Source organism: Oncorhynchus nerka, linkage group LG22 (assembly GCF_034236695.1).
Source record: "Oncorhynchus nerka isolate Pitt River linkage group LG22, Oner_Uvic_2.0, whole genome shotgun sequence".
Taxonomy (NCBI): Eukaryota; Metazoa; Chordata; class Actinopteri; order Salmoniformes; family Salmonidae; genus Oncorhynchus; species Oncorhynchus nerka.
The window spans coordinates 27,002,805-27,074,893 of NC_088417.1; the positions used below are offsets into that span (position 1 = coordinate 27,002,805).

General features: G+C 43.2%; 2 protein-coding genes across 5 annotated transcripts; both read left to right on the top strand.

The window, feature by feature from the left end:
- The first annotated feature begins 7,894 nt into the window (after positions 1-7,894).
- On the top strand, positions 7,895-36,093 carry tlcd4a (TLC domain containing 4a). 3 transcript variants are annotated; one of them, XM_065007108.1, is made up of 8 exons: positions 7,895-8,150; positions 17,566-17,624; positions 22,585-22,754; positions 24,051-24,140; positions 24,243-24,301; positions 24,532-24,626; positions 28,182-28,255; positions 29,111-36,093. In XM_065007108.1, exons 3-8 carry the CDS (start codon positions 22,600-22,602, stop codon positions 29,424-29,426), a joined length of 789 nt encoding a protein of 262 aa, XP_064863180.1. In that variant the 5' UTR covers positions 7,895-8,150; positions 17,566-17,624; positions 22,585-22,599; the 3' UTR covers positions 29,427-36,093. The 3 variants fall into 3 exon arrangements, with proteins under 3 accessions (XP_064863180.1, XP_029482459.1, XP_029482458.1); XM_029626599.2 differs by lacking the exon at positions 17,566-17,624; XM_029626598.2 differs by lacking the exons at positions 7,895-8,150; positions 17,566-17,624 and adding an exon at positions 22,036-22,233.
- A 6,837-nt stretch (positions 36,094-42,930) lies between these two features.
- LOC115105057 (holocytochrome c-type synthase) lies at positions 42,931-48,371 on the top strand. 2 transcript variants are annotated; one of them, XM_029626600.2, is made up of 7 exons: positions 42,931-43,020; positions 43,427-43,600; positions 44,102-44,280; positions 45,656-45,804; positions 47,375-47,494; positions 47,769-47,855; positions 48,029-48,371. In XM_029626600.2, exons 2-7 carry the CDS (start codon positions 43,462-43,464, stop codon positions 48,225-48,227), a joined length of 873 nt encoding a protein of 290 aa, XP_029482460.1. In that variant the 5' UTR covers positions 42,931-43,020; positions 43,427-43,461; the 3' UTR covers positions 48,228-48,371. The 2 variants fall into 2 exon arrangements, with proteins under 2 accessions (XP_029482460.1, XP_029482461.1); XM_029626601.2 differs by having other exon boundaries at positions 44,105-44,280.
- The last annotated feature ends 23,718 nt before the right edge of the window (positions 48,372-72,089 follow it).

Genomic DNA, 72,089 nt, shown 5'->3' on the forward strand with positions numbered 1-72,089 from the left:
GCTTCTTCAATATTCCAGCATGCTGGCCCTGACGTGTTTGGTTAACAATCAATCCAAAAGCCTGAATAGAGTCCATGTCAGTACCATTAAATATAACATGAAAGCAGAGGAAAAGGGAGTGATGGTAGGATCGTATTCCTGGTCGGGATCTTTCAAGAAACAACCAAACAATCCATTCCATTCTCTAACCTAATAAGGTTAAGATGAACCATATGGTGTTCCACCGCTGGAGCGGAGTGAGCATTCAGGGGGAAAACAAATGTAGAAAGGCTAAGGCTGGCTTTAGCTTAGCCTTGGCAGAAGCTACTGTACCTAACAGCTCACACAGGAATGCCAAGTAATGGGAAGGCCACTGAGTGGATCCTTGGTCATGGTCATTTGGTTTGGTTTGGTTACATTTTTGACCTTCAATCAAAGCCATTGCATTATATAAAATCTATAGTCTTCCATCACTATTCTTGGTTCTCCCAATTGTTTTCCAGTCATGGAAAAGTTGAGTGTGTCGAGAGGATCTAATTGACATATGACCTAGTCTGTTGAGAGGTAGGACCTAGGCTAAACTGTCACTGCTGTACATGATTCAGGTTAACATTAGCCAGCTAACCGAGTGTTCCTACAGACTGAGCCATGGTTTGTCTGTATGTCATTTCACCTTTAGACCAGGTAAGGTCATTGTCATATGGGGAATTGAATAAGACACCTGATTGTAAGAAAGGTGTAAAACCCTATAAGAACTGCTTCCAAATAATAATACATTTCCTTGTCTGAAACCGGCCTTGGGAAAACACTACTTACATCAAAATACAGCCCAAATATATTCTGGAATGCATTATGTAACCAGGTTTTATTCTAGCAAAACAAAAGTATTAATATGCCCCTTTGAGCACACTTCAAACCTCTCACTGTGAAGAAGCTGTCATCTCATTGGATTGTGCTGACACATCTGGGGAAGGAAACAGAGGGGGTGATGGGGTGCGTGTAGGAGTGTGATCTCACAAATGCCCTTTTGTGGCTAACACACGCTTAACAACCTTCCCCTCTCCTTACAGAGCCCCCTACTCCCCCTCTCTTCCCACCTGCCCAGCACTCTGGCCTGACCCCACACTTCACTGTGATTCCTCCCCAGAATGTGTCCTGCCTCCACTGTGAAACCCCCCTGCTTCCTGCCACCACTCCCACACAGACATGCTCATGTTTGGTCAAAACAAATAAACGTCAGCATTTTAGTTATGCTCAAGATTGGATCCTGTTAGTGCTGACACAAAAACTATACGTTGGAAGGAAAGAGGGAGAGTGTTGAACAGAGTTGTAAAACGTTGTATGTACTGTACATCCCTACAGTATGAGGGTAATAAACTCACGCTCTGCACCACACCCCTTTTTTCCCTTCCTCCCTCTCTCCCACCATTCATCCCTGTTGTCCAGAGCAGAGTTGCAGATAGGCTACAGTCAGCTGGCTGTGAGGAACCAGTCAGGTCCTGCCACATCCTGTGAACAAGGCCCTTCTCCCTCTGTCCAGCACCCAGCCCCCACCATTACACAACACACAGAGGGAGAGAGGAGACAGTAGAAGAGAGGAAGAGAGGAGCGGTAGAGAGGGAGGAGAGAGAAAGTTGGAGGGCCAGGTTTTTCTGTTCAGTCCTGTAGAAACCTCCCACCCAACTATACCTATTTTCCCCTTCCCCTTCCTCTTCCCCTCTGTGTCTCTCTGTCTCCGTCACTCCCTCCTCCCCTTTCTGTCTCTTTCTCTCCCTCCCTCGGTCTCTCTCTCTCCCTTTCAAGAGGTAGAAATAATAAGCTATGCAGCCATTTTTACAGTACTAGACACTTCATATATCTCATAAGCTGTCTGATGTAAGGTTAAACTTAAAACTGAAGAAGTATGCAGCCTATCAATTTCTTGAATAGAATTGTGCAGTCGTGGCCAAAAGTTTTGAGAATGACACAAATATTAATTTCCACAAAGTTTACTGCTTCAGTGTCTTTAGATATTTTTGTCAGATGTTACTATGGAATACTGAAGTATAATTACAAGCATTTCACAAGTGTCTAAGGCTTTTATTAACAATTACATGAAGTTGATGCATAGAGTCAATATTTGCAGTGATGACCCTTCTTTTACAAGACCTCTGCAATCCGCCCTGCCATGCTGTCAATTCACTTCTGGGCAACATCCTGACTGACGGCAGCCCATTCTTGCATAATCAATGGTTGGAGTTTGTCAGAATTTGTGGGTTTTTGTTTGTCCACCCACCTCTTGAGGATTGACCACAAGTTCTCAACGGGATTAAGGTCTGGAGAGTTTCCTGGCCATGAACCCAAAATATCTTTGTTTTTTTCCCCGAGCCACTTAGTTATCACATTTGCCTTATGGCAAGGTGCTCCATCATGCTGGAAAAGGCATTGTTCGTCACCAAACTGTTCCTGGATGGTTGGGAGAATTTGCTCTTGGAGGATGTGTTGGTACCATTCTTTATTCATGGTTGTGTTCTTAGACAAAATTGTGAGTGAGCCCACTCCCTTGGCTGAGAAGCAACCCCACACATGAATGGCCTCAGGATGATTTACTGTTGGCATGACACAGGACTGATGGTAGCGCTCACCTTGTCTTCTCTGGACAAGCTTTTTTCCGGATGCCCCAAACAATCAGAAAGGGGATTCATCAGAGAAAATGACTTTACCCCCGTCCTCAGCAGTACAATCCCTGTACCTTTTGAAGAATATCAGTCTGTTCCTGATGTTTTTCCTGGAGAGAAGTGGCTTCTTTGCTGCCTTTCTTGACACCAGGCCATCCTTCAAAAGTCTTCACCTCACTGTTCGTACAGATGCACTCACACCTGCCTGCTGCCATTCCTGAGCAAGCTCTGTACTGATGGTGCCCTGATCCTGCAGCTGAATCAACTTTAGGAGACGGTCCTGGCGCTTTCTGGACTTTCTTGGGCACCCTGAAGCCTTCTTCACAACAATTGAACCGCTCTCCGTGAAGTTCTTGATGATCCGATAAATGGTTGATTTAGGTGCAATCTTACTGGCAGCAATATCCTTGCCTGTGAAGCCCTTTTTGTGCAAAGCAATGATGAAGGAACGTGTTTCCTTGCAGGTAACCATGGCTGACAGAGGAAGAACAATGATTCCAAGCACCACCCTCCTTTTGAAGCTTCCGGTCTGTTATTCGAACTCAATCAGCATGACAGAGTAATCTGCAGCCTTGTCCTCGTCAACACTCACACCTGTGTTAACGAGAGAATCACTGACATGATGTCAGCTGGTCCTTTTGTGGCAGGGCTGAAATGCAGTGTAAATGTATTTTGGGGATTCAGTTCATTTGCATGGCAAAGAGGGACTTTGCAATTAATTGCAATTCATCTGATCACTCTTCATATCATTCTGGAGTATATGCAAATTGCCATCATACAAACTGAGGCAGCAGACTTTGTGAAAATTGATATTTGTGTCATTCTCAAAACTTTTGGCCACAATTGTACTTCATTATTCCTAATTCACAATATCAAAATGACAATAAATATCAGCGGTGATATCTGGGCATATCTACAAGTAGGCCTACAATAAGACAAAGTTATGAAGAACAAAGTCTACTCTGAGAAAATGAGATGGGAATGAGTCTGAGTTGAGTGAACTGGTTTCCTCTAAGAAATTGACCTAGACCACTGAAAGGCCCATGAATCATGAATATGTAATTAATCTTACAGTACAGGAAGAGATTTTACACACCAACTGGGAGGGACCTTACAAATTACAAGTTGTGAAAATGGTACTACAACCTGGTCCCAGATCTGGCGAGATTATATTCTATTATGAATAAAACTTCCATGTCTGATCTGAGAGTGAATACCTAGAGTACTATGTCAGACCTGATTAGGCAATATGATATATTATATTATGATTCAACCTACCATGTCTGGCCTGAACACCAGAGAGAAGGAGTACAGCAGGGCATTCAGAGAGGTGACCACAGAGGAACTCCAGGACTGACAGACCTCAAGGCTACGAGGGATACTCTGGATGGTAAACTGATGGGGAAGGGAAGTGATGAAATGAGTAGGCTCAATTGATAGGACAAAGTAAGCTAAAATGATACAAGTTACAGCAGGGACAAGTAACACATGCAATGCTGAATACACAGAGATACAGATACAGTCTCTCTATGGTAAGTCGTGCTGGGAAATTTTTACACCGAATAAAGAAGGGGTTGTCTCCATCTGCTGGTGAGAATGGGAATTGCACTGAGATCTTGGGTTTACACCTCATTTTCTCATGTCAATGAGATCAAATTAATTTTTCTTTTTTATTGATATATATATATTTTTTTAAATCATTGGTTTTTCAACTTTAAAAAAAAAAGTATTTTCTATTATGAACACAACAAATACAAAAACAGAAATATAGAAACAAGAGTACATAAACCTAACAGTCAGAGGGGTATTACATATCGAGTACATTTCAATTTGTCAAAACGTATTGCTTTTTTGTTTTTACATTTACTGATCATTTCAAAATAATATTTAAATGATATCTGAAATAATGTGAAGAGGGGTTTGTTCTCTGCCCACTTCAATTTTATGGATAAATAATCTTCCATGAAAAATATGAATGAAAGTTAAACCAGGGTCATATCATTTGGATAAAAATAAAACAACATCAGAGTCTCTTAAATTAATATTAATAGTCATTTCTTTTCAAATAAAATCTTCTAACTCACTCCAAAATCTTCTGACATAAGAACAGCCCCAAAATAAATGGTCAATAGTTTCTGGGTCACAACCACAAATGACACATTCGTTATTTATAGCTATTTTAAATCTATGTATAATTGAATGTAGATTCATAGAAGATTTTAAGAATGACTAGATTCTGTGAATGAGTTTGTATGATACTTCTTTCACCTTATTAGATATGCAATATTTGCCAGACGACAACAAGACTTTGTTCCAGTTCACTTGTCCTAGTGCTGTATTCCAGTACATTTTAGCAGAGGGAATAGTAACATCTCAACGTAGTGGTCTCATATACATTTTATTACATTTACAGTTTAAAATGTCAATTCCTTCTAGTTGTATTGAGGCTACAAAATCCTCAACAGTTGCAGTTGGAGAATTGATATATTATCCTAAAAGAATAGCACCTTTAGGGGCAGCTCAAACAACAATTTGATGTCAATGAGTCTAACAACATAGATGTGTGAATAGAACTGAATTTACAAAGATCACAGCAATTAACAACTTTGTTAGGTAAAGCTGTTGTAAAAAAAAATAAATAAAGGCTTCATACTTCATTCAAAGAATTGAGAAAACGCATCTAAAGGATCATATTAAACACACTTTCCAAACACGGGTCTTTGTAGACCCACTTTCTCTCTGCTTGAACCTCGTGTGAAAATGAAAGTCCTGCACATGCGCCATATGTGGACCAAAAAAAATATGAATAACTTGTTGGGGGGACCTATCGTGTGATTGTGTGTGAATCTCCAATGTAGCTGTAATTCGATACCCATAGGATAAAGCGCATTGGGAAGGTCGGCTCTTTTTACTGACTCGAATCTTTTCGACTCGTTCAGTCAAAATAAAGAATCTTTCGACTCATGTCGTTCATTCGAGTCAATAATGCCCAGAGCATGCAGGACCCCTACCGGCGAAAGATAGAAAACAAACTCGAAAGAGCCATGGTTCTACGAGCCTCTCGTTAACCATAGGAGTTAATGGACCTGTCATTTGTGACTGAGACTTGTAAAACAAACGTATACTTTAAACAATTTTCATGTTTTAGACATACAAATAAGATCATTTCTTGATACATTTGAAACGAGGTCTAGTTGTGTCCGGAACCGGACAAGATTGTGAACGACTCTTGGCGGAATGCATTGCTAGACTGCGGTGAGGGTGATAAGTAGGTAGACTCAATTCTTCCGCTGCTCTCTCCTTCGCCACATACTTCTCACATTGCAGAGTAGAAACGTCAGTGGGCGTGGCGTGGCGTTTGATCGGAACAAGGAGTCTGGGTAGCCAGGCAGGTTGATAACAAAGATTATAGAGATACTGACAAGATACCTGTCTTCGCCCTAACAATGGGAGTCGTTGTACACAAAGCGGTACGGTGGGCCGTCTAGCTCCCGCCTATACTTTCTTTAAATTGGTACATATATCTCATTATTGAAACCCTTTTTTGAATATTCGATTAAGGTTGTTGACGTTAATCGCCTATAATCAATGGAGAGAGATGCTTTGCTTACTAGCCTCGTTTCACGAATAGCCAGAGCCTGGGTTTAAACAAACATCTTCTCTTTTCAGGAAGAGAAAAGCTCAATTAATTAGGGGCAGAATAGCAAAGTCAATTTTTTTTATATCTTCGAATATTATAGGCTGCAGCTCACCTTCAGAATGTCATAGAGAGGAATCAATATATCCCCATATGCATCGGAGTCACGTCTTTCCCAGGCATAGCTTGTTGTTACCATAAGGCATCACCGAGTTAAGCATTGTTATAGAACGCTTGATATCATTAGGATACGTTTCATTTATTTAAAGCAAACAATAGATATCCGTTTTTGCCATTTTCTTTAATAAGGGTATGTGTTTCCCTCACTCAATTCGAGCCCTGGTTTTAACCAAACACACCAAACCCTTCACAGACACGGAGGTATTTAATCAGTGCATGCGACAATATTGGAGTATTTGGCTATACCAAAATCAATGAATAGCATAATTGTGTCTGTCAAACAGGTAGGCTTAGCACTTCTTTTTTGGAATAGGAAGAAATAGTCTCAAATTATATGTCATTCTATGATTATGCCCATAGAAAATGTTGGTGCGTGCGTGTACATCTGCATAGGAGTTACAATGTTACAATCACTATGCAGCCAACTGCCTATAGTAGGAAACCGAGTTTCTTATTAAACAATTTGCCACCTGTTATCACACATAGCACAATCCCATAATTGTTACAATCAATAAAAATAACATATTTAACATATATTTGTATATTCCCGTAGAACTGTAAAAAAAATATATTTTGAGCATTAGAAAGAAGTGCTTTCATAAATGCATGGGGGGCCTCATTTCGCTGGAGCAGTGTAAAATAAGCTCTATGTCAATGATCCAGCCTTAACGAATTTCGTTTATTTACATATCGAATTTGATTGCCCAACATCAGTTTCAGTATTTATTTATTTTGTCTCCAAAAAGTGGCCTCTTTCCTCTTCTGTTTTTTCTCCCAAAGTTACCGGGATGTCACGTGTTCCTACTTATAGCAATACACTTGTAACAACTTAAGTATTACGAAACTTATGTTCGATCAATTAAACCTCACGTAGCATATAAGCCATTATTTTTTGTTGAGCAAATTCGACACTGATTGGACATCCATTCAAAAACTCCTTGCTTGGTAGGCGAAACAACGAACAAACGCCACCTGCTGGAGGGAGACCCATTTTCCGCCAAGTTGGGCCTCTTTTCCTCTACCTCTCCTGGTGATAAGAACAGTCGTTCGCGAAATGCAGCCCATGGAACGATTCGATCTAGAGTTTGAGTTTGTTAAGCAGAGGCTGTGTACGTTTTGGTTTTTACAAAGCTTTGTCCATCACAATATTCAATAATAAATTAATTGCAGTCATTCTTGCACCATGCGATCAATTGTCAATTCTAAACATGTATTTTTTACTCTCTAACTCATAGTTTATTTTTTTGAGCGCATATGACAGACAAGTGGTGGTCTTAGCACGTCTCTGCAATCGAACGACTAAAATGATCCAGTCACGTAGAAAAACGAATCATGACTCTCGAGTCAGTAAAAAGAATCGTTAAAAAAGAACGAATCATTCGCGAACTGCGCGTCACTACCCTATAGTAACCTCGCCCGTCACTTCCATAAACGACCATCAGTTATGCAGTTAGGCTACTCTGCTGCATCCCACACCGCTGTCAATATGCGTGTTTTGTGGGGTGGATTTATTATCTATTTCATTGCAATTTAGAACAATGGTCCGGCATCCTTTTGCTAGGTAGAAGCAAGCTAGTAGGCTATGACTCAGAGAGCTATCCGTTTGAACAAAATGATTGAACATGGCATTCGACAGAATTTGCTATGCCTTAGCACCATCACAAACCAGTTGAGTGCTGAACATATTTGAATGAGAGGTAAGTCTCGAGGATTTGTGTCAATTTAGGCTATGTGCGTTTATAATTTAAGCATAGACTATATATATATATATATTATATTAGTTATTCTTTGACATTTAAAGGGAATGCTGCGGTTCGGCCAATGCGGCGTGAACTGGCCCATTAATGTTGTTGTTGGTTACATTGTTTTACATTAACATTATATTGCATCGATTGACTGCATGCTCTTTGATTGTAATGCATCTGCCGTGTAATTTCAATATTACACGTTACGTCACAGCAGATGCTGCGATTAATAGCCTACATTTTTTGGGGTGATGATTTGCAAGTAAAGACCATGACATCCAACGTATCGCCACATTTAGCAACATGGTAGAAAAAAATCTGATTTAATATGCCCGACGCAAAATAGGTTTATCTAGAAAATAATGCAAAATAAGTAATAGTTTAATACATTTGCACCAATTGGCCAAAATATTGTGGATGTGTTTTTATGTTTTGTGAACAAGACCCCCCCCCACAAAAAAAAACTGCTACCATGTGTTGTCTCATTGCTGAAAATGTTAACGTTTCCCTCATGACTGCCATGCACCCTCAAACCCCCTTTACTTCTTTGTGTGGCCACTCCCATGACTTATTTGAAAATACTTGTAAAATTCATTTACATGTGCTTGAGGCAGTTTATTTTAGTTTCCTCTACCTTTTTGAGGCAACCGCATGACCCTGGATGTATCTTGACCTAGGCCTATTCCAACCTATTCCAACAACTGTCATCAGCAGCAGCGTTGACACACTGAGTGGTAGTTATATAGATTTCAAAGTGAGGCAAAAACTGTTGCTGAATTGCGCTATGGACACCATTATGCGTCAGCTGTCTCTATATGTTGACATTTGACCTCAGTGTCCTTGCCTGGCTCCTGCAAGGAACTGACATCTGCCCTAGGAAGCACTGTGTGTGTCTCTGTGTCAAACCAAATCATATAACTGCCCCTGCATGTGTTTCATGTGCTGCATCCAGTGGTGTAAAGTAAATAAGTCAAATACTTTGAAGTTGGCTACTAAAGTAGTTTTCTTGGGTATCTTTACTTTACTATTTACTCCACAACATTCCTAAATAAAATATGTACTTTTTACTCCCATACATTTTCCCTGACACCCAAAAGTAGTCGATTGTATACAAGTTAAATAATTGATATAATCATCTATTTAAACCCACTCCCCCCATTGGTGTAATGTTAGCTAGAAACCGCAAGTGTCTATCCAGTTAATGAAAAGGCACCCGCAAAAGAAAGTTCAAGGAACTTGCATTTGCGTTGTGCATGATCACGAGCAAGGTCATTGTAGCCTATCATTTCTCTTCCCCTGTGAGAACCATGAGCACGGGCTGACTTGGATTTGCTGTGCCGCAGCCTGCCAGCAGCATACCTACTAAAGGCTGCACCATGTCCATACATGTAGAAAAAACAAAGACGTACACTGCTCAAAAAAATAAAGGGAACACTAAAATAACACATCCTAGATCTGAATGAATGAAATATTCTTATTAAATACTTTTTTCTTTACATAGTCGAATGTGCTGACAACAAAATCACACAAAAATGATCAATGGAAATCAAATTTATCAACCCATGGAGGTCTGGATTTGGAGTCACACTCAAAATTAAAGTGGAAAACCACACTACAGGCTGATCCAACTTTAATGTAATGTCCTTAAAACAAGTCCAAATGAGGCTCAGTAGTGTGTGTGGCCTCCACGTGCCTGTATGACCTCCCTACAATGCCTGGGCATGCTCCTGATGAGGTGGCAGATGGTCTCCTGAGGGATCTCCTCCCAGACCTGGACTAAAGCATCCGCCAATTCCTAGACAGTCTGTGGTGCAACGTGGCGTTGGTGGATGGAGCAAGACATGATGTCCCAGATGTGCTCAATTGGATTCAGGTCTGGGGAACGGGCGGGCCAGTCCATAGCATCAATGCCTTCCTCTTGCAGGAACTGCTGACACACTCCAGCCACATGAGGTCTAGCATGGTCTTGCATTAGGAGGAACCCAGTGCCAACCACACCAGCATTCTGGTCTCACAAGGAGTCTGAGGATCTCATCTCGGTACCTAATGGCAGTCAGGCTACCTCTGGCGAGCACATGGATGGCTGTGCGGCCCCCCAAAGAAATGTCACCCCACACCATGACTGACCCACCGCCAAACCGGTCATGCTGGAGGATGTTGCAGGCAGCAGAACGTTCTCCACGGTGTCTCCAGACTCTGTCACGTCTGTCACATGTGCTCAGTGTGAACCTGCTTTCATCTGTGAAGAGCACTGGGCGCCAGTGGCGAATTTGGCAATCTTGGTGTTCTCTGGCAAATGCCAAACGTCCTGCACGGTGTTGGGCTGTAAAGCACAACCCCCACCTGTGGACGTCGGGCCCTCATCCCACCCTCATGGAGTCTGTTTCTGACCTTTTGAGCAGACACATGCACATTTGTGGCCTGCTGGAGGTCATTTTGCAGGGCTCTGGCAGTGCTCCTCCTGCTCCTCCTTGCACAAAGGCGGAGGTAGCGGTCCTGCTGCTGGGTTGTTGCCCTGCTACGGCCTGCTCCACATCTCCTAATGTACTGGCCTGTCTCCTGGTAGCGCCTCCATGCTCTGGACACTACGCTGACAGACACGGCAAACCTTCTTGCCACAGCTCGCATTGATGGTCCATCCTGGATGAGCTGCACTACCTGAGCCACTTGTGTGGGTTGTAGACTCCATCTCATGCTACCACTAGAGTGAAAGCACCGCCAGCATTCAAAAGTGACCAAAACATCAGCCAGGAAGCATAGGAACTGAGAAGTGGTCTATGGTCACCACCTGCAGAACCACTCCTTTATTGGGGGTGTCTTGCTAATTGCCTATAATTTCCACCTGTTGTCTATTCCATTTGCACAACAGCATGTGAAATTTATTGTCAATCAGTGTTGCTTCCTAAGTGGACAGTTTGATTTCACAGAAGTGTGATTGACTTAGAGTTACATTGTGTTGTTTAAGTGTTCCCTTTATTTTTTTGAGCAGTGTATATACAGTGGGGCAAAAAAGTATTTAGTCAGCCACCAATTGTGCAAGTTCTCCCACTTAAAAAGATGAGAGAGGCCTGTAATTTTCATTATAGGTACACTTTAACTATGACAGACAAAATGAGAGAAAAAAAATCCTGAAAATCACATTGTAGGATTTTTAATGAATTTATTTGCAAATTATGGTGGAAAATAAGTATTTGGTCAAGAACAAAAGTTTATATCAATACTTTGTTATACACCCTTTGTTGGCAATGACAGAGGTCAAACGTTTTCTGTAAGTCTTCACAAGGTTTTCACACACTGTTGCTGATATTTTGGCCCATTCCTCCATGCAGATCTCTTCTAGAGCAGTGATATTTTGGGGCTGTTGCTGGGCAACACGGACTTTCAACTCCCTGCAAAGATTTTCTATGGGGTTGAGATCTGGAGACTGGCTAGGCCACTCCAGGATCTTGAAATGCTTCTTACGAAGCCACTCCTTCATTGCCCGGGCGGTGTGTTTGGGATCATTGTCATGCTGAAAGACCCAGCCACGTTTCATCTTCAATGCCCTTGCTGATGGAAGGAGGGTTTCACTCAAAATCTCACGATACATGGCCCCATTCATTCTTTCCTTTACACGGATCAGTCATCCTGGTCCCTTTGCAGAAAAACAGCCTCAAAGCATGATGTTTCCACCCCCATGCTTCACAGTAGCGATGGTGTTCTTTGGATGTAACTCAGCATTCTTTGTCCTCCAAACACGACGAGTTGAGTTTTTACCAAAAAGTTATATTTTGGTTTCATCTGACCATATGACATTCTCCCAATCTTCTTCTGGATCATCCAAATGCTCCCTAGCAAACTTCAGACAGGCCTGGACATGTACTGGCTTAAGCAGGAGGACACGTCTGGCACTGCAGGATTTGAGTACCTGGCGGCGTAGTGTGTTACTGATGGTAGGCTTTGTTACTTTGGTCCCAGCTCTCTGCAGGTCATTCACTAGGTCCCCCTGTGTGGTTCTGGGATTTTTGCTCACCGTTCTTGTGATCATTTTGACCCCACGGGGTGAGATCTTGCGTGGAGCCCCAGATCGAGGGAGATTATCAGTGGTCTTTTATGTCTTCCATTTCCTAATAACTGCTCCCGCAGTTGATTTCTTCAAACCAAGCTGCTTACCTATTGCAGATTCAGTCTTCCCAGCCTGGTGCAGGTCTACAATTTTGTTTCTGGTGTCCTTTGACAGCTCTTTGATCTTGGCCATAGTGGAGTTTGGAGTGTGACTGTTTGAGGTTGTGGACAGGTGTCTTTTATACTGATAACAAGTTCAAACAGGTGCCATTAATACAGGTAACGAGTGGAGGACAGAGGAGCCTCTTAAAGAAGAAGTTACAGGTCTGTGAGAGCTAGAAATCTTGCTTTTTTTGTAGGTAACCAAATACTTATTTTCCACCATAATTTGCAAATAAATTTATTAAAAATCCTACAATGTGATTTTCTCATTTTGTCTGTCATAGTTGAAGTGTACCTATGGTGAAAATTACAGGCCCCTCTCATCTTTTTTGTGGGAGAACTTGCACAATTGGTGGCTGACTAAATACTTTTTTGCCCCACTGTAAACCCTAGATTGCCAATGCTATGTATTGGCCAGTGGGAGGCTTTAAAGCCACCGGTCGGCCATATTGGCACTCCCCAGAAGGACCAGTTCTCCATAGGAATGACTGTAATTCTACAGTATTTCAATGAAGTGTTTAAACAACAAAATTACATGTACCGGTATGAGCCTTAGGATCTCATCACGGTATCTCTGCATTCAAATTGCATTTGATAAAATGCATTTGTGTTCGTTGTCCGTAGCTTATGCCAGCACAAACTATAACCCTAACGCCACCATGGGGCACTCTGTTCTCAACATTGACATCAGCAAACTGCTCACCCACACAAGGCTATACACGCTGTCTTCCATCTGCCCTGTACAGTTGAAATTTGGATTAATCCTTGAAGAGCACACTTCTCTAGCGTGCCAGCGGAGGTGAGCATTTGTCCACTGAAGTCGATTACTAAGCCGAACTACAGTCAGGTCAAGATCCTGGTGAGGACAACGAGAACGCAGATAATCTTCCCTGAGACATTTCTGACAGTTTGTGCAGAAATCCTTCAGTTGTGCAAACCCACAGTCTCATCAGCTGTCTAGATGGCTGTTCTCCGATGATCCCACAGGGGAAGAAGCTGGACGTGGAGGTTCTAGGCTGGCGTGGTTACACGTGGTCTGCGGTTGTGAGGCCGTTTGGACATACTGCCAAATTCTCTAAAATGACATGGTTTATGGTAGAGAAACTAACATTAAATTATCTGGCAACAGCTCTGGTAGACATTCCTGCAGTCAGCATGCCAATTGCGCGCTCCCTCAACTTGAGACGTGTGGCATTGTGTCTGACACAACTGCATTTTATTGTCCCCAGCACAAGGTGCACCTGTGCAATGAACCTGCTTTTAATCAGTTTCTTGATATGCCACGTGTTTTAGGTGGATGGATTATCTTGGCAAAGGAGAAATGCTCACTAACAGAGATATAAATAAATGTGTGCACAAAATTTGACAGAAATAAGCTTTTTATGCGTATGGAAATTTTTGGGATCTTTTATTTGTAAATATTTTTGGGTCGAGTGGTTAGACCTCGTCACTATGGTAATAACATATAATATAGCACTGTAGTCCTCTAAAATGGAACCCAGGCCAGAGAGAGAAGTATAGATGGAGTGTTTTTCAGGAAGATAAGGTATATGTCTAGCCTAGCTGTTTGAGATGTACATCTTTGGAGTTTGACATGGAGGGTGGTTGTCTTATCCAAAAGCCAATCAAATCAGCCATGACACTGCTTTGTTGGCTGGGACCTTTGTTGTGTTTGAGGGAGCTGGAATTGGAGAAAATCTGGGTGCACTGACTGACTAGGTATATTTGTGAAACTTTGTGTAGGCCCATCCCAAAGTATCACATTTAACAATTCCGTCATCCTTGTTTTGTATAAAGAGTAGTCCTCCGGTGGTGCGTGTATGCATAGGTTATACAAGTAGGTCTAAGTGTAGCAATAGGATACCCATGTTTTACAGATTCAAAAGTGGAGCATGCCTCTGTTTTTGTTGACATTTTCTCGGCACTAGGCCCACATTGAACCATTTCCATTCCAAGAAGTGTCCAAGTGTTCATAGCCTATATGATATGAACACACACACACACCACTACTAGGGCTCCTTAGTGGGCAAGCGGTCTAAGGCACTGCATCTCAGCGCTTGAGGCGTCATTACAGACACCCTGGTTTGATTCCAGGCTGTATCACAACTGGCCGTGATTGGGCGGCGCACAATTGGCCCAGCGTCGTCCGGGTTTGGTCGGTGTAGGCCGTCATTGTCAATAAGAATTCGTTCTTAACTGACTTGCTTAGTTAAATAAAGGTTCAATTAAAAATAATAATTTACTAATGCTCTTGATTGTAAACCACACTGTTTGAACTGGCTCACTGGGAAGGTATTCAGAAGGTATCAGGAGATGTCCTGTGTGAGTGTGTGTGTGTGTTTGCTTTGCTTTCTGCAGTGCCGATGAGTATCTCTGAGTGGCAGGATCGGGCTGGTTTACTGGCATACCACTGCTGAGGCAGAGACGGGCTGTCTCCTGGGTCATAGCCCCAACCGACGTTCTGCTCTACTGCTGCTGGGATCTGAGCCCTTACGGTCATGGATTCACAGTGTACTAGCCCATTATCCTATCGACTGGTATAGGCAATAATAATAATGAAGTACATACAGTTGACATCGGAAGTCTACATACACTTAGGTTGGAGTCATTAAAACTAGTTTTTCAACCACTCCACACATTTCTTGTTAACAAACTATAGTTTTGGCAAGTCGGTTTGGACATTTTTCCAACAATTGTTTACAGAAATATTATTTCACTTATAATTCACTGTATCGCAAATCCAGTGGGTCAGATGTATACATACACTAAGTTGACTGTGCCTTTTAAACAGCTTGGAAAATTCCAGAAAATTATGTCATGGAGTTAGAAGCTTCTGATAGGCTAATTGACATCATTTGAGTCAATTGGAGGTGTACCTGTATATGTATTTCAAGGCCTACCTTCAAATCAGTGCCTCTTTGCTTGACATCATGGGAAATCAAAATAAATCAGCCAAGACCTCAGAAAAACAATTGTAGACCTCCACAAGTCTGGTTCATACTTGGGAGCCATTTCCAAACGCCTGAAGGTACTACGTTCATCTGTACAAACAATAGTACGCAAGTATAAACAACATGGGACCACGCAGTTGTAATACCGCTCAGGAAGGAGACGCATTCTGTCTCCTAGAGATGAACGTACTTTGGTGCGAAAAGTGTAAATCAATCCCAGAACAACAGCAAATGACCTTGTGAAGATGCTGAAGGAAACTGGTACTAAAGTATCTATATCCACAGTAAAACGAGTCCTTTATTGACAGAACCTGAAAGGACGCTCAGCAAGGAAGAAGCCACTGCTCCAAAACCGCCATAAAAAAGCCAGACTACGATTTGCGTACTGCACATGGGGGCAAAGATTGTACTTTTTGGAGAAATGTCCTCTGGTCTGATGAAACAAAAATAGAACTGTTTGGCCATAATGACCATCGTTATGTTTGGAGGAAAAAGGGGGAGGCTTGCAAGCCGAAGAACACCGCCCCAACCGTGAAGCACGGGGGTGGCAGCATCATGTTGTGGGGGTGCTTTGCTGCAGGAGGGACTGGTGCTCTTCACAATATAAATGATATCATGAGGCAGGACAATTATGTGGATATATATTGAAGCAACATCTCAAGACATCAGTCAGGAAGTTAAAGCTTGGTCGCTTGGTCGCAAATGGGTCTTCCAAATGGACAATGACCCCAAGCATACTTCCAAAGTTGTGGCAAAATGGCTTAAGGACAACAAATTCAAGGTATTGGAGTGGCCATCACAAAGCCCTGACCTCAATCCCATAGACAATTTGTGGGCAGAACTGAAAAAGAGTGTGCGAGCGAGGAGGCCAACACACCTGACTCAGTTACACCTGCTCTGTAAGGAGGAATGGGCCAAGATTCACCCAACTTATTGTGGGAAGCTTGTTGAAGGCTACCTGAAGCGTTTGACCCAAGTTAAACAATTTAAAGGCAATGCTACACTCAATTAGTATTTGGTATGTAAACTTCTGACCCACTGGGTATGTGATGAAAGAAATAAAAGCTGAAATAAATAATTCTCTTTACTATTATTCTGACATTTCACATTCTTAAAATAAAGTGGTGATCCTAACTGACCTAAGCCAGGGAATTGTTACTAGGATTAAATGTCAGGAATTGTGAAACTGAGTTTAAATGTATTTGGCTAAGGTGTATGTAAACTTCCGACTTCAACTGTAACTGTCATGTGTATACAGTAGAATCATCTGGAGATCAAAACTAACATGCTGTGTTGCTGAGTAGAAAATGTAGGCCTAATTCTAGTAGCTGCATTTTACTGCATGAAAGGTATTGTCTGCATGCATTGAAATTCATAATGTGGCAATATGGTACAGAATGAAATAAGAGCCAGAACATCAGGACATTCAAGGGTGTCCAATCGCAGCAGCACCCAAGGCAGCGTGACAATCTCCACAGCGCACTGTGTATGTAATGGCTTCTGCTGGTCTGAGCTGGTGCTTGGTTGGCTGGTGATGTTTGAGCCGAAGGCTTATCTGTATGGATCAGTGCTTTCTCTACTCTGCACGGGTCAGAAAGGAAGATTCTACAGCAGGATGAGTCCATCTCTCTACTGTATGGGGACTAACTGTACAACTCCAGACCTCACTGTTGTGTGCTAAAGTTTCCTTCTAGAATCCTGACAATAGAGGTCAATAGAAACACGCAGAATTTATGTTTGGTTGATGCATAGGCCTATATGGTCAGATTTATGAACATTTTGCCCCAGTTACACGCACCATATCTACACTGAGTGTTCAAAACATTAAGAACACCTGCTCTTTCCATGACCGACTGACCAGGTGAATCCAGGTGAAAGCTATGATTGATCCCTTATTGATGTCACTGTAATATCCACCTCAATCAGTGTAGATGAAGGGAGACAGGTTAATGAAGGATTTTTAAGCCTTGAGACTAGAGGTCGACCGATTATGATTTTTCAACGCCGATACCGATTATTGGAGGAGCAAAAAAAGCTAAATACTGAATGAAAACTTATTTTAACTTAATATAATACATCAATAAAAATCTATTTAGCCTCGAATAAATAACGAAACATGTTCAATTTGGTTTAAATAATGCAAAAACAAAGTGTTGTAAAAGTGCAATATGTGCCATGTAAAAAAGCTAACGTTTGTTTTCCTTGCTCAGATCATGAGAACATATGAAAGTTGGTGGTTCCTTTTAACATGAGACTTGAATATTCCAAGGTAAGAGGTTTTAGGTTGTAGTTAATATAGTATTTATAGGACTATTTCTCTCTATACCATTTGTATTTCATATGCCTTTGACTATTGGATGTTCTTACAGGCACTTTAGTATTGCCAGGGTAACAGTATAGCTTCCATCCCTCTCCTTGCCCCTACCTGGGCTCGAACCAGGAACACATCGACAACAGCCACACTCGAAGCAGCGTTAAGCATCGCTCCACAAAAGCTGCGGCCCTTGCAGAGCAAGGGGAATAACTACTCCCAAGTCTCAGAGCGAGTGACATTTGAAACGCTATTAGCGCGCACCCCACTAACTAGCTAGCCATTTCACATCTGTTACACCAGCCATTAGGCTGATAGGCTTGAAGTCATAAACAGCGCTGTGCTTGCGAAGAGCTGCTGGCAAAACGCACAAAAGTGCTGTTTGAATGAATGCTTACGAGCCTGCTGCTGCCTACCATCGCTCAGTCAGACTGCTCTATCAAATCATAGACTTAATTATAACATAACACACAGAAGTACGAGCCTTTGGTCATTAATATGGTCGAATCCGGAAGCTATCATTTCGAAAACAAAACATTTATTATTTCAGTGAAATACGGCACCGTTCGGTATTTTATGTAACGGGTGGCATCCCTAAGTCTAAATAGTCTAAATATTCTTGTTACATTGCACACCCTTCAATGTTATGTCATAATTACGTAAAATTCTGGCAAATTAGTTCGCAATGAGCCAGGCTGCCCAAACTGTTGCATATACCCTGACTCTGCGTGCAATGAACGCAAGAGAAGTGACACAATTTCACCTGGTTAATATTGCCTGCTAACCTGGATTTCATTTAGCTAAATATGCAGGTTTAAAAATATATACTTCTGTGTATTGATTTTAAGAAAGGCATTGGTTAGGTACAGTCGTCCAACGATTGTGCTTTTTCGCAAATGTACTTTTGTTAAATCATCCCCCAGCGTTGCATCGATTATATGCAACGCAGGACACGCTAGATAAACGAGTAATATCATCAACCATGTGTAGTTATAACTAGTGATTGATTGATTGTTTTTTATAAGATAAGTTTAATCCTAGCTAGCAACTTACCTTGGCTTCTACTGCATTCGCGTAACAGGCAGGCTCCTCGTGGAGTGCAATGAGCAGGTGGTTAGAGCGTTGGACTAGTTAACCGTAAAGGTTGCAAGATTGGATCCCCCGAGCTGACAAGGTGAAAATCTGTCGTTCTGCCCCTGAACAAGGCAGTTAACCCACCGTTAGGCTGTCATTAAAAATAAGAATGTGTTCTTAACTAACTTGCCTAGTTAAATAAAGGTATTAAAAAATTTTTTTAAATAGGCAGAATCAGCGCCCAAAAATACCAATTTCCGATTGTTACGAAAACTTGAAATCGGCCCTAATTAATCGGCCATTCCGATTAATCGGTCGACCGCTACGTGAGACAATTGAGACATGGATTGTGTATGTGTGCCATATTAGAGGGTGAATGAACAAGACAAAATATTTAAGTGCCTTTGAACGAGGTATGGTAGTAGGTGCCATGCGCACTGGTTTGAGTGTGTCAAATCAAATTTGATTTGTCACATACACATGGTTAGCAGATGTTAATGCGAGTGTAGCGAAATGCTTGTGCTTCTAGTTCCGACAATGCAGTAATAACCAACAAGTAATCTAGCTAACAATTCCAAAACTACTACCTTATACACACAAGTGTAAGGGGATAAAGAATATGTACATAAAGATATATGAATGAGTGATGGTACAGAGCGGCATAGGCAAGATACAGTAGATGGTATTGAGTACAGTATATACATATGAGATGAGTATGTAAACAAAGTGGCATAGTTAAAATGGCTAGTGATACATGTATTACATAAAGATGCAGTAGATGATAGAGAGTACAGTATATACGTATACATATGAGATTAATAATGTTGGGTATGTAAACATTATATTAGGTAGCATTGTTTAAAGTGACTAGTGATATATGTTACATCATTTCCCTACAATTCCCATTATTAAAGTGGCTGGAGTTAAGTCAGTGTGTTGGCAGCAGCCACTCAATGTTAGTGGTGGCTGTTTAACAGTCTGATGGCCTTGAGATAGAAGCTGTTTTTCAGTCTCTCGGTCCCAGCTTTGATGCACCTGTACTGACCTCGCCTTCTGGATGATAGCGGGGTGAACAGGCAGTGGCTCGGGTGGTTGTTGTCCTTGATGATCTTTATGGCCTTCCTGTGACATCGGGTGGTGTAGGTGTCCTGGAGGGCAGGTAGTTTGCCCCCGGTGATGCGTTGTGCAGACCTCACTACCCTCTGGAGAGCCTTAAAGTTGTGGGCGGAGCAGTTGCCGTACCAGGCGGTGATACAGCCCGACAGGATGCTCTCGATTGTGCATCTGTAGAAGTTTGTGAGTGCTTTTGGTGACAAGCCAAATTTCTTTAGCCTCCTGAGGTTGAAGAGGCGCTGCTGCGCCTTCTTCACGATGCTGTCTGTGTGGGTGGACCAATTCAGTTTGTCTGTGATGTGTACGCCGAGGAACTTAAAACTTACTACCCTCTCCACTACTGTTCCTTCGATGTGGATAGGGGGATGTTCCCTCTGCTGTTTCCTGAAGTCCACAATCATCTCCTTAGTTTTGTTGACGTTGAGTGTGAGGTTATTTTCCTGACACCACACTCCGAGGGCCCTCACCTCCTCCCTGTAGGCCGTCTCGTCGTTGTTGGTAATCAAGCCTACCACTGTTGTGTCGTCCGCAAACTTGATGATTGAGTTGGAGGCGTGCGTGGCCACGCAGTCGTGGGTGAACAGGGAGTACAAGAGAGGGCTCAGAACGCACCCTTGTGGGGCCCCAGTGTTGAGGATCAGCGGGGTGGAGATGTTGTTGCCTACCCTCACCACCTGGGGGCGGCCCGTCAGGAAGTCCAGTACCCAGTTGCACAGGGCGGGGTCGAGACCCAGGGTCGTTTAGCTCAGTTACCTTAGCTTTCTTGGGAACAGGAACAATGGTGGCCCTCTTGAAGCATGTGGGAACAACAGACTAGGATAGGGATTGATTGAATATGTCCGTAAACACACCAGCCAGCTGGTCTGCGCATGCTCTGAGGGCGCGGCTGGGGATGCCGTCTGGGCCTGCAGCTTTGCGAGGGTTGACACGTTTAAATGTTTTCCTCACGTCGGCTGCAGTGAAGGAGAGTCCGCATGTTTTGGTTGCGGGCCGTGTCAGTGGCACTGTATTGTCCTCAAAGCGGGCAAAAAAGTTATTTAGTTTGCCTGGGAGCAAGACATCCTGGTCCATGACGGGGCTGGTTTTCTTTTTGTAATCCGTGATTGACTGTAGACCCTGCCACATACCTCTTGTGTCTGAGCCGTTGAATTGAGATTCTACTTTGTCTCTATACTGACGCTTAGCTTGTTTGATTGCCTTGCGGAGGGAATAGCTACACTGTTTATATTCGGTCATGTTTCCGGTCACCTTGCCCTGATTAAAAGCAGTGGTTCGCACTTTCAGTTTCACGCGAATGCTGCCATCAATCCACGGTTTCTGGTTTGGGAATGTTTTAATCGTTGCTATGGGAACGACATCTTCAACGCACATTCTAATGAACTCGCTCACCGAATCAGCGTATTCGTCAATGTTGTTTGATGCAATACGAAACATATCCCAGTCCACGTGATGGAAGCAGGAAATGCAACACTGTTTTTTTCACACAACTTTTTCCCGTGTGTATCGAGTGGTCCACCGCCCAAAGGACATCTAGCCAACTTGACACAACTGTGGGAAGCATTGGAGTCAACATGGGTCAACATCCCTGTGGAGCTCTTTCAGCAGTTTGTATAGTCCATGCCCAGGCAAATTGAGGCTGTTCTGGGTGTAAAAGGGGGTGCAACTCAATATTAGGATGGTGTTCCTGATGTTTGGTATACACAGTGTATGCATGCCTTTGAACGAGGTATGGGGTGGCAGGTAGCCTAGTGGTTAGAACGTTGGACCAGTAAACGAAAGTTTGCTAGATCGAATCCCCGAACTGACAAGGTAAAGATCTATTGTCCTGCTCCTGAACAAGGCAGTTAACCCACTGTTCCTAGGCTGTCATTGTAAATAAGGATTTGTCATTAGCTGACTTGCCTAGTTAAATAAATGCCTTCACTTTTAATATTTAACCTACTCTGTGTTATAGTCTACTGTCAGTCCATATTTACTTACTACCCATATTGATCTACTACAGTGTCTCTGGAACAATTCCCGGGGGACATTCTAGGTAAATTATTTAGTTTATGCTTTGCCTGTACCCTGTCCCTGGCCATAACGTATGTCAGTATAGCCACAAACCTTATATTCTCCACAGCACTTCCTCTGTTGGTGTCAGTATGTCTCTTTGGGCCAGTATGTCGGTTCATTAGCCTAAAGCACCCGTCTTCTCCACTCCCTTAGTTTAGCCAAGCCAAACGTGAGTTCTGTTAAACATTGACTGACTTTGGATTTCACTGACTGACACACATTGAACACCATCACACTGAGACAGTCACACCACAGTCATGCCATGCTGCAATTCCAATGGATAAACACAGGCTGAAGAAAACAACTTTTCTAGGATAAGTAGTAGGTGAGTGAAGATCAACTCTGTTGATTTGGATTTATAAGTGATAAACTTGAGGTTGGGCCGAAAAATGTTTGTGTTCCTTACCGCCTGTAACCTAAAACTTAGTATACTGCCTGTCTACCTAGTTGTATCCACAGTTGTTCTTTGTTTTGCCTATATGTTTTCTCAATGCAACCTAGATGTGTTTTGTTGAATCTATCCAACTGACCGTTCACCTTTCACCCTCTTTCTCCCTTCCTCTCTCTCCTTCCTCTCTCTCCTCTCCCTCTCTCTCCTCCCACTCTCTCCCTCCCTCTCTCCCTCCCTCTCTCTCCTTCCTCTCTCTCCTCCCACTCTCTCCCTCCCTCTCTCCAGTGGGCTTAGGCGGCCATGGACCTGTTCAGCCAGCTCATCCTTGTCATCTCGGTCACCAGTTTCCTCTCCTTCCAGTGGCTCTTCCACCGGGTCAGTCCCTGGGTCTCCAGCCGTGTCAGCCCTGGCTTCTTACGCCTTGCAGACAAGCAGAAGGTGGAGTGGAACTCAAGGTATAGAACACTGGCTACTGGCTGCAACACACACTGATAATATACTTTGTGTCAGCACATTAATGCATACATTTTAGTGGATGTAGAATCGAGTCATCGTCCATATTTCCATAATGGGCACACTTGGTTAATGTTTTCGAACGTATCCCACAAAATTGTGGGTCAGAATATTTACAGTAAAGTGTCGACAGTCTGCTAAGTTGTTAATTTGTCGTCCAGTTGTTTTACACAGTTCATGACTTCCAGTTGTTTTACACAGTTCATGACTTAATGTGCCGCCATATCTCACCAGATTTACTAATCAAAATATCGGACAAAAATACACTCTTATCACACCGCATGGTACACTGTGTACCATGCACAGTTATGATATAAAATCCTTATGGTGTCAGTTATTATTATTATTATTATTATTATTATTACAACTGTCCATAGTAGAGTGTACTGTATACTGCAAAGCCACAGCTGTCTTGAAGATGACATATTACCCTCAGATGACCCTGTCTGTGAAGGTTCTGTAGTGGCCTCGTCTTTCTCTGGCAGACTGGCAGGGAGATGTTGATGTGGGTCGTTACAGGAGGAACACAGACCTGGCTTACAGTAGATACAGCCTAACTGAGTCCGCCTGGGTGCCTGATTTACTTGACAACCTGTCTAACTTTCTCGACTGACTGACTAGCTTTCTGCCTGTCTGACTGCCCGCTTGCCTGTCTGACTGCCTGACAGCCTGCCTGTCTGACTGCCCGCTTGCCTGTCTGACTGCCTGACAGCCTGCCTGTCTGACTGCCCGCTTGCCTGTCTGACAGCCTGACTGCCTGACAGCCTGCCTGTCTGACTGCCTGACAGCCTGCCGGTCTGACTGCCTGACAGCCTGTCTGACTGCCTGACAGCCTGCCTGTCTGACTGCCCGCTTGCCTGTCTGACTGCCTGACAGCCTGCCTGTCTGACTGCCCGCTTGCCTGTCTGACTGCCTGACAGCCTGCCTGTCTGACTGCCTGACAGCCTGCCTGACAGCCTGCCTGTCTGACTGCCTGACAGCCTGCCTGTCTGACTGCCTGACAGCCTGCCTGTCTGACTGCCTGATAGCCTGCCTGTCTGACTGCCTGACAGCCTGCCTGTCTGAGTGACCCCTGAACGATGTTTAATCTCCTGTTCTAATTGGGCTGAATCTGTCTGCCGGTGGCCGTGCAACCAATCAATTAATTCCACCTGCACTGTGCACAGGAACGCTTAATCTGCATCACTTATTAAAGTGTTTTATCACAGATTTGACCAGGGGGGGGTGTGTTCTTTTAGGACAGTGTCCACGCTTCATGCCCTTGTGGTGGGACTCTTCTGTCTCTACATCCTGCTCTTTGATGACGCCATCAACGAAGACCCCGTCTGGTGAGGACTCTGTCGCTATGTTGAAGTGCATGATGGAACCAGTGTGTTGTGTACATACTATTTACCCATTTTGTGTCTTGTCCTGTCTTTTTCTGCCAACAGGGGAGATCCCACACTTGTGAAGATAAATGTTGGCGTGACAACAGGCTACCTCATATCTGGTGAGAACAAAGACACTTTAGTCTCATACCCACTTGCAAAGGTCCTCATTCACTACAGGACGTCTTGGCAATCCCTAGCCACTCTTCGGCGACATTGGCAAAATCAGTTTTGTTTTGCCCTTTTTGTCTGTACCAGAATTTTTGTTGTTGTTGCATTTCTTAACACTTTTGTTCACCTTGATGTAATATCTTCTGTTAAATATTGTATTGTTCTTTTCGTCTGTTCCCAGATCTGCTGCTAATATTTTACTATTGGAAGGCGATAGGCGACAAGTTTTTTGTAGTGCACCACCTGGCAGCGTTATATGCTTACTACTATGTACTGGTGAGTTCCCTATTGTCCAATAGCAGAACATGCAGGCAAGATGGGAAAGAGACGACTAAAGGTGAACAGCTGTGCCATGTCATGCTGGGTGATTGTGATGACAGGGCCGGGAGATTGGGTGTAAGGAGAGCGCTAACGCGTGACCATAGTTCTGTTCCTATTAGCTCTGCTAGGACTCTGCTTGTGAGAACATGTGGCGCTAGCCTGCCGGCACTATTTTCACCTTCTTCTAATGCATCTCATTAGCTAATCCTCAGCTGTTGAATATATGTGTATGGGAATCATTAGAATAGTATAGGGCCATACTGTTGGCTTGATAGTATATCATTCACCCAGGACCTGGACTCTTGTGATCTCGTAAAATGTGATAACCTATGTGTTGGAAGTTATTGGGAATTGCTTTCGTTGGTAATGTTTTGTCTCACGTTAGGGATTGTGATTGAGTGTGAAAAAGGTTGAGGTTATGATACAAGAAGTGTGCATACATTTTGGTTAGGATGATCATTGGGGATAGTTTGGATTGAAAGAATGACTGATATGTTTGTTGATTGTCGGGTATTACCATGCTTAATCGGCACTGTCTAGTCAAGGAACATGCTTGTTTGTCTGGACAGTGACAATGAACCTGGTTATAACCACTGGTTATAATGGTGAAGCAGGTTGTATGCCCAGCCATCCAGGACACTGCTGTTCACCCTTGGTCTGTAGCCATCCAGATCACCAGGTTCTGTAGCTCATAACAATGTTGGTATTTTTTGCATGGAATGCTTAATGATGGTAATGGCCGACACCCTCCTTCCCTTCTTCCTCACCTTGCCCTTAAGTCCTGCATTTATTTCACTGATCCCTCAGCCTTTTATGGAGCTGGACTGAGCTGAGCTGTGCATGCCTCCATTTGTCCGGGCATTCCCAATGTTGGTGGAGGGGTCTCCAACTACTGTATGTGCATGCCAAAACAACGTTACTGCCTCTTACTGTTTTGTGGCAGAGATGAGCTCTGCCTCCTTTCTCTCAAACTCTTGTCCTCTGCCCCACTATTTCCTAAGCTGCTTCTGTTATGGCAGAGGACCCTTGAGAATAACTGAAATGTTGATGATAATAATAACACTTTGCCATGAATGATGCTTAAATGTGTCTCGTCTATGAATGTGTCCTCACTGTAATGCTTTAGCTCTGTGAGGGCTTGCCTACTTAACTTCAAGCCTCACGTGTCTCTGTTTTAAGAGTGGCCTTGTTTCAAACCAACCCATAACCTTAAATCTTTCTACAATAAGCTTAGCTGAGTTTATCCCTTAGCGTTGTATGCAAATTGTATTCATATCCAACTTGAAGGACAAAAATGTTCAGTGTATGCATTGCAAGCTACTCTGAGGTACAATGCATTTCAATGTACATTTGAGAGAAAATGTGAAAGTGTACATTTAAAAAAAAAAAAAAGGCCATACTGGTGTAGGCCATACTGTCACTGGACACTCACGACTGCTTAGCACAGTCATGCTTGTTATTACTTGGCAAAATACAAAAACCAAGTAACTTTGGGACATACTATACACATTTGCTACAATCTGTTAAACTTAAAAGCCCTTTATAACTTGTTATAATAGTTGATGGATTTTACTTTTTTATTCTGGCTTTCTATCAAAGCTGTTAAGTCAGTATGTTGTTAATTTGGTGACTATTATTAATTGATCCAGCTGTTTTATGTAGATGTAGATTATATTAGATCATTGTAAAAACAATAAGGCTATTATACCCAGAACAAGCAAACTAATTCATAGGCTAATATTTGATTGCTGTTTGATTTCTAAAGCGCATGTTATCAATGTTGTTGCTTCTTTATGCTTCTAACTATAGTTGCACCTTTCTCTCTAATCTGTCTGTCTCATAGAGATAGATAAGAGGACTCTAGTGCCCAGAAGCCAGTTTAAGAATGGGCAGCGCCATTAAGGACATTCAACATTTTGAAATAGTCAACTGGGTGGCACTTCCTATAGGTTAGGGGATCAGCCAATGAATTATACTTGTGAGCAAACATTCCGTAATTGCAGGTGGCAGTAAATTGCCAACCTTGGTTTTATACCCGTTCAAACAACCCACTCCAGGTGGCAGTATGCACCCTTTCCATTTGTTTACCAACTCATAGAAGTGGTAGAAGAGGAATGTTGACTACTTCAAAATGGAGATGGCCTCAATGGCGCTGCCCATACTCACACATACGCCGTAATGGGCCAGATACAGCGTTGCGACCTGTAACTTTCTCTATGGTCTGTCTCTCTATCCTTTGCTAATACGGTCTCTTAAAATAATATAGTCTCACAATTACCAGCAAAACATTCATGCAAAAACTACCCAATTCAAATTAGGTTGTGTAAAATGTAAACGCTTAAGATCAGGCCTGACTCCTCGAGACTGAATCCTTCCTGTCTTGTCTGCTGTTATTGCCTTTGTGCTACACTGAGCAGATATGACCTATCTGTCCAGTAACGGTATGGATTTACCAGTACCTAGAGGTCCTAGCATGGAGATGCTGGGAAAGTTCAAATCCTCTCTGGTATAACTTGAACCATGCCCATATCTTGAGAGTAAGTATATGCCACGTATTAACTTTTGTTTCAGTCTTATAAGGTAAGTTTCCACTTTTGGTGTGTGCTATGTGGATAATCTTGCCCTGTGTTAAGCCTGAAATACCAATAGGATATGGAAATGAGACTTGTTTTTATGAGCAGATTTGTACACCACCCGGAAGAGAGCGAGCTGATACCAGCCCTTAGATCATACCAGCACTCATGTCCGAGGGTGATAATATAGGGTCGATACCTTCCTATAACAGCTTGTGATTATAAGCATCGCTCTTATATGCATGGCTAATCATTGCTCATTTGGCTAGTAGCTGAATGTCTACACGTCAAACCCTGGCTGTGCGTGCACACTATGTTGAGCTTTACTTAACACTATGCTATTAGAAATGTTGCCAACCCATTCGTGTGTGTGTGTGAAGGGACTGTAATTTAGCTGTTTCACCGACACCGTCATTTTACTGAGTCACTAACTTCGTGTTTTTTTTTGTTGTCCTGGAACCTCATTGCTGTCATCGAGTCTATCCTCGTAAATATACCCTCAGTGATATGAATGAGCACTCCGTATATTGGGTTCTACTGAAGATGAAATAAGAACACAGACTACGTAAATGTGGACCCTTGGAAAGCCTGAAGACGTTAGCTGAGTCTCCTGAAAAATAGCCACGGAGCAGACCTATAATCAGAAAGGGATTTAAATGATTACATTTTAGATCCAAACCCCTCCACCCCTGGCTCCTTAATTAATTGAGTATGGTAAAAGTGAGATCTTAACTCGTTTCCCCCCGAAAAATGTTTTACCATTATCATGTGTTCTTTTGTTAATGATGTTGGATTCATCTTTCTGTACACACGTGGTGTGAAGGCCTCCTTTTAACTATACTGATGTGATGTTTGATCAAATGAAAGCATTTTGAGTCCCTTTCTTTCCTGTTTCATTGTTTCTCTCCATTTTCCTCTTTTTACCCTGTTCTTCCAGGGACACGGAATGTTGCCTTATTTTGCTAACTTCCGTCTGCTTGCAGAGTTCTCCACGCCGTGTGTCAACCAGCGGTAGGTAGCAGCTGTATATAAACTCATTGAATATGTCTATGGTAGGTACCAACCACACCAAGGCCTGAGTTTAGACAGGACAGTGACACTCATGACCAATTGGCTCAGAAGCCCTGCAAAGCAGCTGCTGAAAAAATAAACCCTATTCATTTGTTAAGTAACTGTCCAGTGAAAATCTCACTTAATATTCTTCTAACTCACACCCAAATAATGTTGTTTACTCATCCTAAAACATAAACTCCACCTCAAACTTGATTCTCAAACAAATTGTTTAAATGCTTTCTTTTTCCTCATAGAGGATGATGTGAACTGGTCGATCAGCGGTCGTCTCGCGTGAATATTTTTACTGACCCCTATACGCCCACACCATTCTGTTGTTGGGGTACGCCCACACCATTCTGTTGTTGGGGTACGCCCACACCATTCTGTTGTTGGGGTACGCCCACACCATTCTGTTGTTGGGGTACGCCCACACCCTTCTGTTGTTGGGGTACGCCCACACCCTTCTGTTGTTGGGGTACGCCCACACCATTCTGTTGTTGGGGTACGCCCACACCATTCTGTTGTTGGGGTACGCCCACACCATTCTGTTGTTGGGGTACGCCCACACCATTCTGTTGTTGGGGTACGCCCACACCATTCTAACACAGAACCTGCTTTTTAACATACTTTAACATTTTTGTAAGGAATTTTTTTTTCACTCATTGTAATTATAGTTCATATTTTATTTTTAGTTTTTATGTCCATCTGTGAGAGATTACCCTTTATATTGTTTGAATCCCATTAAGCCCAAAGTTTTGTTAACTTCAGTTTTTCTCCTCCTCTACTTCATTGTACTGACTGTCTTTCTTCCAGCTGGTTCTTTGAAGTGTTAGGTTACTCCAAGTCCTCCAGGCCCAACATCGCTAATGGGATGGCCATGGCCGTTGTCTTCTTCCTGGTTCGCATTGCCGTCATGCCCCTCTACTACAGCCGCATGTGGTCCGTGTATGGCACCGAAGCCTTCTACCGTGTCCCGCCGGAAGGCCGCGCCGCCTGGATCATCTCCAGCATCTGTCTGGATGTCATGAACGTCATGTGGATGCACAAGATCGCCCGCGGCTGCTACAAGGTCATGCGCTCGGCCCGACGACACAAAGTGGGGACACAGGAGAACGGAAAGGCTGAATAAAAAGCAAGAGGATGGTTGATGTTATGGGTAAGGAGAGCCCCTTGAACCACTGTCTCCTTTTAGTGCACAATTGGATTAGTAACTTTACCAGACTGGGACTACTGTTTCAGTGTCAACTAACTTACGAAAAGCTTGCACTGACTGAACTTTATGGTAGTAGACGCAGGACATTGATGTGGACAAAGGGGCAATATCTTGGGCAGTGATGTGTATAACTGCCTCTTAGCAATACTTCCTGTGCATGGCAAATGTATTTTTCTGTTGCATTTTATCACAAAACAGCGTGTCTGGGATGAAGTCTGTTTTCCCCAAACGCTTCACTAAGTCAAACGTTTACTGCTTGTTCTAGACCATAGACTCAAATGTGTGAATGGTCCTGTGCTCCCCAAAACAACTTGAAGCACCTCCCTTTAAGTCGGAAGTTTACATACACCTTAACCAAATACATTTCAATTCAAGTGTATATAAGTTTTTCACAATTCTTGACATTTAATCCTAGTAAAAATTCCCTGTCTTAGATCAGTTAGAACCACCACTTTATTTTAAGAATGTGAAATGTCAGAATAATAGTAGAGTGATTTATTTCAGCTTTTATTTCTTTCATCAGATTCCCAGTGGGTCAGAAATTTACATACACTCAGAGGTCGACCGATTATGATTTTTCAACGGCGATACCGATACCAATTATTGGAGGACAAAAAAAGCCGATACCGATTAATCGGACGATTTTTAAAATGTATTTGTAAAATTGACAATTACAACAATACTGAATGAACACTTATTTTAACTTAATATAATACATCAATAAAATCAATTTAGCCTCAAATAAAAAATGAAACATGTTCAATTTGGTTTAAATAATGCAAAAACAAAGTGTTGGAGAAGCAAGTAAAAGTGCAATCTGTGCCATGTAAGAAAGCTACCGTTTAAGTTCCTTGCTCAGAACATGAGAACATATGAAAGCTGGTGGTTCCTTTTAACATGAGTCTTCAATATTCCCAGGTAAGACGTTTTAGGTTGTAGTTATTATAGGAATTATAGGACTATTTCTCTCTATACAATTTGTATTTCATATACCTTTGACTATTGGATGTTCTTATAGGCACTTTAGTATTGCCAGTGTAACAGTATAGCTTCTGTACCTCTCCTCGCTCCTACCTGGGCTCGAACCAGGAACACAACGACAACAGCCACCCTCGAAGCAGCGTTACCCATGCAGAGCAAGGGGAACAACTACTCCAAGTCTCAGAGCGAGTGACGTTTGAAACGCTATTAGTGTGCTCCCCGCTAACTAGCTAGCCATTTCACATCACATCGTTGCACCAGCCTAATCTCGGGAGTTGATAGGTTTGAAGTCATAAACAGCGCAATGCTTGACGCACAACAAAGAGCTGCTGGCAAAACGCACGAAAGTGCTGTTTGAATGAATGCTTATGAGCCTGTTGGTGCCTACCATCGCTCAATCAGACTGCTCTATCAAATCATAGACTTAATTATAACATAATAACACACAGAAATGCGAGCCTTAGGTCATTAATATGGTCGAATCCGGAAACTATCATCTCGAAAACAAGACATTTATTCTTATACACTGACTCTGCGAACAATGAACGCAAGAGAAGTGACACAATTTCACCTGGTTAATATTGCCTGCTAACCTGGATTTCTTTTAGCTAAATATTCAGGTTTAAAATTGTATACTTCTGTGTATTGATTTTAAGAAAGGCAATGGTGTTTATGGTTAGGTACACGTTGGAGCAACGACAGTCCTATTTCGCGAATGCGCACTGCATCGATTATTTCAGGACACGCTAGATAAACTAGTAATATCATCAACCATGATTAAGTTTAATGCTAGCTAGCAACTTACCTTGGCTTCTTACTGCATTCGCGTAACAGGCGGGCTCCTCGTGAGGCAGGTGGTTAGAGCGTTGGACGAGTTAACTGTAAGGTTCTTACTGCATTCGCGTAACAGGCGGGCTCCTCGTGAGGCAGGTAGTTAGAGCGTTGGACGAGTTAACTGTAAGGTTCTTACTGCATTCGCGTAACAGGCGGGCTCCTCGTGAGGCAGGTGGTTAGAGCGTTGGACGAGTTAACTGTAAGGTTGACAGATTGAATCCCTGAGCTTACAAGGTAAAAATCTGTCGTTCTGCCCCTGAACAAGGCAGTTAACCCACCATTCCTAGGCCGTCATTGAAAATAAGAATGTGTTCTTAACTGACTTGCCTAGTTAAATAAAGAATAAATAAAGGTGTAAAAAATGTTTTTTTTAAATCAGGGTCCAAAATTACCGATTTCTGATTGTTATGAAAACCTGAAAACGGCCCGAATTAATTGCCCATTCCGATTAATCGGTCGACCTCTACCCTCAATTAGTATTTGGTAGCATTGCCTTTAAATTGTTTAACTTGGGTCAAACGTTTCGGATAGCTTCTCACAATACGTTGGGTGAAATTTGGCCCGTTCCTCCTGACAGAGCTGGTGTAACCGAGTCAGGTTTGTAGGCCTCATTGCTCGCACACGCCTTTTCAGTTCTGCCCACAAATATTCTATAGGATTGAGGTCAGGGCCTTGTGATGGCCACTCCAATACCTTGACTTTGTTGTCCTTAAGCCATTTTGCCACAACTTTGGAAGTATGCTTGGGGTCATTGTCCATTTGGAAGACCCATTTGCGACCAAGCTTTAACCAAGCTTTTAACGTTGCTTCAATATATCCACATAATTGTCCTTCTCCATGATGCCATCTATTTTGTGAAGTGCACCCAGTCCCTCCTGCAGCAAAGCACCCCCACAACATGATGCTGCCACCCCCGTGCTAAACGGATGTGATGGTGTTCTTCGGCTTGCAAGCCTCTCCCTTTTTCCTCCAAACATAATTATGGCCAAACCGTTCTGTTTTTGTTTCATCAGACTAGAGGACATTTCTCCAAAAAGTACAATCTTTGTCCCCGTTTGTAGTTGCAAACCGTAGTCTGGCTTTTTTATGGCGGTTTTGGAGCAGTGGCTTCTTCCTTGCTGGGCAGCCTTTCAGGTTATGTCCATATAGGACTCATTTTACTGTGGATATATATACTTTGTACCCGTTTCCTCCAGCATCTTCACAAGGTCCTCTGCTGTTGTTCTGGGATTGATCTGCATTTTTCGCACTAAAGTACGATCATCTCAAGGACACAGAACGCGTCTCCTTCCTGAGCGGTATGAAGGCTGTGTTGTCCCATGTTGTTTATACTTGCGTACTATTGTTTGTACAGATGAACGTGGTACCTTCAGGCATTTACAAATTGCTCCCAAGAATGAACCAGACTTGTGGAGGTCTACAATTGTTTTTCTGAGGTATTTGGCTGATTTATTTTGATTTCCCCATGATGTCAAGCAAAGCGGCACTGAGTTTGAAGGTGGGCCTTGAATTTTCCAAGCTGTTTAAAGGCACAGTCAATTCGTGTATGTAAAATTCTGACCCACTGGAATTGTGATTACAGTGAATTGTGAAATAATCTGTCTGTATACAATTGTTGGAAAAATTACTTGTGTCATGTACAAAGTAGATGTCCTAACCGACTTGCCAAAACTATAGTTTGTTAACAAGAAATTTGTGAAGTGGTTGAAAAAACTAGTTTTAATGACTAGGAGGGAGGTTCCTTGATGTGCAGAAGGGCATGAGACAAAGGAATGTGTAAGATTGGGGAAAGTAGTGGTATAGGTTAATTGTAGGGGTGCCCATTGGGCACAAGTAGGGGTGCCCATGGGGTACAAGAAATGTGTGAAGTGGTTGAAAAACAAGGTTTAATGACTCCAAACTAAGTGTATGTAAACTTTCGACTTCAACTGTATATATTTTCTGGTTGCCTGAATCACAGAGGTTGAATATAAACATTTTGAACACAGAAGAACCAATGCAGGAAGTATTTCAGTAATGGTCTGTGTCATTAAAAAGCCCATGCTGCTGTCTGTCTGCTGAGGGAGGACAGAGTGTAGCAACTTCCCCTTTAAACCCAAACACAGTGTCTGTAAGAACTGGATGGACATCTAGTGCAATTAAACCTTGATTCCTTTCAGCTCAACTCTATCTCATTCACTCTCAAGGAGTCACTCTGAAACTGAGCCAATGCTGAAGAAGACCTACTGTATATATCCTTGCTCAAATGGAGTAAGGCCTCTCTCCACTTCATGGGGAAAAAGGGAAAGTTAAAGAGGAAATGGATGAATCCATTCCTTATATTTGCCCAGCTGGGTTACAGATTTGGGGTAATTTTGAGTTTAAATATATTTTTACAATATTTTTGTTTTAATCAAAAAGAGGACGGCGTCGGTGCATTTTGCTGGTATCGTCATAGGAAATGGCGTGCTGCTTGCCTGAGAAAGAGGATGTTGAAAGAACTTGAGAACGTGTCAGTTGAAGCGATAGGGAAATGCCTCGTGAGCATTGTTAGCTGGATTCTGACATTCTTCTCAGATTTTATTTGCTCAGATATAATACATTAGCTTTTTGTCCTCAACATTTCAATAATTTGAGAGTTTAAATGCCATAATCTCATAATGTGTATGGTCACAAGTTGTTTTTCTCTTTCTAATTTACACTCATACTGTCTGTCAACATACATGCACTGTCAACCGGGGCATGCTGCAATTAACTTTCAGTACTGGGTCTCAGATCAATATGAAACTAGAGTTTCCTCCATTTTTGGATGAGGGGCCATTGAGACAATGTTATTGGATGAGTATGTCCCTTGTTCTAGGATCTTGGGGTAAGGAACTTCTTCTGAACTGTATCAAATGTTATTTATTTTTTACCAGTTATATACTGGGGCAGCACGTCAATGTTTGTACCTACATATATTATTTAAGGAGATGAATGACAGAGGTATTCACGATGTACATTTATGAGGAAAAGCTTTCATGATACAGTGACATGCATTTATAATCAATGTCATATACCTGCTTTCTCACTGAGCAGTTGAGTATAGTGCACACACACACACACGACGTACGTGTACAGTCTTTGGAAAAGAGGGTGTGTCGTACTACATTAGTATTTTACTGACTGAATGACTATTTAACACAAAGTAGAATGATGACAAATGTTTGTGAGGATAAGGAACTACTAGCATTGTCCTCATCCAAATGAAAAGTTGACTTTTCAAAAACTTGTGCACTTGAATTTTGACTGTACTTTCATTTATATGGTGGACACAAATAAGCATATTTTTAATGGTCTGTGAAACAAAATAGGGAACTCAAGTCATCATATTTGGCCTTGTCATGCTCTCCAGTCTTCTTTTGTGATGGTTGCCTTTTTAAAATCAGATTTGAATTGCACAGTTTTGTTACCGCTTTTCCAATGGAATGTCCAAAATATGTTCTTTCTACAGTGTTTGTTTTGATAAGCCCGCCTCAATGTAATTTCAACACATGTTCATTCTGAAAAGGATCGCATAATTATACACAATTGTGTGGGGTGGATTATGGCAATGAATGTACAGTAATCAACTATTTCTCAGTGAAACGTGTGCCAGTATAGAGCAGTGTTAACTGAAGCGCTATACATTTCCGTTGAACTAAACTGTACAAACCCTGACCATGTTCTACTGTCGTCTCCTCTCCTTATCAACTCTCCTCGATGTTCACTGATCTGAAAGGATGAGGGGGGGAAATATGGTTACGGAGGGAGGGATTATGGAAAGGAAGCTATGGTAGAGTTTTGGTATATAGTCACAATGAGACCGTCAGCCCTCAGTACTGTGTGTTGTGGCCATACAGTCCGTCTATGGCTGTGGCGGTATGCTCATGCATGATCATGTTCCTCTCTTCACACACCCTCTATAAATGCATGTGGTATTGCATGGAGATCACTGTAAACAAATAGCAATTTTATTGCAAGCTATATTTTGTTTCTTGTTTTGAAATCCATGTACATGATGTCTAAACCCCATTAGTATTCTTCTGTACTTGTTGTTCATGATGTTATCCAGCGATGATGATTGTGAACATGTGAAACAACTGTGGCTTAACACCCAGCACAGAAATATCCAATTAGGGAAATTATACTTGATAATAATCAGCACAGTTGCAATATGGGCAGTGCAAATAAACATGAATACCTTACGTCTCGCATTTCATTGTAATGGTGTATTTCTTCAAGTAATGGTCATGTTTATTAGTAAAAACCAATAGAAGGTACACACCACTGGGGATTGTACAAGATAGGCTTTCAAAATACTACTTTTCTCGTTTTGCAAGTTTTTACTGAATGAAAGATGGGGAAATACATCGTACAGAGATGATTCGGTGAACTGGGCCCTGGATTGTTCAAAACAATGTTTGGGTGATGGCTGTTTACTTTTGTTGTTGGTCTTTGACAATACATGTAAAATCTGTGAAGATATGGGTTGCTTTTTATGATTTGAATGTTTTTGTTTTTATTACAATGTTCCAAATGTAATGAAGATATGGGGTCCAATGTTCACCCAAAGAGAGAAATATACTAGAAAACACTCAGCAGCACCCCTGACCGGTTTGTGGAAAGGGAACGTTTACAAGTTGGCAAAAACATGAAAGTTTTAAAATTGAATTCACACTTGTTGTTCTTAATTTTACACACCTGATGCCATTTGCCTGAGTAAAGCAATATGCAGCATTTTAAGTGTCAATAAATATTCAGAATTAAATTGTTTGCTTACTGTCTGTTTGTGTGTTCTACTTTATGAAGGGGATTTGGGACATAAAATATTACAAATGAACATATGAGGCTATTGCCAAAACTTTTCTAAACCCAGAGGCCCAACATTGCATGACTTCTAGGAACGCACGCTTGTGAAGCAGACCAGAACGGGTTTGGGGTTTGTGAACTCAATGAGAAGTGGAAAATCCATCCTTAATTAGGCACAACCTAGATTCAAGCCAATGTCTTAAGTAACAACACAAACTCAAAACTTCTGGGACATTGTAAAGTCCATGGAGAATAAGAGCACCTCCTCCCAGCTGCCCACTGCACTGGGGATAGGAAACTCCGTCACCACCGATAAATCCACTATAATTGAAAATTTCAATAAGCATTTTTCTACGGCTGGCCATGCTTTCCACCTGGCCACCCCTACCCTGGTCAACAGCACTGCACCCCCCCCACAGCAACTCGCCCAAGCCTTCCCCATTTCTCATTCTCCCAAATCCAGTCAGCTGATTTTCTGAAAGAGCTGCAAAATCTGGACCCCCACAAATCAGCCGGGCTAGACAATCTGGATCCTTTCTTTCTAAAATGATCTGCCGAAATTGTTGCAACCCCTATTCCTAGCCTGTTCAACCTCTCTTTCGTGTCGTCTGAGATTCCCAAAGATTGGAAAGCAGCTGCGGTCATCCCCCTCTTCAAAGGGGGGGACACTCTTGACCCAAACTGCTACAGACCTATCTATCCTACCCTGCCTTTCTAAGGTCTTCGAAAGCCAAGTTAACAAACATTTACATTACATTTACATTTAAGTCATTTAGCAGACGCTCTTATCCAGAGCGACTTACAAATTGGTGCGTTCACCTTAAGACATCCAGTGGAACAGCCACTTTACAATAGTGCATCTAAATCTTTAAAGGGGGTGAGAAGGATTACTTTATCCTATCCTAGGTATTCCTGAAAGAGGTGGGGTTTCAGGTGTCTCCGGAAGGTGGTGATTGACTCCGCTGTCCTGGCGTCGTGAGGGAGTTTGTTCCACCATTGGGGGCCAGAGCAGCGAACAGTTTTGACTGGGCTGCGGGAACTGTACTTCCTCAGTGGTAGGGAGGCGAGCAGGCCAGAGGTGGATGAACGCAGTGCCCTTGTTTGGGTGTAGGGCCTGATCAGAGCCTGGAGGTACTGAGGTGCCGTTCCCCTCACAGCTCCGTAGGCAAGCACCATGGTCTTGTAGCGGATGCGAGCTTCAACTGGAAGCCAGTGGAGAGAGCGGAGGAGCGGGGTGACGTGAGAGAACTTGGGAAGGTTGAACACCAGACGGGCTGCGGCGTTCTGGATGAGTTGTAGGGGTTTAATGGCACAGGCAGGGAGCCCAGCCAACAGCGAGTTGCAGTAATCCAGACGGGAGATGACAAGTGCCTGGATTAGGACCTGCGCTGCTTCCTGTGTGAGGCAGGGTCGTACTCTGCGGATGTTGTAGAGCATGAACCTACAAGAACGGGCCACCGCCTTGATGTTAGTTGAGAACGACAGGGTGTTGTCCAGGATCACGCCAAGGTTCTTAGCGCTCTGGGAGGAGGAGGACACAATGGAGTTGTCAACCGTGATGGCGAGATCATGGAACGGGCAGTCCTTCCCCGGGAGGAAGAGCAGCTCCGTCTTGCCGAGGTTCAGCTTGAGGTGGTGATCCGTCATCCACACTGATATGTCTGCCAGACATGCAGAGATGCGATTCGCCACCTGGTCATCAGAAGGGGGAAAGGAGAAGATTAATTGTGTGTCGTCTGCATAGCAATGATAGGAGAGACCATGTGAGGTTATGACAGAGCCAAGTGACTTGGTGTATAGCGAGAATAGGAGAGGGCCTAGAACAGAGCCCTGGGGGACGCCAGTGGTGAGAGCGCGTGGTGAGGAGACAGATTCTCGCCACGCCACCTGGTAGGAGCGACCTGTCAGGTAGGACGCAATCCAAGCGTGGGCCGCGCCGGGAGATGCCCAACTCGGAGAGGGTGGAGAGGAGGATCTGATGGTTCACAGTATCGAAGGCAGCCGATAGGTCTAGAAGGATGAGAGCAGAGGAGAGAGAGTTAGCTTTAGCAGTGCGGAGGGCCTCCGTGATACAGAGAAGAGCAGTCTCAGTTGAATGACTAGTCTTGAAACCTGACTGATTTGGATCAAGAAGGTCATTCTGAGAGAGATAGCGGGAGAGCTGGCCAAGGACGACACGTTCAAGAGTTTTGGAGAGAAAAGAAAGAAGGGATACTGGTCTGTAGTTGTTGACATCGGAGGGATCGAGTGTAGGTTTTTTCAGAAGGGGTGCAACTCTCGCTCTCTTGAAGACAGAAGGGACGTAGCCAGCGGCCAGGGATGAGTTGATGAGCGAGGTGAGGTAAGGGAGAAGGTCTCCGGAAATGGTCTGGAGAAGAGAGGAGGGAATAGGGTCAAGCGGGCAGGTTGTTGGGCGGCCGGCCGTCACAAGACGCGAGATTTCATCTGGAGAGAGAGGGGAGAAAGAGGTCAGAGCACAGGGTAGGGCAGTGTGAGCAGAACCAGCGGTGTCGTTTGACTTAGCAAACGAGGATCGGATGTCGTCGACCTTCTTTTCAAAATGGTTGACGAAGTCATCTGCAGAGAGGGAGGAGGGGGAGGAGGATTCAGGAGGGAGGAGAAGGTGGCAAAGAGCTTCCTAGGGTTAGAGGCAGATGCTTGGAATTTAGAGTGGTAGAAAGTGGCTTTAGCAGCAGAGACAGAAGAGGAAAATGTAGAGAGGAGGGAGTGAAAGGATGCCAGGTCCGCAGGGGAGGCGAGTTTTCCTCCATTTCCGCTCGGCTGCCCGGAGCCCTGTTCTGTGAGCTCGCAATGAGTCGTCGAGCCACGGAGCAGGAGGGGAGGACCGAGCCGGCCTGGAGGATAGGGGACATAGATAATCAAGGGATGCAGAAAGGGAGGAGAGGAGGGTTGAGGAGGCAGAATCAGGAGATAGGTTGGAGAAGGTTTGAGCAGAGGGAAGAGATGATAGGATGGAAGAGGAGAGAGTAGCGGGGGAGAGAGAGCGAAGATTGGGACGGCGCGATACCATCCGAGTAGGGGCAGTGTGGGAAGTGTTGGATGAGAGCAAGAGGGAAAAGGATACAAGGTAGTGGTCGGAGACTTGGAGGGGAGTTGCAGTGAGGTTAGTGGAAGAACAGCATCTAGTAAAGATGAGGTCGAGCGTATTGCCTGCCTTGTGAGTAGAGGGGGAAGGTGAGAGGGTGAGGTCAAAAGAGGAGAGGAGTGGAAAGAAGGAGGCAGAGAGGAATGAGTCAAAGGTAGACGTGGGGAGGTTAAAGTCGCCCAGAACTGTGAGAGGTGAGCCGTCCTCAGGAAAGGAGCTTATCAAGGCATCAAGCTCATTGATGAACTCTCCGAGGGAACCTGGAGGGCGATAAATGATAAGGATGTTAAGCTTGAAAGGGCTGGTAACTGTGACAGCATGGAATTCAAAGGAGGCGATAGACAGATGGGTAAGGGGAGAAAGAGAGAATGACCACTTGGGAGAGATGAGGATCCCGGTGCCACCACCCCGCTGACCAGAAGCTCTCGGGGTGTGCGAGAACACGTGGGCGGATGAAGAGAGAGCAGTAGGAGTAGCAGTGTTATCTGTGGTGATCCATGTTTCCGTCAGTGCCAAGAAGTCGAGGGACTGGAGGGAGGCATAGGCTGAGATGAACTCTGCCTTGTTGGCCGCAGATCGGCAGTTCCAAACGCTACCGGAGACCTGGAACTCCACGTGGGTCGTGCGCGCTGGGACCACCAGATTAGAGTGGCCGCGGCCACGCGGTGTGGAACGTTTGTATGGTCTGTGCAGAGAGGAGAGAACAGGGATAGACAGACACATAGTTGACAGGCTACAGAAGAGGCTACGCTAATGCAAAGGAGATTGGAATGACAAGTGGACTACACGTCTCGAATGTTCAGAAAGTTAAGGTTACGTAGCAGGAATCTTATTGACTAAAATAATTCAAATGATACAGTACTGCTGAAGTAGGCTAGCTGGCAGTGGCTGCGTTGTTGTTGTTCTATCTCTCTATAGTGCTGTTTCTTGTATTATGGTCTCTTGTTTCTTTAGAGGTTTCACTTTGTTGTCCTTTTCTTTTCCTTATTCTTCTGTCCTTATTTTGTCTTCCTTTCTTCTGACAGATCACCGACCATTTCGAATCCCACCGTACCTTCTCCGCTATGCAATCTGGTTTCATAGCTGGTCATGGGTGCACCTCAGCCACGCTCAAGGTCCTAAATGATATCTTAACCGCCATCGATAAGAAACAATACTGTGCAGCCGTATTCATTGACCTGACCAAGGCTTTCGACTCTGTCAATCACCACATCCTCATCGGCAGACAAAACAGCCTTGGTTTCTCAAATGATTGCCTCGCCTGGTTCACCAACTACTTCTCCGACAGAGTTCAGTGTGTCAAATCTGAGGGCCTGTTGTCCGGGCCTCTGGCAGTCTCTATGGGGGTGCCACAGGGTTCAATTATTGGGCCGACTCTCTTCTCTGTATATATCAATGATGTTGCTCTTGCTGCTGGTGAGTCTCTGATCCACCTCTAAGCAGACGACACCATTCTGTATACTTCTGGCCCTTCTTTGGACACTGTGTTAACAACCCTCCAGACGAGTTCAACACCATACAACTCTCCTTCCGTGGCCTCCAACTGCTCTTAAATACAAGTAAAACTAAATGCATGCTCTTCAACCGATCGCTGCCTGCACCTGCCCGCCCGTCCAGCATCACTACTCTGGACGGTTCTGACTTAGAATATGTGGACAACTACAAATACCTAGGTGTCTGGTTAGACTGTAAACTCTCCTTCCAGACTCACATAAAACATCTCCAATCCAAAGTTAAATCTAGAATTGGCTTCCTATTTCGTAACAAAGCATCCTTCACTCATGCTGCCAAACATACCCTCGTAAAACTGACCACCTTACCGATCCTCGACTTTGGCGATGTAATTTACAAAATAGCCTCCAACACCCTACTCAACAAATTGGATGCAATCTATCACAGTGCCATCCGTTTTGTCACCAACACCCCATATACTACCCACCACTGCGACCTGTACGCTCTCGTTTCAAACTCGTCGCCAACCCTCTGGCTCCAGGTCATCTACAAGACCCTGCTAGGTAAAGTCCCGCCTTATCTCTGCTCGCTGGTCACCAGAACGACAGTCATTATGGCCAAACAGTTCTATTATTGTTTCATCAGACCAGAGGACATTTCTCCAAAAAGTATGATCTTTGTCCCCATGTGCAGTTGCAAACCGTAGTCTGGCTTTTTTATGGCGGTTTTGGAGCAGTGGCTTCTTCCTTGCTGGGCAGCCTTTCAGGTTATGTCCATATAGGACTCGTTTTACTGTGGATATATATACTTTGTACCCGTTTCCTCCAGCATCTTCACAAGGTCCTCTGCTGTTGTTCTGGGATTGATCTGCATTTTTCGCACTAAAGTACGATCATCTCAAGGACACAGAACGCGTCTCCTTCCTGAGCGGTATGACGGCTGCGTGGGTCCATGGTGTTAATACTTGCGTACTATTGTTTGTACAGAAGAACGTGATACCTTCAGGCGTTTACAAATTGCTCCCAAGGATGAACCAGACTTGTGGAGGTCTACAATTGTTTTTCTGAGGTCTTGGCTGATTTCTTTTGATTTCCCGTGATGTCAAGCAAAGGGGCACTGAGTTTTAAAGGAAGGCCTTGAAATACATCCACAGGTACACCTCCAATTGACTCAAATGATGTCAATCAGCCTATCAGAAGCTTCTAATGCCATTACATAATTTTCTGGAATTGTCCAAGAGTTTAAAGGCACAGTCAACTTAGTGTATGTAAACATCTGACCCACTGGAATTGTGATAAGTGAAATAATCTGTCTGTAAACAATTGTTGGAAAAATCACTTGTGTCATGCACAAAGTAGATGTCCTAACTGACTTACCAAAACTATAGTTTGTTAACAAGAAATTTGTGAAGTGGTTAAAAAAACGAGTTTTAATGAGCTTTTGTGCCGAATACATTACGTTGTTACAGGTGTCAAGTTTATAGGCATGTAGCAGCAGTGTGTAGGAGGGAGGTTCCTTGACGTGAGAAGTATGCAGAAGGGCATGAGACAAAGGAATGTGTAGCATTGGGGAAAGTAGTGGTATGTGTTAATTGTCGGGGTGCCCATGGGGCAGGGAATCAGAAATGTCCTTTGCGAGAGAGGCAGGTTGAGGTTTCCAGGGTCAGAGTAGTGCAGAATATGCTGATGCAGTGAAGAAATTAGAGGAAGATGGGTCAAGGGGGAGGTATCCTGAGAGGAGTGGCGTGAGTAGTAGATCTGTACCAGTACAGAGGGATAGGCCAACAACAGATATATATTTATTTGCATTTTTAGCAATGGTTATCAACTCTACTGCAAGGTTGGAACGTAAGTCGGGGAAAATTGAAGTTGTGGTGGCAGGTGCAGAGAGGTATTTGGGTGTTCAAGACTTGACATCAGAAGAGGTACAGGGTGTGTTAAGTGGTGGTGTCCCATCCTTTCAGGTTGTTGGCCTGAGGTAGGACTAAATAGATTTAAATAGTGGAGTAGGGTGGTGTTAATCTGTTTTTCTTTTTTTTTGTGAATGTAGTGTTCGATTGTAGGGTATTTAAAAAATAATGATAATAATTCAAGCAACGTTTAAAACGTATAAGGGAGTTGTACTCCAGTCTAGTAGGTGGCAGTAATGTAACATTTATTGGATGCCAACCGCCGTTAAATCTCACCGAAGAAAAAGACGTACTGTTTCACAACTGCGGAGCAACACAGCAACCGATTGAATAACCAATGTGCCAAGTACATTGCATTGTGGGAAACGTATCCGCACGTTGACATTGGTGATACAGCGCCAGTGATTTCAAGGACCCAGGTAGGTGATTTGATGTTGGAAATTGTTCTTATGACTCTTTATGTTGATCAGATTGGTAAACTATACAGTGAGGACATATCCGATGGTGTGATACGCTTTGTTTTCAGTAACGTTACATCTATTTCTTAACACATAATTGAAGAAGTGCTAGCTAGCAGCTAATGCTAGCTTATAGGTATGTAACTGAATTACACTATTTTGTAACAAGTTTGGCTTTTTCTAACTAGCGACAATACTGCATTTGCTGGCGTAGCTAGTTAGATCCTTTCTCCAGACTAGCTATCATTTATGAGACAGAAAAATAGCTGCTAGTAAACTACTGCACTATCAAGAAGCAAAGTAATATTTTGGCTGACTAGACTGATTCAGCTAGCTAACTAAACGTCTGACCACTTTTGTCCTCTAGCCCATCTTTCTGGACAAGGACAGGTCAGTTCAGAAATGGGTGCCACTATGTCCAGTCCTACTCCACCCACAGTCAAGGCCGAATCTATGATGGCCTCTCCCACTCCTGCGTTTGTTGGCGGCGTGTCCCCACCACAGGGCTGTCCTATGCATCAGGCACAGGAACCAGTCAAAGGTAGGCTCCATCTCTGTTTCATCACCAGGACCGATAGCTTGCCGGTCTATATCGCGTTTTCTTGAGTTTTTCCTGAGCTTTGCTTATGGTGTACTATTGTTAGTAGGGTAAATCCATTTTAAATCATACACTTTTTCATAGCACCTCTTTTGATTTGATTGAAACTTTCCATATATATTTGCCCAATGTAGAAGTGCTCAGAGGTGACTTTTTGGACCTGAATGACAAAACCTTCAAAAGATAAAGCTTCTCCAAAGTATATAGTGTACAATATGTAATCTGTGTAGTGATTGATTGTGTTGGTTGATCTTTGTTGTGTCTGACAGGTTGTGGTAACAATTTCCCTCTCTGAGGATGATAGAGGATGTATCTATCACGTGGAGCTTTTCTCTTTGGGGAAGAGGTTATTCCTGACTGTGTGACCCACTTGACAAGGAACAACTCCTGTTCCTATTCCCTGGATCTGTGTTCTAACTTTTGTTTTGCCATAAATGCCCTCAGCAGTTGCCCCTCCATCAGAGTGCCCCATGCACCAGGCTACTGCTGCTGCCCCTACAGAAGAGAAGCTTGCTGCTGCAGCAGGGCCAGTGCACCAGGACCGGGCCTATGAGTTTGTGGCGTGTCCTATGAAGGCAGCAGCAGCCGGACAAGGCCAGACTGACATTGACCCCACTAACATGGTCAGTATGATGATAATGCGTGTACATGTTCCATGTTATGGACTTGCTTCCATTCAGCTATTAATGCATTAATGAGGTCGGGCACTGTTTTGGGCAATTACGCCTGGCTCGCAGTCGGGTTTCCAATTCATCCCAAAGGTGTTTGATGGGGTTGAGGTCAGGGCTCTGTGCAGGGAGTCAAGTTCTTTCAGACCGATCTCGACAAACCATTTCTGTATGGACCTTGCTTTGTGCACGGGGGCATTGTCGTGCTGAAACAAGAAAGAGCCTTCCCCAACTGTTGTCACAAAGTTGGAAGCACAGAATCATCATTATATGCTGTGGTGTTAAGATTTTCCTTCACTGGAACTAAGGGGCCTAGACCGAACCATGAAAAACAGCCACAGACCATTATTCCTCCTCCACCAAACTTTACAGTTAACACCGTGCTTTTGGGCTGGTAGCGTTCTTCTGCCAGATGGTGAAGTGTGATTCATAACTCCAGAGAATGCGTTTCCACTGCTCGAGGCCAATGGCGGCAAGCTTTACACCACACCAGCCAACAAATTGCATTGTGTGTGGTGATCTTAGGCTTGTGTGTGTCTGCTCGGCCATAGAAACCCATTTCATGACTCTCCCGACGAAGTTGTTGTGCTGACGTTGCTTCCAGGGGCAGTTTGGAACTCGGTAGTGAGGGTTGCAACTGAGGACAGACCATTTTTATGCACTACGCACTTCAGCACTTGGCGGTCCCGTTTTGTGAGCTTGTGTGTCTTACCACTTCGTGGCTGAGCCGTTGTTGCTTCTAGACGTTTCCACTTCACAATAACAGCACTTACAGTTAGTTGACCAGGGCCAGACGAACTGACTTGTTGGAAAAATGGTATCCTATGACAGTGCCATGTTGAAACTCACTGAGCTCTTCAGTATAGGCCATTCTCTGCCAATGTTTGTCTATGGAGATTGCATGACTGTGTGAGGGATTTTATATACCTGTCAGCACCGGGTGTGGCTGAAATAGCTAAATCCACTAATTTGAAGTGTTGTCTACATACTTTTGAAGTGTAGCTCTCTAAGAGGAAAACTGCAATTACTACCAAATTTGGAAATTGCTCATTCTGCATGCTACTATTACAACTCTCACCAGCAGTAAGTTGAAAGCCCGACTGAGTTGATTTACATTTTTTGGTCGGGACCTGCAGTCACCCCGTTCTGGGGCAGTATGGCTGCTGTAGATCATATGTTTATGTTTTTTTCTCACCATGATTTCAGCTGATTTGGTTGGTTGATAGGTGCTCAACTAGAGTAGTGAATGGAAAAGTCACTTTATAAAAGTTGATAAACAGACCAAGGTTAAACATGTTGGCTAATGTTATTATCATCCTGTTCTGTCCAGATGCCTCCACCCAACCAGGTCCCTGCCCCAGACCAGCCCTTCCTTCTACCAGTGAACCGAGAGGAGTCTAAGATCCCGCGGGCTGGAACAGGCAAGAACTGGGTCTACCCCTCGGAACAGATGTTCTGGAACGCCATGCTCAGAAAGGGGTAAGGATACCCTAACTTTTGCTATAAAAATGTAGTTTTACAAAGGATACAATTGAGCAGATCTTGTTTCCTGAAAATGGTGGAATAGTAAGCTGTAAAATATAGGCTGGGCTATTGAAGTGCTGTGTCTTGACTCTCTGCGAACACATTGTAATTGTGAGGTGTTTTGGTCTGACTTTTTATTTTGTCTTATTTAGTAGACATGCAAATACTCGTTATACATAACACTGCTTTCCAGAAGCAGGAGACGACACTGTACTGCATTGTCCTTTAGTGCTGAGCATTTAGTGCTTTTTACAGTCATTTTGGTTCGACCTAATACACATTTTCACAGGTTTCGATTATTTTTTAACATTAAATGCATTGTGGGTTGAATACTGTAACACAGAATAAAACAATTTTTAAAAGTCACATGGTGGTAGTGACTGTCCATTACTGCTTATAACTGTCCATTACTGCTTATAACTGCCCATTACTGCCCATAACTTATTAACCATTTATTCACATTACTTTACACAACAACTGAAATATTTATTAAAGTGTCTTACATTTGACTGTTATTCAATTCCAAGTCATCATCTCATCTCTATAGAGCTGCTGTCTGACAAAATCACTATTTTGTAGTTTAACCTAAATAAGGCATACTTTTATGACTGCTGAAAACCAACTATTATTCACTTAGATTTTGTATTTTCAGGTAGAGATACCTTGCGAAGCAACAGCTGCTCTCTATATCACCTCACCATTGCACATGCTTCTCTCTTCCATAGCAGGCGTAAAAGAAACAGACCAGACAAGTAGATGCGCAGTGTATTATGGTCATTGGACTAGTTCAAATCCCCGAGCTGACAAGGTACAAATCTGTCGTTCTGCCCCTGAACAGGCAGGTAACCCACTGTTCCTAGGCCGTCATTGAAAATAAGAATTTGTTCTTAACTGACTTGCCTAGTTAAATGAAGGTAAAATATATATATTTTTTTTAGTTAATTGTCACATTTTATGCATTAAACTATGTCTAATATTGGCCTGTTGGAAACTACAACTCCCTACTACATCGCACAGTTCAGACTGGTCTGATTTATCTCTAGAGAAACTGCTTTGTGCGCATTGAGCTCACAGAAAAGAAAATATGAGTTTAAAAACTGAAAAATAACTGAAATTTAAGTTAATCACTCAGCACTTCTGAAATCCGCCATTTCACTTCCTGGTTGCTAAAATTCTAATAGTTCGCCTAATTTCAGTTTGTATAGTGTAGAGAATCATTTTACCATCTAAACTTCTGTGAAATATCCATTCCATAACCTAAATGATTGTATTTTCAGCTTTTTGAAGCTGGTGTACAAAACCGAAAGCATAAGGCGCAAAAACTAAACCTGAGCGTAAAACAAAGAAATGGCGCACATAGGACAGATATACTGCTTCTTAGACTTGCTTTCAATGAGAATGACAGATCTAAAACTCATATTTCTATGTGAATTTAGTTGGGTCACCCAAGAAGTTACATATTGCAGCTTTAAAACAGCAGAAAGGTTCCATTTCTCACCAGCCGTGTTAACCTCTTCATCACCAGGTGGCGCTGGAAGGAAGATGAACTGGGTCAGCAGGACATGTCCAACATTATAAAGATCCACAACACCAACAACGAGCAAGCATGGCAGGAGATTCTTAAGTGGGAGGCCCTCCATGCTGGGTGAGTAGAAAAAATACGAAACCGTTTCAGAGCCACTATATCAAGTGCTTTAGTTAATCATGGATTTAGTTATTCATAGTTGGTCATAGTTAATACTTAAGCTAATCATGGATTACATAATTTTAGAGGCCTTCCAGACTGACACATCAATAACCTGTCTGGCCCCCAGATCCAGAAGCATCTCTTTTACTTTGTTACAAAATGTTAGTTTTTTTAAAATGGGGAAATGAATGTAAAAAATGGACCTGTTCCCCACTGACATGTTAATTGTTAGGGAATGTCCATGCGGTCCATCCCTGAAACGGTTTGGTGGCAAAGCTAAGGAGTTCTCCCCAAGGGCTCGAATGCGTCACTGGATGGGGTGAGGAGTTTTTTTTTTAAACTTTCAAATGTTTTTGCAAGAAGTTATTTGTACAGAGTACATTCTGAATTGAAGCCTTAACATGATATGCTCATTTGAAAGTGGAAGTGGCTTGAAATGCTTACACAGTTCCTTTCACAGTATAATGTATTTACGTAAATGTGTTTCTACAGATATGAATTGCCGTTTGACCGTCACGACTGGATCGTGGACCGCTGTGGGAAGGAAGTCCGCTACGTGATCGACTACTACGACGGAGAGATCAACAAGGACACCTATGAGTTCTCCATCCTGGACGTCCGCCCAGCTTTTGACTCTATAGGTGCAGTCTGGGACAGGATGAAGGTGGCCTGGTGGCGCTGGACCTCGTAAGCAGCAAGCAAAACACTGTAAAACAACGTTTTACATTCTTCATTTCGATACTGAGATGTTCTAAAAACAACCCCAGAAGACCCATTCAAAACTGCAGTAGATGCTTTATCACGTGACTGTAATATACCAGATTCTCCATCATTATCCTATTGATTTCACATTTGATTTCACTGTTTGATGTGTTTTGAGGTGTTTCGGTTCTAGATTCTTCTAGTGTAGTTTAAACGCCTTGGTGCACACATTATCCAGCGAGGGCGAGTGGCTTGCTTTAAGGGTTCGCTGGAGGTATGGTGCTTGGGTTCTATCCTCTCAGCCTTTCTAATATTGGTATAATTGCACAGAGAATTATTTGCTATAGCTAAATGCGATGGAGATGGATGAGCAACCCAGCAGGGATGTTGACCTTTAAACCAGACCAACTGCAGGATCCCCCCCTCCCCACTTCTATTTCCAGACTTTTTAGTTTAGATAATATGCCCTGTTTGTTTTGGTGGTCAAATATTAAAAACTTCCGTTGAGTATTTCTAAAACAAAATAAGATGACCAAACCACTATCATTATATCTGTCTGGGCTTAATATACTGTAGAGCTTTCCAACATAGTGGGCTGTTTTTATTTGGATCATGCTTTCAAACCTCATACTATTCAGTTGCGTTTGTCACTTACTGTCTATTAAAGTGAAAGTAAAACCGTAGTCAGCGAAGTCTTTTTAAATAGATGCTTTTAGACTATTCTGTGGTCAAACCTTTGAGTGTACTCCATTTTGCTTTTGTCTCAAGATACCCTTCCTGGTTTTGTAGTGATCAGATACACGTAGGCCTATTCAGAATTGTAGCTAGTTTTCTTTCTCTCTGTTCTGTCTAGTTGTATAGCCATGTCGAATTTCCCCGTCGGCTACTGTGGGAAGCTATGCTGATTGATTGTATTTATTGTCTGTGAGGTTCATTTGTGTGTACAGCTGCTTGTTTTCTAAAATGATTTTATTCCTGATTATCCAAACTACCATTAAACTTGGTACTATTGGCTCTGAAACCATTTGGTCTCTATCTTGTCAGTTGTATTTTCAGCACCATCTTCTGGTTTAGTGATAAAACTGTAGCTGGGCTATATGAACTGCAGATGGTGCCATATCTCCTTCCATATCACTCCCATTTCTCTAGGACCTGCTTTGCACCCCAGGGCTCATTACGAGTCAGCCCAAAGGTCGGTGAATTTAAGTGTGGGTCACAGTGTGATGAACGTGAAAGAAAGGCACATGGTTTTTAAAAAGGAGATCTAAAGTAATTCAATAATCTCACCTGAAACCTTTTTTTACATTCAAAACCTTTTTTTTTACTAGGCGAGGCAGTTAAGCACAAACTCGTATTTACAATGACAGCCTACTGGAGAACAGTGGGTTAACTGCCTTGTTCAGGGGCAAAACGACATATTTTTACCTTGTCAGCTCAGGGATTCAATCTAGCAACATTTCGGTTACTGGCCCAACACTCTAACCACTAGGCTACCTGCCTAGTATCAAATCAAATGTATTTATATAGCCCTTCGTACATCAGCTGATATCTCAACGTGCTGTACAAAAACCCAGCCTAAAACCCCAAACAGCAAGCAATGCAGGTGTAGAAGCATGGTGGCTAGGAAAAGCTCCCTAGAAAGGCCAAAACCTAGGAAGAAACCTAGAGAGGAACCAGGCTATGTGGGGTGGCCAGTCCTCTTCTGGCTGTGCTGGGTGGAGATTATTACAGAACATGGCCAAGATGTTCAAATGTTCATAAATGACCAGCATGGTCCAATAATAATAAGGCAAAACAGTTGAAACTGGAGCAGCAGCACGGCCAGGTGGACTGGGGACAGCAAGGAGTCATCATGTCAGGTAGTCCTGAGGCATGATCCTAGGGCTCAGGTCCTCCGAGAGAGAGAAAGAAAGAAGAGAGAATTAGAGAGAGCACACTTAAATTCACACAGGACACCGAAAAGGACAGGAGAAGTACTCCAGATATAACAAACTGACCCTAGCCCCCCGACACAAACTACTGCAGCATAAATAATGGAGGCTGAGACAGGAGGGGTCAGGAGACACTGTGGCCCCATCCGAGGACACCCCCGGACAGGGCCAAACAGGAAGGATATAACCCCACCCACTTTGCCAAAGCACAGCCCCCACACCACAAGTAGCCTACACTTTATGGAAAGGAGAGTAAATGAGAATCTGTACAGAGAACCAACCACTCCACAGTCTGAAGATAGATTCATATCCTGATACAGTATTGTGTCTGTTCAGCTGGGGAATTTTCCGTTGCCTTTTGAAGAGGGGTGAGCAGAGATGGACAGATGTAGAGAAGGCGAGATAGACAGACAAATGGATAAAGAGGAGGAGTACCAGTGCTCCTGCTGGTGCTGAGTGGGTGTGGGAAAGGGAACTAAGATCACACCCTGGTTAGCTCTATACTCCTGAGCTTCCTGCTTTCTTTTCAACTACTCTACCTGATAAAGATGGGGGGGGGGTTATCAATTGTCTGTTTGCTGTGTTTCACGGGTCAGCCAAAGAGAGAGAGAGCTGGTTACACTGTCTGTTACCTGCTGGGACCTAGCCGTAACAATTGTCAGGGATGTTCTACTGCTTGAATCCCAATATTCTGGAATGACCTGCCCCCCCCCCCCCCCCCACACACACACAAACCAACCACAGCATGTGGACCCTAAACGCTCCACCACGAACACGTCTGCAAAATGGAATGTGCATCATTTTCTAACATTTCCACCAGGGCTGCTGCTTGGCAGGGTGCCATATAATTCCTGCTGTATGTAGCAGACAGACGCACAAACAGCCCGTGGCATTTTAGTAAATGGAGGATTTTTTTTTTTTTTCCTTCATCCTATCTGGTCCCTCCAGTCTGTATTTACATGGCAAAGAATGCTTGTTCTGGTGTGTTTTGTGCGTGCACTACATTATAATGTCCACATGTCACCACTATCGTCGTTCGTGTCTTCTGATCACATCCTGGTGTGGGTCTATGAATGTGCATGTGAGAGCGTGGGCCATGGATAGAGGAGACAAAGGGGGTCCATGTTAAAAAAAAAAATGTTTTTGAACTGCTTACTAATGTCTTACAGCAGTATTGATCCCATCCTGTGACATTGATGGAAATGTATACACATTGTGTTTCATAACTAGTTCACCCAAATTACAAAATGACATTGGTTTCCTTACTCTGTAAGCAGCCTATGTGTGACAGCAATGCGTTTTTGCCGTTGTGGCACAAATCCCATTCCTGTCATGGTACAGATATTAGCATTGTTTTTTTTTTCACGCGTCACGTTCAAATCAGTTATAAGTGACTTTGTTGAGCTTCACAATCAATTGTAGATACTTTCGGATGATTTGGACATGATGCGTGACAAATTATGTCCGTACCATAACTTGAATGGGATTTGTGTCACAAATGCTAAAGTGTTAGCATTTGGAAACAGTACCAGGGAAATAAAACCAAAGAATGGATTACTGTCATACCTTGTCCAAAAGCACAATAAATACTAAATGTGGAACATGATTTTGGCTGGTAATCGTCGCACACGGTGTACATTGGCTTCAACAAAGCACTTATGAGGATAAAGCCATGCAAAGTGGGAGGCCTAATCTCCAAGGAATTCTCTGCATGGAACTCACTGCAAATTACAGTGACATTTGGTCAGCTAATTCCCCTCCTGTTAGCTAACAAAAGGAAATAACTTTAGTTTGGTTTTGCCTTTGAAAAAGAGTTGCTGTGTTGTTGGCTAGAATTCATGCCTTTACTGAGGTAGCAACACGGAATACTCTTTCCAGGCTAGAATTGTTTGTGTATGTATGTTAAGAATGTCAACATGTAGCTGTCAGGGAGTTCAGAACTAGAGATTTGACTACCAATGTTGAAACTGAGACGGACACTAGTGAACATGTTACTGACCCTGTCTACATCACAGAACATCAGGCCTCCTACAGAGTGGACAACAGAGGCAGTTACCCAAACAGCACCCTATTGCCTGTGTAGTGCACTGCCTTTGACAAGGGCCCATGGGAAATAGATAAGGAATAGGGTGCCATTTGGGACGAAGCAGGATAACTGCTGCTTCACAGGACCTGTACTCTACACAGATTTAGAGTGAAGGTCATGTGAAACGGGCCCTTGTCAAAAGCAGTGCACTACACAGGCAATAGGGTGCTGTTTGGGTAACTGCCTCTGTTGTCTACTCTGTAGGAGGCCTGATGTTCTGTGATGTAGACAGGGTCAGTAACATGTTCACTAGTGTCCATCCCAGTTTCAACATTGGTAGTCAAATCTCTAGTTTTTCATGAAGGTGATCTGCACTACATTAACACCCAGCTACAAAGGCCCTGAAATCCCCTACCTTGTTTAATTTATGCACTCTCTAACACCGCCTGAAGGCATTTAAATACTTAAGCGTTTTTGCTTGAACCTAATACTCTGGCATTGCCTAGTACAATTAGTCCTTATTGTGACACTCACTCTCTTTCTTGCTTTGTCTCTGTCCATCTCCTCTTTCACACACCTTTTTATTTATTTCTCTCGCTTCTCATGCTATCATGTTTTTTTTTTTTTTTTCACTTCACATGAGGGATATAAAGACCGGGAATACAACTGAGATGGAGGGAAGGAGACATTGAAGACAGACATTTTGTGTGTGAAGAGAGACAAATAGTTTTTTAGGTTGAGAGGGAGATTGGGAGAGTGAATGTGAAATGAGTGTCAGGGTTTCATGGCTCTATTGAGACGTAATCAGTCCGCTTTCCAATTTGTGCACTCAGCTTATCGCACAACAGGGAACAATGAGACTGACTTTTATGGTGTAGTCAACTGGCAAACACAGAGATGGGCTGGGCTCAACCATTGTTTTTTAATGAGATCTGATGGAAACAGGAGACCAGATGGGCAAAGAGGGGATAGAAGTTTGTGCATATAATTACTCGTACAATGATCACCCCATTTCTCTGCCCCTAAATTGGATCAATGGCACAGTCCATCCCCTTACGACTTACAAAATCTATACTTAATCTGACCTGAATCTCTTTTGAATATATCACCCTCAGAGAAGAGAGGGATAAAGGGAGAGCAACGGACTGTCTCGGTCTCTGGAGGGTGTAAGGACACTCACCACTGGTTGTCTGTTTTTCTGTGTCTCTGGCACTCTATCTGTCGGTCTCTTTGTACAAAAACCCTATCCGTCTGGAAAGACCATAACGAAGATTTCACTCCCTTCTACGTAGTGCTCTTCTATTTACGGTTCTTTATATCTGATCTGCGTTTGTGTCTCCTTGTCTCTCGCTGTGTCTCTTTCTGTCTCTCTGTGTTGCTTTTCTCTCACTGTGGCCCCTGCTGTGAGAAAGTCGGTACCAAGTTTAGCATAGAATCACAGGAGGATCAAAGCACATAACCAGCTCTCTGCATGATTCTCACAGGTTGTGTGTGTTTGTTGTTTAAATGATGGCAATTATGAGGTAGATAAATGGACACCCAGCAGTATGACAACACGGGGAGATTCTGTGTAACAGTAGGGTGTAAACTATGCCGTGGCACATGTAGATATCAAATCTAAACACTCCCACTAATTCCTATTCCGTTTCCTAAAAAAATGGTCTAACGAGAGACCATCTTCTTGAACATCGTCCCTTATGAAACGTGGGTCTATGATTTAGGGATTGATTCTAGTATTACGGGAGCGTCATTACGTATGAATATGGACATAAAGAGAACATAAAGGCTGAAGTCATCAGATCAGCCAATCAGCCAGACTCGGAGCCTGCATGGCTGGGGGCTTGACATGTATGGGTGATGTAAAGGACGTCATGGGTTGCATCCCAAAATGTCACCCGATTCCCTATTTAGTGCACTAATTTTGACCTTGGACCCATAGGGCCCTGGTCAAAAGTAGTGCACTATATAGGGAATAGGGTGCTATTTGGGACATCGGCCATGGGTTAGTAGGTGCCCCAGCTATAGAAGTGAGTGAACATTGTTGTTGTCATTTGTACTAACACGTCATCAGGGATGACATGACCTTTGGTCAGTTCCTCTAACTGCGTAGGTGTAATGCCCCTTTAGAGCCATTTTAGAACTGCTACAGAAACAGTTGATCTGTTATGCATAAAAAAATAAGAATAAGAATCAGAGAAAGACAAGATATGTGGCCTTCTAATTGTTTTTATAGGTGAGGAAAATATACAAATTTTTAAAAAGCGGAATTTGTTAATAAATGAGACGGATGCTTGAGGGACTATTCTAGATTGAAAAACACGCATTCCACACCTTTTTGTTGAAAATATTAACTCTTAATGAAATCCAGCATCACTTTATGCTGCGTTTTCTGCACGTTCTCCTATTAAATCTTCTAATATAGTGGGATGGCGGAATATGATTAGAGGATATTGAAAAATAATTTCTTGGTTGGTTATTCATTGTAGAATTCATTAAAATGTCATTTGGGGGGAATTGGAATAAAAACAGGGCATTACTATGATAGACCTCATCCAATACCTACTGAATGTAGAGCAAAAAGCCATGAAAATCTGGATAATGTATTATTATTTTTCATTTCTGAGCAAAACGTTAATATTTGGTCATATTAATATTATTGCACGCCGTATTGCTAGGCGTTCATTTGTAAAGGCCGGAGTGTTTAAATGATTGTTTGATTTACAAGATGAAGTCACTACAGTCTTCCCTTAGAAAATGTAACACTTAACCCTGCAGATCTCCTCATCCCTTTATGTCTGTAACGAGCCTCTCTTTACTGTGACCCACAGATTCAGAGGCACCTGCTTGTCCTCCCTGAGTCCCACATGGCACTCTATTCCCTTTATAGTGCACTACTTCTAACCAGAGGGCTCTAGTCAAAAGTAGTGCATAATATAAAGAATGGGTTGCCATTTGGGATGCATCCCTAGCCCTGATACTAGCCCTCCGTCCTCCATTACTGAGCATGGGCTCCTAATTGCAATAACAGCAAGAATACATTAGCTCATTAGCATGCTGTGACACGCACTCAGGAATAATGTATCAGAGGTACACAGGCCTCCCGTAATTACACTACACTAGCTGCTTTCTACGTGACAAATAAGCATGGCATCGCAATTAACACAGGGTGGGGCTGAAAGCTTTCGCTAAGACACTCCGATGTTGAGAATGTGTTGGTCATTAAGGACAAGCCATGTAGCCAAATTGAAGCCAATCGGAATAGGGGCGACCAATATGGTAGTCTATGTAAATTACGGTATACATTATGGAGTTAATTTTGTATTTGGAGGTTGGGTCAATGAGACCTGACCACTTTGTCCGAAAACTCCAACGCATTAAGTTGAATGGAGGTTAGCTAGTATTATAAGAGTCAAATGGAATTTTAAAACAGCATAACTTCCTATTCGTGACTGATTTTATTGATGTCGTTGTGATGTGAGTGATGCTTCAGACTCTGACGGGCATTTTAAAATGTATCCAAGGTCAGTCAAAGTCAGTGGACACGAGGGTTACATCCCAAATGGCACCCAATTCCCTTTTCTAGTGCACAACTTTTAACGGCTCTGGTCAAACGTAGTGCACTACACCGGGAATAGGGAGCCATTTGGGACACTTCCGAGGTCAACCGGAAGCTCAGAGAGGGAGAGTCCTCTGATGTTTCTGTTCTCCTTCTGAGCTCTGCCAGGCGGTCGCTTCGCTCCTATTGTTGCCCATCTATAAATATGCAAAATCCTCGTTTCAATGGAGCCATCAACAAGTTTTCTTTTTTCTGTATTTCATTTGTGATGAATTGCTTTGATATTCACATGAAATAACAGTTGGATTAAAGCAGCAGAGACATTCGTGGAATTGACACACCTCATTTTTACCGTCCAAAGTTAAAGAAAGCAGAAAGCTGTAGACTATGCTCACTGCAATATTTCTGTTTATCTCAGCAAAGGAATGGCTCTCTGGACACTTAATGACACACTAGTATATTACACCGATATGATCCGTCTTCAATACGGCTTTGAGAGCCCCTATCGGAGGCGCCTGTGTTCCATGATGACGTGTGAGTACAGCAGAGGGTGGTGTTGCACTGCGAGAGAAGAAGAGAAGAGCCCTTCCTACACGGTTGGTGCAACACGTGGGAGGGCCTCATCATAACTGGTCTACACTTTTCTTAGATATAAATGTTAATGAAAGACTGATTATGTTCAGAATTCAACTTAATTGGACTTCTTTAAATAACACAAGTGAGTAGGGGTGTGTGTGCATGCGCTTGCACACGTTTTTACGTGCGTGCGTGCGTGCGTGTGTGTGTGTGTGTGCAAGAGAAATAGGCAGAGCCACCAGTGCATTCTATTTCAGCATCAACGCGAAGTGCTTGCTGTGAGACTCAATACTTTCATAGTATTAGTTGGCTGTCTGTCAGTACAATTTATGCTCTTCAAATATCATACATAATGGAAACAGGGCTATTTTGTGAAATGTGAACATGGTTTCTTTATTTATAATAATATAATACAGTAATACACTTTATTAATTGAGCACATGTGGCAGACCACAACTCAATTGGGTCATATACGGGCATACAACTGAAGCATTAATAGTATAATAAGGCATTTTATTTGTATGGCACATTTCAAACACAATGCAACACAAGTGATTCAGGCAGTATTGCCTTACAGTTAATCATTTGTGTGTGCTGTGGCATGTTGTGAGTTCTTGTGGTTTTTGATTCAGGATCAGATCAATTCTCTCTCCTCTAAATGGACAAAGGCCTGCTGTCTAATTGCTTTCACATCCAGACATTGACGATCTTAGCATTCATCTCTCTCTCTCCCTTCCTCTCTCTCTCTCCCTTCCTCTCTCTCTCTCTCTCTCTCTCTGTTTGTCGATCTCATTTCTACCTTTATCTTCTTTTTACTTCCACCCCTTGCCGGCTCGCTTGGCTAATGCCTCCTGGTTCTCTGCTTCTCTGGCTCTGTGCCATGCATGATGCGCTGCGCTGAGTGCCCAACTCTGCCCACACCAACTCAGCTGCCCCGGGGGCAGAGATCTGCGTTCATAAATCAACAGCCTCCAGCCAACCCTACCGACGGTCTCCCAGAGGACCATCCCATCCTCCTAGAAAGTTTTACTCAGGTTGCATACACTAGGACTTGGTTTAGGGAAGCCCTTAGTCCCCCTGTCTATATCTCTGTCTGTCTACAATGGTTCTGTTTGTCTTTCTAGACAGCACCATTTGGAAGGCTGTTTATTCATCTCAGCAGTTTGCTGCAGGGGTCTACTGCATAGATGCACACACAGAGAGATGTGCAAGGCATTGGAATCCAGTGAAGGGATAGTGAGAGATGAATAAATGCAGCCCATTCTGTTTCCTATTCATTAGAATACACAAGACTCCCCCGGATGTCTCCAACTGTTTCCACCACACGAGCCAAGGCATGAACACTAGGTCTGCTCTGATGCTGTTTTAAACTTGCGGGGGGAAAAGAATTGCCACTGGTTTTCTTCCAATTCTTTTTATTCTAGAATCTCTTTGAGAAGTAAGAAAGAAAGAAAAAAGGTCAGCATACATTGCTAGCACCTTAAGGCATGAACAATCTGCTGCCTGTATGCATGTAATTTGAATGCCAAACAGAGGTGATAATGGCTGTCAAAAAAGCACAATGGTGCCATGTGCATGGTTTGGTCTGGTTTGGTCTGGTCTGGTTTGGTCTGGTCTGGTCACTCAATAGAGCTGCTTTCACACAGACCGGAATTCTGTGATGTGGCCCCAGCAACCTGCGTTCATTACCTCTGACGGACACACACACACACACCCTGCGTTCATTACCTCTGACGGACACACACACACACACCCTGCGTTCATTACCTCTGACGGATGGCCTGTGTCTGGGGGGTCAGCGTCCTTACCCATCATGCATCAGCAACCGGACAGCGGCTCTTGAAACAATCAATGACTATCCAATTAAGCCCAGCTTCATTTGACTATCTTCCTTCTCCTTTACTGCCTCACTGCCAGACTGTAGCCTTTTAGCTTTCGCATAATATGGCTGCTGTATTCTGTTGTAAAAGCCCAATGACACGCGCGCACACACATACACACACACATTTCTATGACTCGCCCTGGCCCTGTAAAGGGGGCCATCGTGTGTGAATTTACATCACAATAGAGGTGTATATCCTTCAAAATAAACAAACACTCTGAAGAATTATTACAACGTTGGGTAAAAAGCTTGCTTTCACCCCACCCTGCTCTCTCACTTCCCACCCATCTTATCTCGTCCTTCGCCCTCAAATACACAAGTTATTTATTTCTTGTTGGAGATTCATTACTTGTTTCTGGCATACTTTGAATTGTAGTCTAAACTTAATAAATCCACCCTCTTTCTCCAATACCCACCCTCCTCCCCCAAAAAGTGCACGCTCCATTCCTCCTTCCCCCGCTTTGAGTGGTGTGGTTTATTGTTGATCGTGCCTGCAGCTTGCAGAAGAAAGCACCAGAGAGGAAGAGCTAAGGAAAGAGAGGAAGAGAAAGAAAGAGAGAGAGTTGAAGAGAGAAAGAGACCTGAATAGAGTGATAGAGAGAGCTGAAGAGAGAAAGAGACCTGAATAGAGTGATAGAGAGAGCTGAAGAGAGAAAGAGACCTGAATAGAGCGAGAGAGAGAGATGAAGAAAGAGACCTGAATAGAGTGATATAGAGAGCTGAAGAGAGAAAGAGACCTGAAGAGAGAGAGAGCTGAAAAGAGAAAGAGACCTGAATAGAGCAAGAGAGAGAGAGAGAGCTGAAGAAAGAAAGAGATCTGAAAAGAGAGAGAGCTGAAGAGAGAAAGAGTCCTGAAGATAGAGACAGAGAGCTGAAGAGACAGAGAGAGAGCTGAAGAGAGAAAGAGTCCTGAAGATAGATAGAGAGACAGAGAACTGAAGAGAGAGACAGAGAGCTGAAGAGAGAAAGAAACCTGAAGAGAGCGAGAGAGACAGAGGGAGAGAAAGAGATAGAGCTGAAGAAAGTGAGGGAGAGAGAGAGAGAGAGAGAGAGAGAGATGGCACTGTCTCAGGAATAACACTACACAGTCTGATTAATCAGCAGGCAGGTTGTGAGCTGGTCTAATAGCTCCTATTACCACCAGCGACTAGGAGAAGATGGAAACTATTTTATTTCCTGGCCCTTACATTATTGAGCTTACAAGCTTATTCTGAGTAGCACATATTTAATTCCAGAACGAACACATATCTCATCAGCAACTTTGCCCCCCCCCTCCCTGTCTGTCTGTCTCTCTTTCTGTCTATAGTTCACTTCTGTCTGTCTCTCTGTCTACAGTTCACTTCTCTGTCTGTCTCTCTGTCTACAGTTCACTTCTCTGTCTGTATCTCTGTCTACAGTTCACTTCTCTGTCTGTCTCTCTGTCTACAGTTCACTTCTCTGTCTGTCTCTCTGTCTACAGTTCACTTCTCTGTCTGTATCTCTGTCTACAGTTCACTTCTCTGTCTGTCTCTCTGTCTACAGTTCACTTCTCTGTCTGTCTCTCTGTCTACAGTTCACTTCTCTGTCTGTCTCTCTCTGTCTACAGTTCACTTCTCTGTCTGTCTCTCTCTGTCTACAGTTCACTTCTCTGTCTGTCTCTCTGTCTACAGTTCACTTCTCTGTCTGTCTCTCTGTCTACAGTTAACTTCTCTGTCTGTCTCTGTCTACAGTTCACTTCTCTGTCTGTCTCTCTGTCTACAGTTCACTTCTCTGTCTGTCTCTCTGTCTACAGTTCACTTCTCTGTCTGTCTCTCTGTCTACAGTTCACTTCTCTGTGTGTCTCTCTGTCTACAGTTAACTTCTCTGTCTGTCTCTCTCTGTCTACAGTTCACTTCTCTGTCTGTCTCTTTTTTTTACAGAGGTCTCATTTAAAAGTCTAGTTTATAATTTTCTTGGAAGTATGGTTGAAAGTTGTTGAAATGCAGCATAAATGTAAATCTTTGGTACACTTGTGGATCTACAACATAGTAGAAGAGAAACAGAGGAATATACTGTATGTAAGAGGTGAATATCTGGAGGCTTCCCTAGCCTGTTAACATTTTGGTTCTTGTTCTGCGATGCTTTTTTAATTTTATTATTATTTTATTACCTCTAAGGCAAAATAAATAATAAAAAAGCGAGATTTTGCCCAGGGTTTGTATTCTGACCCTGCCCTTTCCCAGGGTGTGCATTCTGACCCTGCCCTGGCACATACAACATCAAACTGAAACTCTTCTCTTCTCCCACAGCTCAACTTCACTACCTGTAGACCTTGAGGATGGGATGTTAAAAAAAAGGAGTAATTATTTATACTCACAGAGGGTTGCAAAAATGTGATAACTTCCCAAAATTCCCAGATTTTCCAGAAATTCTGTTTGGAGTATTCCAGATTTTCAAAATACTGGGAATATTCCAACCAGGATTTCTGGAAAACCTGGGAATTTTTGGAAAGTTTGCAATCCTACCATACTGGATGAATGAAAAATGGCTGTATGCTATGGCCGCGTTACCATTTTGTAGAGATAAGCAAACACATTCCTTACTTGCAATGCACACTATGTCTGTAGACATAGCCTAAATGTTTTACAGTTTCCCTCAAGCTGACCACTTCTGATGCACAGATAAAACACAGAGAAACAGAGAGTGGGCAGAGCAATATGTTCCCTATGGGCTGTGTGTGTGTGTGTTTGGTGTGTGTGTTCGCCTGTGAGTGTATATTACTCTGAGTGTGTGACTGTGTGTGTGTGCGTGTCAGTGTTTTTGTGTGTGTGTGTGTGTGTGTGTGTGTGTCAGTGTTTTTGTGTGTGTTTGTTTCTCTGTGTGTGTGCATGTGTGTCAGTGTGTGTGCCTGACCGCTCCCCCTTCTCCTTAGGCAGTAATCAGAGACTGGGCCCGGCTGGGCTGTAACTCTGAGAGGTTACTCTGCTCACACAAAGAGCTCTACCTACCGCTCTCCTCTCCTCTCCACCCACCAGAGCCTGGTGATTATACAGCCTAGCCCCCCACGCAGTGGACCTGACCAGGGAAGGGATGGGGCTGGGGCTGGGGGCAGTGTGCTAGCTCAATCATATATGGGAGGGGAGGCGGGGGTACTGGGGCCATGGAGAGGACAAACCCACACTACAACACCACTTCCTTTCCCACTTCCCACCGCTTCCCTTTACAGCCACACACAAGTGCCTGATCATAACACAGTTCTTCAGAGCAATGTTCCACAGCATGACGCAAGTAGCTGAACATGACATGGGAATGATTGTCAGAACACAATAGGCCATACTCTCCCACAGCGTATCATATCGTACAGAAAAGCACTCAGTGATACCACCAACGATGCAAAGAAACATTTACATGTAAATAAAACCACTACTATCCCAGCTCAGTAAAACAACCAATTTCACAACATATACTGTACATGCCGAAAAGGCACTCTCCTATTCTTATTTTTTGTCAATGGGGAATAGGATTGAATCCATTCTGACCCCAAATTACAGGAAAACCCTTGAGTTGAAATTGCACGCCTAAATTGCAAGTCTCTCTCTGACATACTGCAGTGTGACGTGTGTGTGTGTGGGAAACTGGGGATCTCTCTAGATACTGTATAATGTGAACAGACAATAGAAAACATGGTGTGTATCTGAATATTCATGTGAGTATCATTTACCATGTACATGTCCTATGCAATGCAGCTATTTGCTTACATTTTGAAACTGAGGTGGGGGGAGAAAATCAATATGTTGTCAAGACAGCTGGAATCATTCATGCATTTCATAAACATTTGATGGTAAATGTGCCATATCTTTAGTCGAATATGATTTGTTCATACCTTGAAGCACTCCTTGAATATATCATATTTGAATACCTGTGGACCATGCAGGCTAAACTTGAATCACCCCAGACTTAACCAAGCCTACAACATCCTACCATCATACCATTAGAACATCATACCATTAGACCATCATACCATTAGAACAACGCCAACCTCACCAGGGCAATTGGCCACATTGTAAAAAATTAAAAAATCCTGTTGTTTTCATGGTAACTTAAAAGATGATCCTGTTATTTTTACAGTAATGTACTGGCAGCCAGTTACCTGTAATTTACTTGGAAATGTTTAAAAAAAGTACAGTATGGCACTGTAAATTCTGTACTTTTTTACAGTAACTTACAGGTAACTGGCTGCCAGTAAGTTACTGTAAAAATAACAGGATTTGTTTTTTACAGTTCACATAAACACAGCTTTCCACCATTAGAGTGAATAAAAATTCTCTCTAGTTTCATTCAGTGTAGTGGTCTGTCTGGAGACTGAGTTGTGCTGTTTGAATCCTTAACCGACGCCATTAGTCAGTGTTTGATATGACAGGTGGGGCTAAGTGATATCTGGTCTGTCCTGTGCCGACAGACTCTCTGTGGTCTCCGAGGGTGACTGGACTAAACACCTCCTTCCACACAGATTAGTGTTCCATGCACTGTGCAGTCTGGGTGTGTGTCTCAAATGGCACCCTATTCCCTATATAGTGCACTACTTTTGACCAGGGCCCATAGTGCATTAGAGAGGGAATAGTGTGCCTTTTGGGACAGACAGGGAGTGTTGGACTGAAATTGGGTCTGGAGCTGGCTCAGGGCCGGGAGAGAATCAGATGAACAAGGAACCAGGGATGGTCTGGAATTCACTCCTCTTATTAAAAGCCTGCCAAACAGATTGATCAGGGGATGGTTTACGGGAGTTAGGGGGTGTTCTTTGGCCTGGATGGGGGACGATTTCCATCTCCCTGCTCCTAACTGGCAGGTCATCTCGTACAAGGATCTCCTGACTGTATTCAGACTTCCATTTTCAGATGTGTGTACAGTGTATGTATGTGTGTACAGTGTATGTATGTGTGTTCAGTGTATGTATGTGTGTACAGTGTATGTATGTGTGTACAGTGTATGTATGTGTGTATTTGGGGCATGGGGATTAATCCGTAGCATAGTCTTTTCCCTTTTCTTCTCTGTGCATGTGCGTGTGCGTGTGTGTGTGTGTGTGTGTGTGTGTGTGCTCGCAACACAGTGCCAGAAAAGGGTGTAGTAGGGGATTACAGCACTTTTTCAATTTCCGACGCAAAGTATCATAAGCTATTTCTGAAAGCACACATAGGCCGTTTGTGAAAGCAGGCTTTGGGGAGTCAGGTTTTTGCCAGGCTGAATAACAATCAGCCTGTGGCCCCCACCTGCTTGCTGCTTCTGCTGCTCCTTGCCTCCTAGTGGTGTCCCAAATGGCACCTTGTTCCCTATGGGCCCTTGTCAAAAGTAGTATACAACATAGGGTGCTATTTGGGACACATGTCCATTGTCTAATGCCCTAGCTCCTGTCTCTAATGTCCTAGCTAATGTCTCTTGTGCCCTAGCTCTAGTCTCAAGTGCCCTAACTCTAGTCTCTAGTACCCTAGCTCCAGTCTCTAGTACCCTAGCTCCAGTCTCTAGTGCTCTAGCTCCAGTCTCTAGTGCCCTAGCTCCTGTCTCTAGTGCCCTAGCTCCAGTCTCTAGTGCCCTAACTCTAGTCTCTAGTGCCCTATCTCCTGTCTAGTGCCCTAGCCCCGGTCTCTAGTGCCCTAGCTCCAGGCTCCAGTGCTCTAGCTCCTGTCTCTAGTACTCTTGCTCCTGTCTCTAGTGCCCTTGCTCCAGTCTCTAGTGCTCTAGCTCCAGTCTCTAGTGCCCTAGCTCCAGTTTCTAGTTCCCTAGCTCCAGTCTCTAGTGCCCTAGTTCCAGTTTCTAGTTCCTTAGCTCCTGTCTCTAGTGCCCTAGCTCCAGTCTCTAGTGTCCTAGCTCCAGTCTCCATTTCCATAGCTCATATCTCTAGTGCCCTAGGTCCTGTCTCTAGTGACCTAGCTCCAGTCTCTAGTGCCCTCGCTCCTGTCTCTAGTGTCCTAGCTCCTGTCTCTAGTGCTCTAGCTCCAGTCTGTAGTGTCCTAGCTCCAGTCTCCATTTCCATAGCTCATATCTATAGTGCCCTAGCTCCAGTTTCTAGTTCCCTAGCTCCAGTCTCTAGTGCTCTAGTGTCAGTTTCTAGTTCCTTAGCTCCAGTCTCTAGTGCCCTAGCTCCAGTCTCTAGTGCCCTAGCTCCAGTTTCTAGTTCCCTAGCTCCAGTCTCTAGTGCCCTAGCTCCAGTCTCTAGTGCCCTAGCTCCAGTCTCTAGTGCTCTAGTGTCAGTTTCTAGTTCCTTAGCTCCAGTCTCTAGTGCCCTAGCTCCAGTCTCTAGTGTCCTAGCTCCAGTCTCTAGTGCTCTAGTGTCAGTTTCTAGTTCCTTAGCTCCAGTCTCTAGTTCCTTAGCTCCAGTCTCTAGTGCCCTAGCTCCAGTCTCTAGTTCCCTAGCTCCAGTTTCTAGTTCCCTAGCTCCAGTCTCTAGTGCTCTAGTGTCAGTTTCTAGTTCCCTAGCTCCAGTCTCTAGTGCCCTAGCTCCAGTCTCTAGTGCCCTAGCTCCAGTTTCTAGTGTCCTAGCTCCAGTCTCCATTTCCATAGCTCATATCTCTAGTGCCCTAGAGCTTCAGTTTCTAGTGCCCTAGCTCCAGTGCTCTAGTTCCAGTTTCTAGTGCCCTAGCTCCAGTGCTCTAGTTCCAGTTTCTAGTGCCCTAGCTCCAGTGCTCTAGTTCCAGTTTCTAGTGCCCTAGCTCCAGTGCTCTAGTTCCAGTTTCTAGTGCCCTAGCTCCAGTACTCTAGTTCCAGTTTCTAGTGCCCTAGCTCCAGTACTCTAGTTCCAGTTTCTAGTGCCCTAGCGCCTGACTCCAGTGTCTACATTTAGACTTATAAGCAGCCCACTGCCTCCTCAGTGGTAGGAGTAGGCTCCACACACAGTGCTGTTCATATACTGTATATAACGTTCCGTTTTCTAATCACACTGGACTCCAAGTGTATTGGCCAATCAATCAATCACTCCAATCTTAATTCCCACCCTCAGATGTCCACAGACTAACCCATCTTTCCCAGTACACTACCATTTTACTCTTTCCTTTTTCAATACATCCTTCTATTTCATGGGCTGACTGTTATCACACGAGTGCACAGACATATGCACCCACACGCATGAGTACACTGACACACTTAAAGGTTTTCAGATTTCAATTTCAGTTCTATTTGCGGTGCATTCAGAAAGCATTCGGATCCCTTGACCACATTTTGTTACGTTATAGCCGTATTCTGTAATCGATAAATAGTGTTTTCCCCTCATAGATCTACACACAATACCCCATAATGACAAAGCAAATGTGTTTATTTTAAATATATATTTTAAATTTTTATTACAAATAAAAAACAGTAATCTGACATTTACATAAGTCTTCAGACTGTTTAATCAGTACTTTGTTGATGCACCTTTGGCAGAGATTACAGCCTTGAGTCTTCTTGGGTATGACGCTTGGCACACCTGTATATGGGGAGTTTCTCTCATTTTTATCTGCAGATCCTCCAAGCTCTGTCAGGTTGGATGGATAGTGTCCCTGCACAGTTATTTTCAGGTCTCTCCAGAGATTTTAGATCAGGTTCAAGTCCGGGCTCTGGCTGGGCCACTCAAGGACATTCATAGCCTTGTATAGAAGAGACTAATGCATCGTCTTGGCTCTGTGCTTAGGGTCATTGTCCTGTTAGAAGGTGAACCTTTCTCCCCAGTCTGAGGTCCTGAGAGCTCTGGAACAGGTTATCATCAAGAATCTCTCTGTATTTTGCTCTGTTCATCTTTCCCTTGATCCTGACTAGTGTCCCAGTCCCTGTTGCTGAAAAACATCCCCACAGCATGATGCTGCCACCACCATGCTTCACCGTAGGGACGGTGCCAGATTTCCTCCAGATGTGAAGCTTGACATTCAGGCCAAAGAGTTAAATCTTGGTTTTCATGGTCTGAGAGTCCTTTAGGAGCCTTTTGGCAAACTCCAAGCGGGCTGTCATGTGCCTTTTACTGAGGAGTGACTTGCGTCTGGCCACTCTACCAAAAAGGTCTGATCGGTAGAGTGCTGTAGAAATGGTTGTCCTTCTGGAAGGTTCTCCCATCTCCACAGAGGAACTCTGGAGCTCTGCCAGAGTGACCATCGGGTTCTTAGTCACCTCTCTGACCAATGGCCTTCTCCCCCGATTGCTCAGTTTGGCTGGGCAGCCAGCTCTTGGAAGAGTCTTGGTGGTTCCAAACTTCTTCCATTTAACAATGATGGAGGCCACTGTGTTCTTGGGGACTTTCAATGCTGCAGACATTTTTTGGTACCCTTCCCCAGATATGTGCCTCGATACAATCCTGTCTCGGAGCTCTACGAACAATTCCTTCGATCTTATGGCTTGGTCTTTGCTCTGACATGCACTGTCAACTGTGGGACCTTATAGACAAATGTGGGCTTTTCCACGTCATGTCCAATCAATTGAATTTACCACAGGTGGACTCCAATCAAGTTGTTAAAAGATCTTAAGGATTACATATGGAAACAGGATGCACCTTAGCTCAATTTTGAGTCTCATAGCAAAGGGTCTGAATATTTATGTAAATAAGGTATTCGTGTTTTTTTATATATATACATTTGCAAACATTTCTAAAAACTGAGTAATGACAAAGCAAAAACTTGCTTAGTCATAATGGAGTACTGTGTGTAGATTGAATTGAATACATTTCAGAATGAGGCTGTAAAGTAACAAAATGTGGAAAAACGTCAAGGGGTCTGAATACTTTCCGAATGCACTGTAGGTGTGGACGCACACTGATTGGAATCATCCTTATTGGTCCGGATGTGTTGCATCTGTCGCCTCATTAGTCAGTCATTAGTTTCACCTGTGCTGGCACAGCTGATATTTAAGACTTGCAGAGCCAATGCTCCAGTTGGAATTAGAAATGTTGGAAGAGCTAGACAACCGTTTTCTGTTGAGCGAGGATTTTTTGTTTCTTATTGGGGAATGTAACAAAATGGGGGCTCGTTCGGGATCTTGTGTCCCAGGAATGTGATATGTGCTCAAATCCCTCTGAAGCAGTGGAAATTTGCAAAAAAAAAAAAAATGATGACTTCGATTTGGGAGCGTTTGTGGTGACCCTTACCCTTAGATCTTTTTACTGGATAAATGTACAAAGGATAATCTGTTCATCATTGCAATGCATGTCCTGCAAACTGGACAGAACTGAGTACTGCAACTTTATTTTGTCGCGGCCACAACATGAACACTCTCTGAAAGGCACAACAGTTCACAAGAGTGAACGTAATGGCCTGTCTGGCCTTGTGCTCCTTCTCAATTGAGTCTCTTCCATACAGAATCAGACACTGTATTTGTAATGTGTTGTGATGAACAGATGCCTTGGCTATACAATGAAACTGTCTGCGAAGGATGTGAGTGCAATAAAATACTCTATTGTATGGAACTGGCTTGACTCCTTCAAGAGAGATATGTGGGGTTTGGTTAACTATCCTTGTGTGGGCCAGAAGTCCTCACAAGGATAGTAAAACAAGGACCTTTCAGACAAGTGGGGACATTTTGCCGGTCCACACAATGAAAAATGCATTTTTAGCGGTTAGGGTTCAAATTGGGGTTATGTTTAGTTTTGGGGTTAAGGTAAGCGTTAGGTTAGGGCTTAGGGAAAATAGGATTTTGAATGGGAATCAATTGTTTGGTCCCCACAAGGATAGTAAAACAAACTAAATCAAAGGTTATTGGTCGCATACACATTTTTCAGATGTTATCGCTGGTGCAGCAAAATGCTTATGCTTCTAGCTCCAACAGTGTAGTATACCTAACAATACACACAAAAGTAAGGAATTAAGAAATATAAGAACGAGCGATAATATATGATGATTTGTATGGACATTATACAGTATGAATAGAAAAGGTGTGTACAGCAGTGTACACAGATGACACTAAAATACAGTGTACAGAGATGAAGTGGGTAAAACAGTATGCAAACATTACACATTGTGGGTGTGTGTGCGCGCCCGTGCATGCTTGCGTCCAAGACAGAGAGAGTGAGAGAGGATATAGCCTAGCCATGCCACTCGTTTTGCTTTTGGCATATTGTTGATATTAAAAGTTAATTGTTCTGGCAATTTCATCTTCCCGGCTACGTGCAGGGTTGCCTTTAGCCGGCGTGTCATTACTGCCCCTGTCATACGGAATCTTCCTGCACCTATCAGGGGGAGCTCACCTTTGAACCTGGGAGATAATAGGATGATGAAAACTGAAAAGACATGACAAACTTAAAGATTTTCCCCCCTCCACCTGAATAGCCTCTGTGACCCTGACAGGCTAAAAAATGGGCCAGGCTGACATTTGAGATTTAACAACAGAGGCGGGCTCTTTCAAGGCATGCATTTTCTCCTCCCGTGTCTTAGCCTACTACTGCACATAATTCAGCCAAAGAATCAACGGCTAAAGAAGAGAACTAGAGCCCCATTCCTCCATCTTGAGCAGTGTTAAGACTACATTCCACTAGTGCAATAGAAATCACTGCCACTTATTTCATGAAAATAAACCTCCAACATGATTCTTCTCAGTGTACTGTACTCCCTGATTAGTTAAGGACTCTTTGCAGCAGGTCGGTGTGTGGATGAATGTTGATTTCCAGACCTGCGGAGTGAGTTGGACCACATGGGTTACGTTGTTCGCTGCTCCTTGATTTGTTGACTTGCTCCGTTTTCTCTGTGAACAAGGTGGTCGGCCACTTCAGTCGACATGCAGGCAGGGGCTAATAAAGCATTCACATTGATATATTTTAACGAATTCATTGGGTCTGCGTGTTACTGTGGTAAAAAACAACATATCATTAGGTACATGTAATGAGGCCTCCCCATCAGGACTGCATTTAAATAATTCACCAATCAATGGTATTTTCAAAAGAGCACACAGTTTAAATGCCTTGTAGACAAGATACTTTACATTCTCATATATGTGATGATCTCATTTTAATTGCATGTCCCAAGGCCATGGCTGACTGGATAGGTAGCAGTGGAGAAGCATTGAATATCTTATTATGAGCCGTGTGTTACAGCAGTACAGATGTAGGATTTTAATTTGATCACCTTTTTGCAAGAGAACTTTCCTGCAATGCAGGGAATTTAAAACGCGTAGTGTATGTGAGGTTTAAACGCTTTTGAAATTTGTAATTTCAGACTTGATTTTCCCTAATGAAAAATCTATCATACTGAACAAAAATGTCCATTAATTATAATCTACATAATACAGTGGGGCAAAAAAAGTATTTAGTCAGCCACCAATTGTGCAAGTTCTCAAAATGAGAAACAAAATCCAGAAAATCACATTGTAGGATTTTTAATTAATTTATTTGCAAATTATGGTGGAAAATAAGTATTTGGTCACCTACAAACAAGCAAGATTTCTGGCTCTCACAGACCTGTAACTTCTTCTTTAAGAGGCTCCTCTGTCCTCCACTCGTTACTTGTATTAATGGCACCTGTGTGAACTTGTTATCAGTATAAAAAACACCTGTCCACAACCTCAAACAGTCACACTCCAAACTCCACTATGGCCAAGACCAAAGAGCTGTCAAAGGACACCAGAAACAAAATTGTAGACCTGCACCAGGCTGGGAAGACTGAATCTGCAATAGGTAAGTAGCTTGGTTTGAAGAAATCAACTGTGGGAGCAAATATTAGGAAATGGAAGACATACAAGACCACTGATAATCTCCCTCGATCTGGGGCTCCACGCAAGATCTCACCCTGTGGGGTCAAAATGATCACAAGAACGGTGAGCAAAAATCCCAGAACCACATGGGGGGACCTAGTGAATGACCTGCAGAGAGCTGGGACCAAAGTAACAAAGCCTACCATCAATAACACACTACGCCGCCAGGGACTCAAATCCTGCAGTGCCAGACGTGTCCCCCTGCTTAAGCCAGTACATGTCCAGGCCCGTCTGAAGTTTGCTAGAGAGCATTTGGATGATCCAGAAGAAGATTGGGAGAATGTCATATGTTCAGATGAAACCAAAATATAACTTTTTGGTAAACACTCAACTCGTCGTGTTTGAAGGACAAAGAATGCTGAGTTGCATCCAAAGAACACCATACCTACTGTGAAGCATGGGGGTGGAAACATCATGATTTGGGGCTGTTTTTCTGCAAAGGGACCAGGATGACTGATCCGTGTAAAGGAAAGAATGAATGGGGCCATGTATCGTGAGATTTTGAGTGAAAACCTCCTTCCATCAGCAAGGGCATTGAATATGAAACATGGGTGGGTCTTTCAGCATGCCAATGATCCCAAACACACCGCCCGAGCAACGAAGGAGTGGCTTCGTAAGAAGCATTTCAAGGTCCTGGAGTGGCCTAGCCAGTCTCCAGATCTCAACCCCATAGAAAATCTTTGGAGGGAGTTGAAAGTCCGTGTTGCCCAGCAACAGCCCCAAAACATCACTGCTCTAGAGGAGATCTGCATGGAGGAATGGGCCAAAATACTAGCAACAATGTGTGAAAACCTTGTGAAGACTTACAGAAAACGTTTGACCTCTGTCATTGCCAACAAAGGGTATATAACAAAGTATTGAGATAAACTTTTGTTATTGACCAAATACTTATTTTCCACCATAATTTGCAAATAAATTCATTAAAAATCCTACAATGTGATTTTCTGGATTCTTTTTCTCATTTTGTCTGTCATAGTTGAAGTGTACCTATGATGAAAATTACAGGCCTCTTTCATCTTTTTAAGTGGGAGAACTTGCACAATTGGTGGCTGACTAAATACTTTTTTGCCCCACTGTAATTCACATTTCCTGTTGCTGCGGGATTATTTTCCTGCTGTAGCAAACTGACTCAAATGAAGATCCTACATCTGTACCTCACATAGAAATCTGGTCCGGTTTCCGGTTAAAGTATCTTAAGGCTTAAGTTAATCGCTGGAACCTTCATAGGAGCATTGTTAAATCTCCGAGCTGTTTCCCAAAACCAGAGTTATTAAAGTTGCACTTTAAAAACGCTCGTAATCTAACGCTGCCTCAGACCACTCGTAGAACAGCTAAGTGCATCTCTAGATGCTTCTTTAACCCCCCGTGTCACTTTATAAACAGAAGGTCACCGCTAAACATAGAGATGGATAAACTATGTGACCACCGATAACGTCAGAATCAAGTTGACTACAGTACAAATACAAAGTTGCCAATGTCTTCGCAATTGATACAAACCACTGACATATAAAAATATGCTTGAAATGAAAACTAAGATGACATGAACAGTAGGCTATAGGCCTATTTCAGTCATATTGAACTACATTTCCTCTTCAATCAATTGAGTTCTATTTTGCTACTTGTAGGCTACTGTCTAAGTTGCCTCGATATATTTCATGTCTAGCCAAACATGTGCACCATAAATTGGTGATTTAGTGCCTTTTTATTGTGTAACCATTAGAATAAGCCGCCTCAATATTTGCAGCCGTAGGTGATAACATTTCTCTAGTAGCTGATCCCTCGTCAGTATTGTGAAATAATTCTAATGTTAAGGAAATATTTGAATGGCGAAAGCTGATCTGAGAGCAGCGATCCCTTTTTCTCTCTCGATCCTATCAGTATCGACACATGCTCGAATGACGCACGTAGTGACTGTTAATTCTCTCTGTGTGGTGTTTTGCTCCCAACTTCCGGGTTGGAGCGAGCGGTCGCATCTGCACTCGGTCCGCAGGTAGTATTACATTTCATTACATTTCATTATAGTACAACGGTTTGATTTGTCTAATCTTAGCAATTTTTCTTCTTAGCTAGCTACATAGCCGTCTTTGTATCATAGATAATTGCGTAATTATCGTATTTCGTCGTCCTAACGCAGTCTACACCGCCCTGCAGCTAGCTAGCTAGCTAACGTCTACCGTTAGCTAGTCCACCGTCTACCGATTAGCAGCACAACTTACACTCAACTGAAC

Excerpts from the sequence above, each read along its gene's own strand:
- tlcd4a (XM_065007108.1), top strand. The coding sequence starts at position 22,600 with ATGGACCTGTTCAGCCAGCTCATCCTTGTCATCTCGGTCACCAGTTTC. Across the intron at positions 24,302-24,531 it reads AACAGGCTACCTCATATCTG|ATCTGCTGCTAATATTTTAC; the intron begins GTGAGAACAAAG and ends GTCTGTTCCCAG. Across the intron at positions 24,627-28,181 it reads ATGCTTACTACTATGTACTG|GGACACGGAATGTTGCCTTA; the intron begins GTGAGTTCCCTA and ends CTGTTCTTCCAG.
- LOC115105057 (XM_029626600.2), top strand. The coding sequence starts at position 43,462 with ATGGGTGCCACTATGTCCAGTCCTACTCCACCCACAGTCAAGGCCGAA. Across the intron at positions 44,281-45,655 it reads ACATTGACCCCACTAACATG|ATGCCTCCACCCAACCAGGT; the intron begins GTCAGTATGATG and ends TGTTCTGTCCAG. Across the intron at positions 47,495-47,768 it reads TGGGAGGCCCTCCATGCTGG|GGAATGTCCATGCGGTCCAT; the intron begins GTGAGTAGAAAA and ends GTTAATTGTTAG.